The sequence below is a fragment of the Lathamus discolor genome, chromosome 5 (genome assembly GCF_037157495.1).
Source record: "Lathamus discolor isolate bLatDis1 chromosome 5, bLatDis1.hap1, whole genome shotgun sequence".
In the NCBI taxonomy this organism is placed as follows: Eukaryota; Metazoa; Chordata; class Aves; order Psittaciformes; family Psittacidae; genus Lathamus; species Lathamus discolor.
Window position 1 is genome coordinate 119,611,335 of NC_088888.1, and position 61,567 is coordinate 119,672,901.

A 61,567-nucleotide genomic window follows, 5' to 3' on the forward strand; every position below is an offset into this window, starting at 1 on the left:
CAAGCTAGGAAATATAACTACAAAACCAGGACCAAAGCAAAAGCCATGGGTGGCTTTAAGGAAAGCTTGAGCTCTTTGACTCAATCAACAGCACAGAGCTGCTGCCCTTCAGGTCTTTGTTAAATTAAAGAAATAAACAAATAAATGACGAGGACATACAAAAGAATGAAAATAGTTTCTTATGGCTCGTTCCTGCCTTGATCCTCCATAAGGTTTTTCATTCTAGACTCACCTTTTAGTGAGCATTATTTCAACTCTGAAAACCTTAGAGCACACGGAGGCAAAGTACAAATCAGCCCTGCGCCACTGAAGTGCAGTGAACTGCAGCTCTGAAGAGCTAGCCCAGTTACACTTTATGTTTGCACTCTAATCTACAGAAATCTAACTCAGGATATGTGGTTCAAGCAGAAGACTTAAATCCCTGCTCCTGCAAAAAGGGTGATGCAGAAGAAGGGAGCAGGTACGGCCACAGAGCTAAGTGTCACTGATTCACCATTTTAATGTGAGCATTTAAGGTTCTATAGTCATCTGGTAACTATTCTACACTTCTCTATATATGTTCTTAGTTACAGAAATATTCATACTGGGTTTCCTGCACTGGGATGTGCTCCTCTTTCCATGAAATTCAGACATATTTCTTTAATATCATGAGCTTGCTCACAGGCTTGTAGAAATACAGGCTTCCCATCAGTGGTACAGTTGTTAACATCTGCACCAGCATCCAAGGCAATTTGTGTGCAGTGGTAGTGCCGTGTTGTAGGTAAAAGGCAGTAAAACAGAACACCTGCAAAGAAAACCAGCAGGGATTATGGTGCGATACTAAATTAGTAGAAAGGTTACTTAGGCTGTGAGCTTCACAGCTGAACAGACAAAATCCTTCAGTAGAGACCTGTTCACTTCTCTGAGGGTACATACATGCAAAAAAGACTTCTAGTTTAGGTAGGGCCTTTGAACTTCTGGGAGTAAATCACGATTTAGTACGACAGGTCATGGGAGGAACATGATCCTCCATCACAAGTTATCTTTCAGATAAGCACTAGAGAGACCTAAAGGCATAGACTTACAGGCACAGACTGCTCAAGGAGAATTATTTCCGTCAAAGCTCTTATGGCATAGCTTCTGCTGAGCTGTAAGGATTACCCTCAACCGCGGTTCCCCTCTATGGACGGCACACAACATACATAGCAAGTGTGCAACACAGTAAGGGGTCATTTTATGGTATTTCTGGTCTGATAAGGTTCCCATTTACTTACCTTTCCCTTCATTATCCACAACAGTCATGTCTGCTTTAGCTTTTACTAATATATCCAAAATGAACTCATGGCCTAACTCAGCTGCCTTCATTGCTGCAGTACGTCCCATTTTGTCCTGGACATCTGGATGAGCTCCTTGCTCCAGCAAGAAGCTGCACATGTCAATGTCATTTTTAATGCAGGCCAACTGAAGGGCACTATATCCTTCCACAGGCTCTGTGAAATTAATGAGATTTGGGAATCCATTCTGGACCAGCTTTTCTATCTGCTTCTTGTCTTTCTGGTGAACACACTGAAGAAGTTTGTACACCTGTAAGTTTCGAAGTCTGATATCTACTGGTAACATCCTGGAATAAGATAAATGGCTTCTTTGAAGGAAGTAATTCCTACATAGAGAAAGAAGAAAAAACGTAAACTCAGAGATGAGATTATAATTACATGCCAGTTAGAACAGGAATCAAACTGCATTCAAGGCATGAAAATATCCACTTTAACTTAACAGAGCACTAAGCTTTGAGTGAATTTCTATCATTTAGTCCACACAGCATATGTAGAGACTATATAAACACATATAGCACTTGCAAAATTGTCCTTTCTAATCTTCAAACTCTCACGAAGAAGTCTCATTGAAGGTGAAAATTAAGTTAAGAAACTGTAAGGTAAGTACTTTCCATTCAAGGAACTGTTATAATCTGCAATGACTTGGAAGCTTAAGGGGAGGCTGAACATCTGTCATTTTAGTACTACAAAGAGAAAAAAATCACAAGTCACACTGTTCTCTGTACTTGCTGTAACATAAAACTGATACTAGCATCACCCCATCAGTATCTGAGCACCTTCCTTTTTTGGTAGCTGGTGCATGAACTTACTGCTGCACTATGTGCATAACAAACTGTATTTCTCTGCAGCAAACACTCTTCAGGAAAATACAAAGATGCAGGCAATGGGGCACTGGCCTGGAAAAAGGTTCCCCCAGGTGACAAGCTGACAAGTTTAAATGTTCTCTCATATTCTTCTTATATTTCCCACTACCCCACAGCAGTAAGGAACTTGGGTTTACTTTCAAAAGCTGGATCCTTTCTTCCAACTGTTAGTCATTATTTACAGCTGGATATCACACATCACTTTTTTGGGAACTCCTTTAGGATCAACACTTGCCTTTTCTTCCCTTCTTTCTTCCCCCCCTGAAGCTGCAAACACTGAAGAAGTTACATTCTCCATGGAAATAGGCTAGTAATGCTATAGAATGTAAGCAGCATTGCAGCTGGTAAAATCTGTCAGCAACATTCGATGAAGGCACAAATGGAGATAATATTCAATACATGTGGATTTATTTTATGGATTATCCTTGTGATTCAGAACAGTGTTAGTGCTACCTCTTGTACAAACATGGCAGCCTCTGAAGTACAAGCATCCAGAATCAGGATGTCCTAGAGTGTCGTGTTTTCCAGAGGGCAAGATGACACACTTGCAAAACAAGTGTGAAACCAAAGTGAAGTAAGTATGTGATTAGGTATTACTTGTTCCCCACAACCTTCAACTCATTCAGGATGTGAGACTGACAACACACCTTACACTTACTGCATGCTTTCCTTTTTGCTCACGGAGCACTGTATTACACTCCATTACAGCTTTAGCCCCAGTTCAGCCAGATCAGTTTTTCCTGGTGCTTCTGAGATGTTTATCGTGGTATTACTTTAATACTTCACACACAGTAACAAAATCATTTCCATAAGCATGAGCAAAAATATCTTCATTACAGTGATGGAGTATGTTGTTATCACAATTCAGCCACCAGCAAGATCATACCCAGTTTAAAGTCTTTGTTTCAAAGCTTTAAGAACCAACAATTTACATGAAAACAACCATAACATTTTAACTGTGACAGTTAATATGAAAGTGACTGGATCAAGTTTTATTAGAATTCTCTACAGTAACAGAATCCAAATAAAACAGGTGGGATTAGAAAACTCTACCCGGTCAGGTGAAGTTACAAGCAAGTAAAATAGGCTTCTATAATGAAAATATCACTGCAGCATCTTGCAGATTGTCATTAAGTAAATACTACCAACTGTATGTACTTGATAGAGTTTTTATTATTTAACCTGTAACAGATGTTTTAATGAAAAATGAGGGATGTTAATGTGGCTTTGAGACAGGCATCCTCTGGGGAGGGCTTCATGAAGCTATAATCATAAAGCCCAAGCTTGTAGAATCTGCTTAGCAACAATTTTATCTGTTGACAAACATCAGCAGAATCGCTACCTTCATTCTGCCAGCTTGTATCATTGTTTTGGTTGACAGCATGAACTCATTTCAAATTCAGATTAATCCTTTTCCTGGTACACCTACTATTAAGAAAATCATTTCAGTCAGATCCTTGTCTTCTCACAAAGCTTTCATCAAGGTATGTTGCTGGAGAGGGAAGGTCTGGTGGCCAGTGCTCTCACTCAGTGACTGTCTAAGCCTGGTGCCTGACTGCTGCTGCTGGAAGCTCTTGGAACTCCTTTTTAAAAAGTTTTCAACATTTTTCAGTTTAAACAGTTCAAGTTGAAAACATTCCTTTAATTATCACTATTCACAAACCAGTAAAGGAAATTTTTATGTGTTTTATCTTTAGTGAGAGAAAATAGCTTAGCACTTTCTAAATTTAATCCATGTGCCTGCTGGCCACAGAGATAAGCATGAGCCTTGTGTGCCAGTATAAAAGAACCCAATGTGGTAACAGTGTCATGCTATATTTACAGCTTTATATGAATAATTGCACTGGATTTTGGCTGTGACTAATGTTTAATAGGAATGATGAAGCAAAATCTTCCTAAAACTGAATTCCAGTTTAATGAATAGCCTATAATGCTGAGTTTTCTCTTGAGCCCTTCTTGGTGTCAACCCTCAAGAAACGCTTTGCCTTGGGCAGAGGCCATAGCTTAGTGCTGAGTGACAGTAGTTTCCATGGCACCTCCTGTCTGAACTGAGCCGGTTTTGATGTCGTGTTGAGATACAGCCCTTTGGAAAACTTGGCCCAGTCCTGATCACTGTAAGGACACTCCTGAGGTTATGGTTGTATACTCAAGATGGATGGATTGATGAGTCAGTGGGTGGATGGGATGTGCATTCTTTTCAGGTTGCTTGCAACTTCCAGTCATAGAATCATAGAATCCCAGACTGGTTTGGGTTGGAAGGGACCTTAAATCTCAACTGGATTCAAGCCCCTGCCATGGGCAGGGACGCCTTCCACTAGAGCAGGTTGCTCCAAGCCCCTGTGTCCAACCTGGCCTTGAGCACTGCCAGGGATGGGGCAGCCACAGCTTCTCTGGGCACCCTGTGCCAGCGCCTCAGCACCCTCACAGGGAAGAACTTCTGCCTCAGAGCTCATCTCAGTCTCCCCTCTTCCAGACACTTCAGTATTCATCCAGGCTGGATGTAACAGAGCCCCAGTGGCCAGCGGCAAGAGCAGGCAGCCCTTGGGGCCAGCCAGTACCTGGCAATCAGGTGTCTGAGCAACACCTGCTGGGGCAGAGGCTGCTCCACACCAGGCTCTGGGCTGCTGGTGATAAGGTGCTGCTGTGCCCAGCAGCAAAGAACAGGGTGAGCGACCAGTCCCATGAGCCTGAAGTGCTGAGCACCCCATTGAAACCAGGTAAGGGATAGATCTGGTGGTAGCTCATTTTTCTTGCGTTGTGACTCAGAGGGATGGGTGGCTTGTGGAGGGCACTGGCTTTAATGGGAGAGAAACTGGTTGAAATGGGCAGGGCTAGCGCTGACCTGCTCTGTACTTACATTGTGAGGACTTGTTTGTCTGACCATGCAGGCACACAAGGTGCGGTAACTTCCAGCCTGCTCTCCGCTGAGGGAGGCGTCAAGCACAAGGGAGGGTGCGGAGTTATCTCCTTTGGGACTCTGAAGCGCTGCGGTGCCGCTCCCGCTGTACCCTCCTTCAGCGGCGCCGGCGGTGCCCCGCACTTGCGTTCCTCGCCCAGGGGTGCCGAGGGGCTGAGCTCGACCATCACAACCCCGCCGGCTCTACCGCGGCCCCTCTCGCCCCGCACCACCAGGCCCGCGGCTGCCCGCCCTCCCTGCGGGCACTCACCTGAAGACCCGCAGGCCCCGGCAGCGGCCGGGCACCCCCGTTCCTTTCGGCTTCCCCCCTCAGCGCCGCGCCGCGGCCGCCATTGCCGCCCGCCCGCCGCCGCCTTGGCAACGGGCGCCGCCGCGCTCCTGCCCTGGCAACGGCTGCGGGCGGCCGTGAGGGCCGCGAGGCGGGACGCGGCCGTGAGGCGGCGGCGCCCCTCGGCGCCCGGCGGGCTGCGAGGTACGGACCCGCCCGCCGAGCCGCGGCGTGCGGCCGGGGCCGGGAGCGGGGTGGCGGCGGCGGCGGCGGGCAGGGAGGCAGGGGCCGCGGGGCGCCGTGTGGCCGTGCAGGAGCCCGGCCGGTGCGCTGACAGCAGCCCCGGGTCGGACGGGGCTTGGGGCAGCCTGCTCTAGTGGAAGGTGCCCCTGCCCGCGGCAGGGGTTGGAGCTGGATGAGCCTCAGGTGCTTCCCAACTTGAACCATTCTGAGTGGCTGGAAAGCTGCTCGGTGGAAAAGGGCCTGGGGGTGCTGGTTAATGGCCACTGAACGTGAGCCAGCTTGTGCCCAGGCGGCCGAGAAGGCCAGAGGCATCCTGGCCTGTATCAGCAGCAGTCTGACAGCAGGGCCAGGGCAGTGATCATCCGCCTGCGCTGGGCACTGCTGAGGCAGCACCTCGAGCCCCGTGCTCAGCTCTGGGCCCCTCACTGTAAGAGAGACATTGAGGTGCTGGAGTGGGCCCAGAGAAGGGCAGTGGAGCTGGTGCAGGGCCTGGAGCACAAGTGTGATGGGGAACGGCTGAGGGACCTGGGGGGACTTAGTCTGGAGAAGGTTCAGGGGGGACCTCATCACTCTGTAACAACTGCCTGAAAGGTTGTAGTGAGGTGGAGTCAGTCTCTTCTCCCAAGTAACGAGTGATAGAACAAGAGGAAATGGCCTCAAGCTGCACCAGGGGAGGTTTAGACTCCATATGAGGAAAAATTTCTTCACCGAGAGGGTGCTCAGGCATTGGAACAGGCTGCCCAGGGCAGTGCTGGAGTCACCGTCCCTGGAACCGGTGTAGATGAGGCCCTCAGTGCCTTGGGTTAGTGGTGGCCTTGGCAGTGCTGGGAAACGGTTGGACTGGATGATCTTAAAGGTCTTTTCCAACCAAGTTGATTCTATGATTCTATGACTTCCTCCTGTTGCTTTCAAGGGGGAAAAAGTATTCAGTGTCCTTCTCTGGTGCCATGGGGAAGGGGTTGGATGTCATGGCCTTTGATGTTTTCTCATTATTGACTTACTTTTTCGCCAAACTTCCTCTTCCTCCCATGTAAATCACCTCTAACTTTTACTAGAATTACTGGCTACAAAAACAGAATTACAAGATCTGTGTATAACCCAACTCCGTAGCCATCCCCAGAGGGTTTGTGTAGCACTGTAATATAAATGAGGTGTTTTAGACTTGAATTGAAACATAATTATTCATAAACCTGGCTGGAAGGAGAAACCTGTTTATTAACAGGAGAAAAATGTCAATGCCAATGAATGAGGAAAAATGCTCAAAACTGTTTAAGCAAGTTGAAGCATAACCCATTCCAGAAGGCAAACACCATTAACATTAACATGGGGACTTCTCAAGCCCTTGGTATTTAGTGTCTAATTCCAGCATCCAAGTGCCACAAACCAGCTGGCCCTTGGTGCTCCTGTTGGGTCAGTAATCATGTATGGGATAATGGCAGAGGCTAGCTGCTGCAGGGAGACTGTTTGTCTTATACCTAGCCAAGACTGGCTGTTGAACTATTTGCAAAACACCTCTAGTATTAGGAAATTCAACAGAAAAAAATGGGATTTGATATGAAATCTCTTCTGCCAGGGAAGCGGTGACACGGAGCTGGATGCGTGTCCAACAGCACGGAAAGACAGGTGATGCAAGGCATGGCACTGTGTGGTGAGTAACAACAAGAGATAACATCATTTTAGCATAAAGCATTTCATTATTTCCCCTGCAAGGAGTGCCATTTGTACAGTAGATCTCTCATGGTAGCACTTTGTAGTGTTAATTGGCTGGACATAGTCTTGCACTATTCTGCCTTGGTTGATTGCTTTCCTCTTTGGAAAATACATCATCCAGGCCCTTGTCTTTGGTCACACCAAATAGCTGCTGCAAACATGGCACAGCAGCAGATGTTTTCTTGCTATTCTCTGTTAGACCTTCTGCTTTACTGTTGCCACAAACAAGGAGACGCATGTATCTTGGCCTAAAGGCCTGAGTGAATTCTCCTTTTTCTCAGTCTATAGAGTAGCGCACATTAAATGCACATTAGAAAGGCTAACACATATATTTTGCAATTTAGTCCAAAAATAACCAAAGATCCTGTCTGAAACACCTGCATGAGTTGACTCTGGGAATTATGGAAACTCTGGAGACCGTAACAAGTGTGGCTACTTGGTACTTCACCCCGAGTGTGGGTGTGTGTATAAGTGCATGTGTACTGGGGCAGGGGGAGATAGTTAGTTTTTTGTGATAATATTTATTTTCTCATGGTGCTCATCTTTCTGTGAGTTTTTTGAGAGAAATAATGTGGACTCATGATTCAAGAAGCAAAGCATCCTTTTTCAACAGCTGAACTGGTGTTTCAAAGCAATGTGGCTTCAAGAGCAGAGCATCTCTGCCTTGCTGGCTGCTGCTCTTGTTAAGGTACTGCAACATCTCCAAACTAAATAGGATCAAAATCCTATTAGAGAAACTCACAGTATTACCTGCCTTTAGTTATCTCCCTTTATTTATCTCTAAGATAAACAAAGCTCACTAGAGAATATTATCCCAAGGTCTGAAGTCTCAAGCTGCTGGGCTCTTTTTGACTGACAGCTCAGTTTTGGTGGAGTGCCAAAGTAATGCAGGAATACAAGTGGGATGGTGGCAGTAAAAATGTAACAGACTGTACTAAGGAAAGAAAGGTGTAAACTGCCCAGAGCTTTGGAAATACCCTAGAGCCTTGTAGCTGGAGATTACAGTTCCCAGAAGCAAACCTGGGAAACAGAACAGCACAAATCAAGATACAGTTCTCACATGGTTTGGTACAGACTAAGGTGTCTGCACACTACCTGAGTCTTCATCTGAGAGCAATACTGTCCAGAGGTTTAATGTGGTAAAAATTGGGGTGATTTTGAAGCTGCTCTGTCCTGGATGCTGTAAGCATGCACCCTCCCCTCACACAGGGACATCTCTAGCAGCTCACAGTCAGGAAGGAGCAATGTCTGCTCCTGGGACAATCCCAGAGGTGCTTCACTTCATGGTTACCTGGATAAATGCCATCTCTGTAGCCCACAGCAGATAGGTTTTGCCCACTGTGTCAGCATTTGAGAATAAGATAATCAGTAATAAATAATTTCCTAACTAAAATTATTCCAAAGAACATTTATTACTGAGGAGCATGTATGTCTTCCTCTTGTTTTACACACTCTTAAACATTAATCTCAATTGTCCCTACAATATACATACTTTGTCATGATAGTTAAAGCCCCCATTACCAGTATGTTCACTTTATGGCTCCAAAATAGTCTAATTCCACATGAAAAGATTTCACCGCTGAACAGCAGCTTCAAAGTACTTAAATACAAAGGCTGTGAAGTTTTGTTTGGTGCTAGCAGGAGGTGCCAGACTGGCAGCACTACACAGTCTCTGCATGGAACAAGTGGAATAATATAGCTGTCATCCTCACTGTCACTTGCTGTCATTTTATTGTGCTGGGTTTATCTGTCAGAGTAAAAGCATGAGGATGTGCCGACCTCTGGAAGGAGACTGTGTACTGTGAGGACTCTGGTGCTGGTTGGCACTGGAGCACTGCTGACATCAGTGGGAGCTGAGCTACATGATAGCTTGACTTCAGCTGGAAGGTCTGCTCGGGGATTGCATGACTTTCACTTAAGCCTTTTACTGTGCAAGTAATTAGTCCTGTTACTCATCTCTCTGGATTTTGATGCTACTGCAAAAAATCTGCTGCATGGTGCATTATATCCAAAATCTCCTTGTTCAGATTTGCCAGTTTGGGAGAATGACACAAACTTACACATTTGGTTAATTCTGAAGGTCATCTGAACTGTTTCTGCTAGCTGTGAGTTACACTGAGGGAGCATGAGATCAAATCAGGGTGTTAATATTCCTAAGCATCAAAAATCCTCACTGCTTACCCCATCCATAACACTGCAGTGGGAGCAAAGTGCTGCTGCTGCAGCTGTTCAGGGTTGGTGTCTGTTAATGGTGGTGATGTCCACAGCAATGCTCACCACAAGTGCAGAGGTATAGGTCTTCTACCCACTGGAACAGCCCATGGCTGGGGCTGGGGAGTTGTCATGGAGGCTTTTCTCAAACTGCACCCTCTCAAGTCAGGGAAATAGTCTCTGTCTGAAAGAAGCAACGAGCTTCTGGAGATTATCTTTGTTGCAGCACAGCCACCTTAAAACTGTGCTCATAGGTAATACCCTGCTATTCCTCACATTAGATGTGTATTTTCTGGGCTCTGCTCTGTTTCTTTTTTGATGACACTGTATGAAGCTGTTAATATCACTCAGATCAATGCACAAGTTACCAAACTGATTTAGCTTGATTTTTTTTCCTCTTCGTGATACTCTTTCTATAATTGCTTATTGTTAAAAACAATGATTATTCTTTCTGCCAATTAATATGCACTCTTAGGAATTAGCCCTTGCATAGAAGAGAAAACCCATGGAAGACCTGGTATAAGTGCCTAGTAAGAAAGAAAGCCCCACAATGGGTAGAATTTACCTCCTGACCAAACCTCTGTAAAATCCATGTCTGTTCATACAGCTAGAAGAGTGCTCCATAACCCATGGTAGTATCACACTTGCTTCTGGTATTTGATTGAGTCGCTTGGTTACTGTGTCCCTGGAGAAAATGCTTGGGAGGGAAGCTGTCTCTCTTGTGGCGGTTGTTTTCAAGGGAAATTTAAGATTTACCAAGCTGTTAGCAGGGCTTATAAAAGCTGAATAGTCATAAAAGCTAATGTGTTCTGCCAAGAAGTTCTCTGTTGAATGCAATCCCAGGAGAGTGTCTGCAGCAGGTTAGCTGGGTATCAGGAGAGAGGAGTATTTCAGATTTAAAAGTTGTGTCAACAGCGTATTGGTTTTTATCTTTTATTTTTTTCACCTCAGGTTTTCCTAAAACACTGTAACTGTTGCTTGTTTTGGATGTTGTAAGTACAGGCCTCTTGTATGCATCTGCGCTTTAACTTGACTTGAGGTAAAGGTGATTTTGGGGTTACTGAGTGAGACGGTGGCACTTCTCATCCAACAATGTGGCAAAGTAGCAAAAGGGATGGTGGGCAGTACAGCAGCTCTGCACTTCCCAGGACACGCTTCCAGGTACTGTATGGCCAGGATGAGGGCTGGGATCCCTAGAGTTGGGTGAGCTCTGCAGTGACACATGGGTAGGCAGGAGTTTGGCTGAAGAGCCAACAGCTCTGGGAGTCCTTGGAGTTTGTTACTGACTCAGTTAGCAATGTTTGTTCAATAAAAGCTTCTGTTACTAACCCTGCAACTTCTGTACCCTACAAGACATGTGGAGGAGGGAGTGCTGAACCCCTCTCATCACCATTTCTCTGAGGGTCACTTTCCTATTAAGACCAGGAGCTCTGAAATCATTCCCTCTCTTTTTTTTTATGTGTGCTTGTCTAACACTGTGCCTTGGAACACATAGAATTCAGTGGGAGGATTCCAGATGACTTTCAGTGGGAGGCATCAGGCCTGTTAATAACTGAAGATCTGACTCTCTCTTGATCAGTTCTTTATATGCAGATCATAATATTAAAAAGATGAGGGGGAAGAAGAAAGATGATAATTTTATAGCTGTTTTTCTGCTTCCATGCTGACAGGTGAGACAGCAATGAAAACACAAACTGCCTTCATTTGTCCCCTTTGTTCTCATCTGGCTTGTCACTGTACCCTGTGTGAGAATCTATACACTGCAAGTTCTTAGTTTTCAGGATGAAGGAATAAATGTTCTGGAGCATTGATCATCTGATGTTACAAGAGGCTACTGAAACACTGGTCACCTGCTTCACCACATGCACAGCAAATAAAGGAAGAATTTTCAGCCTGAATTTAGTTCACGTTGTCAGTATCTGGGATGGAAATCTTTTGGTGGTGCTGGCTCTCAGCAACAACTTACTGCAGTAGGTTTTACAAACGCAAAGAGAAGGGAAAACATGTAATGGAAAGCAACATTATCTTTGAGGCACAGAGAAGCACACACATTCTGGGCCTGATGGGGAAACATCTGGCTTTCAAAGCTGCTTGTTGAGTTCAGTGCTACTTACTGTAAGGAAGGGTAATCCACACAAAGAGCCTGAAAGCAACTTTTCCAAAGCAATGTAAGCCTGCTGAAATCCCTAAGGTCAAGCAGGGGGAATTCCTATATGAGAAATCAATTGGTTTAGTTGGAATAAGCCTTGTTCCTATTCCCTTGCTTGGCCTTTCTCAGCTGTGGTTAAATGAGGAGAGTGGATGATAATCATCTGATTATCTTGCTGTTGATGGGCTGTGGAGCAGGTGGGAGCCCTGATTTGTCCTCTTGCCAATGCCAGCTCCAGGGATGGTTCCAGCATTTGGAAAGAGATGTTCCACATTCTAAACCAAGTGCAATAAGATGGCAGTTCCACTGCTGAGTGTATCAGGAGACGACCTGGAGTAGTCCTGTTTGCTCATCTCACCTATGTTCCTGACTCAGACTGTCCCTCACAAGAGAGAGGAATTTTTCTCAGTAGTTAATTAGATGTATTAGGAAAGACTTCCTGGGAATAGGATGCAATTTCTGGTTCAGACCAAAAAATCAACTAGGTCGGCTTACAACAGGGTCTTCGATTTGATATGGGAGACCTGGCTTGAGGGAGGCTGATGCTCCATGCTGCTGCCCTGTATCTACCAGTGTCACCACAGCTTATCCCAGCTATTCTGGGATCTTTCGGCCTCGGAGTTCTTGGATTTTATGCCATGCCACAACCAAGGCAAATTTAAAACTGTGTATGTGTAATCCAGCAATGAATATGATCTTTCTGAGCTACAGGTTCACCTTGGTGTTTAGCTCTCTACTACACTTTAGGTTAAAGCATTGATTAACCCAGACAACAGATAAAAGATAAGAGTTTATTTAGGATTGAATATTCATTTGTAAATTGAATATGCTACTTATTTTCCAAAGCCCATGACATACTGGCTTTGTTACAGATTTATCCAGAATACCTGAAAAAGTACTGAACTGTAGTTAGCAAAGACACTGTTCCCATATTACTTTATTATTTGACATTTCCTAACTTTCTACAGCCACTTACCTCCATTAAAAGTATTTCAAGGTCTCTATCTTATTCCTAACTTTTCCATTAACCTCTTCCCATCAGCCCTAATAAATTACTACTCAGTATCCTACTGATAAGGTATTTTCATGTCTGCTGTAATGATTTCAGATGTTCAGTTGTCATGTAGGAAATGCTTCATTTTGTCTCCCTCATGTCTGTAGCACAGTCACCTGGTATTGTGTTAGGAAAAGCAGCATTAAATTTTCTAGGTAATACCTAAAGCAGCATAAGTGGATGCATTGGTTTTTTGTTTTTTTTTTTTTCACATGGGAGAAATAAAGTCACCTAAACAAATACATGAATTTTATGTGGGGTCCTGTGTGCTTTTCCCTGTGAATAACTGACAGTTCTGACTAGGGAGACCCTCCAAAGTTTGCATAAGTTTATTGGTGTCATTGCATTGATTTCAGGGGGCATTAGATTCAGTCCTGGCTTTCACATCCTGAAATGTTCACATCTGCCTGAGTCACTGAATAGTACCAAGTTTTACTTTACTCAAAGCATAAGACAAAACAGAATCCATCACAACAGTTGGGAATAAAGCACACACAAACACCAGTGCTTTCTCCTTCAGCTTTGCTACCATGTAACGTGCCTTGGGTGCAGGAGACATTAAAGCGTCTACCATAGCATCCACAACTTCATCGCCCTTAGTGCTTCCTTCACTCAGAATGCTGTTAAAAAAGTTTGCCCGCTCTTGAACATACTCCTTATTGTAAACTGTCTTTTCCTCTTCACTGAGTTCATTCCAGATCTCTTCGGCACTGAGTGGTGGCTGGATCTTTGTGAAGCGTGCATAATTTCCTGGCTGAATAACACAGACCTAAAAGCAACATGTAAAACTTATCAAGATGCAATCAGGCATTCTGAATCCAATTAAATATTACAGTCAGGAAAACAGATCAAAAGCTTTCTGCAGATGTATTTCTTCCAGCAAATGCTGCTTTATTGAAACTTTAACCTTGAAAACTTCACTGAAATCAAATATATTCCTGTGAAATGTTTAAGATTGCAGAGGTGCTTTATTCTAACTTCCTCGTTTCGCTCTGATTTAATGTTCTTGTTGTGACTACTCAGCATATCTTCACCAAATACTGTTGTGCATCTTTGATTTTTATAGAATGCTTAATGGTGTAAATGTTTTGACAATACTGATACAAAGCATTTCAGTATGACTTTGATGTCTCCAAAGTGGAATATTTAGGGGGTTTTCACTCACTGGTGGATCTTGCAATTGGTAATTTTTTACCCGACTTTAGGACAAAAGGAGATGTCAAAGAAAATTAGAAGGTCCTGGGGAAAGAAGTGCTGTTTTCCCCATGTATGTCTAGTTAAAAGTAAAATAGGCCTTGTCAGCCAAGCGCAGAGGGGACAAAAGGTCCTGGTCTGACTCTTACTGAAATCATTAGCACATTTCCATAGCTTTCTGTGCATGTGGATTTAAATGGAAAGCACACACATCCTTTGCTGCTCTGCCTGTTTTCTTTGTGTGTGTTGCTGCTGATGCTCTGCTAACTTTTGAGGCTTCTGAGGGATATCAGAGCACACTGAGCGCTCGCAGTGTGCATGCCTGTCCTCAGTTAGCAGCGGGCTTCTTCAAACTATTTGTAGCTATGCAACATTAAAAACTCCGTGGCATTTAGCTGACCTGATTTCTAAAGACTACAACACAGGTGAGGAAAAATGGTGCTGAGCCATGGGGGGCCTGACAGGCATCCTCTGGGAAGTCTGCAGAACTACGGAACCTTTATGTCTCTCATCTGCCACCCAGCCCATCTACTAGAAGCTACAGTGTGTGTTGGTGATGGGATATGCCTGTCTCAGCCTGCATGGCAGTTGGTGTGCTGCATTCCAGAAGAGTTCAGGTGTGGGAGCAGGAAGGGATGTGAATCAGCTCCAGCAGAAACAGTGGGCATAGCTGGGGCATTTTATGCCTCAGGTTCATCACAGGACATCTTTTGGAGCCCCCCCTTGCTATTAGCCAAACTAATGCCAATAATAAACTTCCTGCATTTATTTTAGACAAAGGGATCTGGGAAACTTCATGTTCTGGAGTTTTTTGGAGCTGGCTTGGAGATAAGAAGAGATGCTACTTTTCTTGCCTTCCTTGTTTTTCTGTAGCCTTTCTAATGGAAGACATACTTTCCTGCAGGCAGCCAGCTTGCCTGGCCAGGGTGCAGTGGGACAGAGCCATAGCTCTGTTCCTTGCCACCTCTGGGTGACTCTCTATGGAAAGAACAAAGGGAACAACAGAGCAGGGGAGGGAAGCACAGGGAAGAGGGACCCTGTATTCTGCAGGCTCTCTGCAGGGCAGGTGTTTAGGCAAATGCCAGCCAGTGTCTTGCATACAGTGAGAAATAGAATCATGGATACTCCAGAATGTTTGTCAGCCTGGCTCGCTGCATTGTGTGCTGGGGCTATTCCTGGGCTGGGGAACTGTAAAATCCTAAACGACCAGAGTAGCTTACCTGTTAAACTAAGCTCTTCCATGCATTTGAGATTATCCTCAGCTAATCGGTTGGAATCCTCATCATGCTGTGTGGTATTAGGATATGTAAAATCACTTGCATTTTATAGCATTTTATATTTATCCAGGAGGGGTATTTAATAGTTGCATAGCTGTAATTTCTTCCAACACAAATCTTATGAACAGTGTTGTAAATCTGTGTACATAAAGAGTACACCAATGTAAATCCTCCAGAGAAGACTTTTAGTGTTTGAGAAGAGCGTTTCAGCAGTGGAGTGACTCCAAGGAAAGAGCCTAACAAAGCTACTTAGTGATCTAAGCTTCAGGTTTGACTATCGGCATTGCTTAGACAGGACACTAAGAGCACTATTAGAGCCTCTTAGGCTAAGAGAATAAAAACATAATTACTCTGCGTGATACTGCCTTTTACAGTGCTGCTGTTCCCACAAAAAGGAAGGATCTTTTAAGCGCTAATGTTGTGAGAGAAGAAAGAAGCTGTTTGGTAGGTGACAAGTCTTCCTTCTCACTGCACAGATCTCTCAACATCTGTCTGGGCTCTCTGCTCCTAGAGCCACACCAGAGAAAGTTTCATTACTTGGACTGTTAGGAGCTCTTCACAGGCCATGCCACTGCTCAGGCGGGCCTGTCTCAGAAGGTTTCTGTACTGTAGAGGATGTGGAGGAAGGGTGGAAGTGGCAGTGTTGGCACAAAGAGAAGATATGCTACCCCACAGCTTCTCAGAACCGCAAACATCACCCAGGTGTGCTTTTCCCAGTGATTTCCAGCCAACTGATCAGCCACAGAGGAACCACCTCCTTCCAAGGGCAAGCTGCATCCACAGATTCAACTCCAATTTTATCTTTGTCAGTTTGATGCATGGAGCTTACTTCACACAAGATTAAATGTTATTTTGCATATGCTGCTTGTTCCCTTGGCTAAAATTTCCACTCTGGGCTGGTCTTGGCTGGGATAGAGTCAGTATTCTCCACAGTAGCTGGTACGGGGCTGTGTTTTGGATTTGTGCTGAAAGCAGTGTTGGTAGCACAGGGATGTTTTAGTTACTGTTGAGCTGCACTTACACAGAGCCAAGGCCTGTTCCGCCTCTCACCCACCCCACCAGTGAGCAGGCTGGGGTGCACAAGGAGTTGGGAGGGGACATGGCTGGGACAGCTGATCCCAACTGACCCAAGGGATGTTCCAGACTATATGGCTTCAAGATCAGCATAAAGAGCTGGGGAATGGGAAGGAAGTGGGGGACATTGGTAGTGATGGTGTTTGTCTTCACCGTTACTTGTGATGGAGCCCTGCTGTCCTGGGGATGGGTGAACACCTGCCTGCCCATGGGAAGTGGTGAATAAATTCCTTGCTTTGCTTTGCTGGTGTGTGCAGCTTTTTCTTTACCTGTTAAACTGTCTTGATCTCAATCCATGAGTTTTCTCACTTTTCTGATTCTCTCCCCCATCGTGCTGGGGTGGGAATGAGTGACCATCTGGGTGGTGCTTAGTTGCTGTATGGGGCTAAATCACAACACATCCTCACATCATTGTCTGTTATTCTTCATGCAAGTTGCCTCCTTTCCCCATAAAAAGATGCATTTTACCTCTCTAGAAAATCTTAGGAGTAAAACATCTCTCTTTCTCATATGAAAATCAATGTTAGAAAGAGAAGGGAGTTTCACACAACAGCTACTCGTTCCATCACTTACCTGGACACCAAACTTCTTCATTTCCAGTCTTAGAGCATCACAGAATTTTTCAATAGCTGCCTTGGTCATAGAATAAATGCCATTTGCCAAAGTAAAATAGGCATTAATGCTGGACATGAAAACAATACGTCCTGGAAAGAAAATAGTGCAAATAACTTCACTCTGTCTCTAACATAGAATTATTGCTCTAACCTGAGTCTTCTGAGCTGCCAATAATGTGATATTTAGCATGATGGTCCTTTCCAGCCCTAACTATTCTATGATTCTATGCTGGTTTATTACATAATAGGCCAAAGCTGAGCCATGTAAGTATGCAGTGCCCACACAAAAGTACACTCAGCTCTGTTAAGCAAAGAACTTCACAGAAAAATCTTCCTTCCATCTCGTGAAAGATGCTGGACTGGATAAAGCATAACACATCCCCTATGTGCTGCTTATTTCTTCTGAGTCTGAGAAAGGATGAAAATGATGGAAAAAACCAGTTCCCTAAAAGCTTTAGACTGAAAAATAGTAATAAAAGTCTATGCTAGTGATAGACTGCAGAGGGGAGGAGCAGATGGATTTTCCTGCAGTGGATATATGACTGTTAACACAATTTTCTGCACTAATGGTATCTGCACTGAGACCTGGCTTACAACTGTGCATAGAAAGTCAAAATCAGACTGTACAGGGATAAGCTTCACCAGAGAAAGGTGACTTGACAAAAATCTGTGCAGCTTCACACTGTCTTGATATAATTTCACTGATCTGTGTTGCTTTTTCCTCCTTTATAACTCTTGCCAAGTACAGGCATGCCCTAGATATCAAGGATTTCTGATTTGAGGCACTGGGTTGTGGTTCTTTTCTACTGTTTACTTGTAAACTTATATCAGTCATACTATGGAGCGAGAAATGGGTGAATGTGGATATATCAGTACCAGAGGTGAGAGAGGAGATGGCCTCATCGCCAGCAATACAGAGAACATAGTTGCAGTCCTATTGCTGCCACAAATCTAAGCAAATGGTTTAGGTTTGTGGGGTATCAAAAGGGTATCATGGGAATGCAGTGAAATCTGTCATTCTGAATTAGGTTCCCTGCCTTCCTACAGTGTCTGGAATATATCTTGTATACAATAACAGAACAACAACCAGCTTGCTGATCGAGATGCTACATCAGCTGACCTGGCCAGCTGGAAAAGTTGTGGAAATGTTGCTCCTTTCAGAGTAGGATGCTCAAGTTCTGTGCTGGAGGGCAACACCTCCCTTTACAAGTAATAATCTGGAAGTTTTTCTGGAAGCAGGTGCTCATCCTAAAATGGCAGTAAACCCTTCCTTCAGAACTCATCCTGTCCTTCAGAGGCCCTCAGGTAGGATGACCTCTGCCTCCTTTATCCAGTATCTAAATGATTTGGTACATGCACCCTGGGTGTGGGGCACATCATTTAACTTCTCTCTTTGCCTAAGGTTAGTGAAACCCAACTTTTCCAGGAGATTGCTTTAACATCCATAATTCAAGCTCTTCATTCAGAGAGGTCACTTGCTGCCCCCAAAAACATGAGCTTTAGCTGTCCTGGCTGTTCCTGCAAGGAAGGAGACAGGAAACCTAGAATTCTTCCTAGAAGTGCCCTGGCCTCCTCTCCTACATAGATGGGACCTGAAAATGGAGTGTGGGCAGTTAATAAAAGCAGCATCGACAGCCAGGAGTGAGATGCAGAGTGCTCCTTTGAGCTAAGGTACTATGTATGTGCAGCCATCCAGACCCAAATCTAAAAGTTTATGTATGTGCTTAACATCAAACACACATTTAGTCCCTTTCACTTCAAAATAACTCCTTGCAATTCATGAAGTCAGACAAATGCCTCTGGTGGATTAGCACCACACAGTTTTAGCAGTAAGTAGGACATCACAGAAAGAAAAGTGGCATGTTTCCATGTAATAGACACATAACACGCGCACTGGGTACATGCAATAGCACATTCTTTTACAAAACCAAATCCAGCTTGCAATATTTAAAGGTTTCTTTTTTCTTGCATCAGAATATTATAGACCAAAGGCAACCAAGCAGAAAGAAGCAGAGAAAACAGAAAGGGGATGCTTTTATCTTACCAGCATTTTGTGTAACAGGGGCATGTGGGGCTTCCAGATGCAACATAGCCCTTACTTTAGTTGATGCTGTATATACACAGAACAGATCCTCACCTTAAAGAGCTTACAACTTAAATAGACAAGCTTAGCAAAAGGGGGAGAAAGGAAGAGGGTATCTTTTTTTCCCAAATACAGACAGGACAAGTAGGGAACAAACTGCAAAGTAATTGAGACATGCTGCAATGCTGTAGAGGGCTGTTTGAGCCAGTTCTTCTCAGAAGAAAGGATAAAGGCCACACATACGGAGTACCATGCAAATGCAGTTATCCCATTGGATACCCACATGGCTCTGTACTTGAAGCTTCCTGCCCAAGGTCATAAAGAGGATTTCGCTAGGCCTGGAACTGAAGACTGGATGTCATCCTTCCTCTCCTAATTGCCAAACAGTAAAATAGTAAAGCCTAAATAACAAAGTTAAGCAGGAGTTTATGGGTTCTTTGTGTCTTTTGACTGTCACTGCTTACAAAGTCTTGCCTGAGCTTAATGATTTATAGTAAGCTCTTTTTCCTCTCTTTTTTTTTTTGGTCAAACACTGAAGTAATTCACTATTAGTAAGTATTTTTTCTATGTATTTTAAAGATACGTTTTCCCCTTTACAACTTGACCCTCTTTCTGGGATCAAGGATCAGGATTTCCTTTTCAGGCCACACAGAAGGAGCCTGTCATTTCAGTTCAATGAGACATAATTAAAGCTTTTTTTATAGATGCTACATTTACCCTGATTATAGTAAGCTAATTATTCTACAACTCTAAATAACAGTGGATTAGCATTACCCTTGTATTTCCTTAGAAGGGGAAGAAACTCCAGGGTTGTCCTGATGCTCCCAAGGAGATTCACATCTGCAACTCTTTCATACTTCTCCATAGGCAGCCACCCAGTCTCACCAAATGTTGAGATTCCTGCGTTGTTGACCAGCCCCCAGAAGCCTATGGAAGAGGAAAGGCTCAACAGGCATCTTTCAGTGCAAAACAAGCACTATTTGGTGACAAAACAGAGACTTGGACCCATGGAAATAACTTTTTAGTTGTGTTATCTTTTCATCTTTTCTATTCCTAAGTGCAGGCATGTTTTGTTTCATGAGGGAATGCAACTGTGGTCATTATCTGGACTATGTAACCCTCAGTGCTATTTAATAATCACTCACTTTTAGTCGTCTGAAGTTAGTTATGAATAACATGATCTGGGAGACTACATCTTACTGCCAATGGAATGTACCATGATATTTTAATGACTTTAATCCCACTGTGTGCTATGAGAAGCTTTGTGGAAATTATAATAAGCAGTATAAAGGCTAAGGGGTAATATTTTCAAAGTGCCTGACTAATTTAGGAGCCTAAGTCTGGGCTCCTTTTCCAGGATTTGAGCTTTGATTCCTTCTGAAATCAGCCACAATCAGGTACATGGGTGCAGCACTGGGTAAAGGAGCCAAGTAAGGCCAGTGGCTATGGTATTTTCTTCTTATTTTGTACTCTTGGACAACATTATTCCTCATACAAGAATGGGTTTTGGTGCTAAGGAGCTCAGATCCCTGAAATGCAGTCAGATTCCAGTGTTTACAAGCAGAAATGTACTGGCAGCAAAGCTTGTTGTGGCACAGGTCTCTGACACAAAGTACAAGCCCTTTAGCCCACAGGCACAGAACGTTTCACGTGAGCAGTGCTCAGTGCTAATAACCTTCACTGCTTTCTTGTTGAAGTGTGGGGTACATGTCAGTTTGGAGCTAACACGCTGACTTCATGCTCATGAAGCCAGGCTGATTTGGCCTTGCCTTCGCAGCACACATCTGTAGATGTACAGTAAAGCAGTGAGAGCCATGGTGCTTTTGAAAACGCTTTGGTTTCTGCCCTCAAATCCTGACTGCTACTATTTGTAGGGTGACCAGTAGTGTAACTAAGAAGTACACAGGGTAGCCTGACTGGCATGAAATAGCTGTTTGCAGCCTGGTTCTGCCAGTCTTGACAGTTGTGCTTATGCTCTTTTTTCAAGAATTGATGAATGTATCTGAGGCAAATTACTGCTTTCTCATACCTTCCTTCATACATACCTACAGGGGAGATTTAGGTTGGATATAAGGAAGAAATTCTTGATTGTGAGGGTGGTGAGGCACTGGAATATGCTGCCCACGGAAGCTGTGGCTGCTCCAGCCCTGGCAGTGTTCAAGGCGAGGTTGGACGGGGCTTGGAGCAACCTGGTCTAGTGGAAAGTATCCCTGTCTGTGGCAGGGGGCTGGAACCGCATGATCTTAAGGTGTTTTCCAACCCAAAACATTCTGTGATTCTACAGGATCTACTCTGCCTCTCCAGAAACCCAGGTTTCCTTCCTTCCCTCCTTCCTTCCTTCCTCTGGACACAAAGTCTGGGGCATGGGTGTGATACCAACCCAACTGTATACTCCTGTGCCTCTGTAGCAAAGAAATTCACAGAAGACCTTTGGTCACCGTGGTGAAGGTGCTGCAGAAACCCCTGGGCTGAACTCTTCTTTCTGTGACAAAGCTACTGGGATGATTTCATGGTATCTTGTCCTTCCAGAGCCTTGCCAAGAACTGCAAACACTGGATTTCATTCACAACAGTTAAAGCTCCAACAGGCAATCTTTTGAATTAGTTTGTAATGCAGAGCTTTGGAAGTTTTCCTAACATATACACACCACTTATGAGATTGGTGATTAAACAGAGAAAGAAACAGAGTTCTTCCAGTGAATGTCTCATATGCAGAGAAGAACACTCAAGATCAGGAATTTGACACAGAATTTGGATAACTCTGTCCTTCAAAGAGAATAAATCATTATTCAGTGGTCTGTCACACAGCAATCCTTGACACTGCACCTCTCTTATAACTTCAGATACAGGCTGACCACTGTCCTAGCAATGCAGGAGTTTCCTGTGTTCTCACGTCTTTTCCACTGTCTCAGATATTAGCAGACAGAGGAGAGGAAATGGACCAAAAAATTGGCCACTGGAATTGGGGATCCTGGACTTTCTTCTATCCCCTGCCATTGCTCTGTTGTTCCAGGCCTTTCCATATTCTCTGGCTTTATTTCTCCTTCTTAAAGTGGAACCAGCCCAATGGAACTGACCTCCCAGTAAAATGCTTCAAGATCAATGGATTAGAGAGCCCTCTGTGAAAGCTATTATCAGTACTTGCACACGATCTGATCTGCAAATGAACTGAGTAGCTGCCCCCCATCCATTTCTACTTAAGGCTGGAGGTCTCTGTACTCAGGTTCATTTTTACCTAAGCTAACTAACACAACACAAACTAAAGCCTGGCACCACAGTCAAAGCTGTTCCCTCACCTTCTCAGCTTCACCTTTGCTAATAAAAAGTAATTTTGCTTCTGCCACCACATCCTACCCAGCACAGCATGAACACTTGCTCCACACATCCCTGAATTCATTAGGGCTCTGGAAATCCAGCCATTAAACTTTAGACAATTGATTTTCTTCTTCTTTTTCTAAACTGTGGAACAGAGAATTGAGCTTGCAAGACTGAAGTTTGCTTTCCAGGCATTTGCGTCATGCACTTCAAAGGCTCCATGTGGTTAGTGGTGAGGACAACCTGTGTGTATAAAAAGGCAGAGTTCATAGACTAATTGCTCCTTCTTTCTTTGCAGTGGCCAAATCAAAAGTCAGGAGGAGCAAAAGTGGCTTGAGTTAAACTGAACAGGCATTTCTGAGGAGAAGATTAAGTAAAATATAAGAGATTTTGCACAGGGTCAGCTCAAAACCTTCTGATTGCCCTCAAGCGAAACCTATTGTTTCTTAGAACATTTTTGGCATTCCCAAATGGGAAATGTTCTGATATTTTCCAAATATTTTCCTGCAGTTTTGATTAGTTGAATCAATTTGCAGAATTCTACCCAAATAACAAACAAAATTATTCCTTTATGCCACTTTTCTGGAAAACTTCCTTCCTCCTGAGAAACAACCTGCCCAGATGTGTACTCAGGGTTCTTCCTTTTTTGGTGGTGAAACATAATGCTCTAAATGTGCATACAAAATACATCATGCATTCACTTAGACAGTTCAGGTAACCTGGGAAGCACAGTCCTTAGATGGAAATCAAGAAGGACAAGGCACAAGTAAGAATCAAACAGCAGAAGGAGAAAAACATTACATTTCCTCAGTGCCCATGTGCAGACACATGAAGATAAAGCAGCTGATGTTTGATCTGGAAGGTCAAGCACAGTTTAGGAAGAGGGGTGTTAGACTGTGTCACAGCAGGCAGGGGATAAATAAACCGGAAAGCAGAACTGGATGTCAAAGAGATTTTCACTGATCTCTGTCCTGGGAAAATGGATCCTAAGGACAAAGATTAAAAGATATAGCCAGGGATCTAAAGAATCACTTTAGGAGTCCTAACTTCAGATTAGCGAGGCTTTCAGGAGACCACTAGCTCTCACATAACCTCACAGATAATTTCTATTTCAAGACACATTGACCAAAAGGCACATATTCAAAGCCCTTATTTAGGCCAAAAAGATGCCTGTTGTTTTTCCAGAAACTCTTAAAAGTCCTCTTCCTATGCAAGTCAATCAAGCTGTGTGCTTGCAAAGCCTTCTGGAATCAGGCCTTTTCTATGTAGGTGCCTATACACAGATAATACCTGAATTTGGCCAGGTTTCCTGAACTCTAGCATGTATTCTTGGTATCACTGATCTTTGGAGTTTCTTGTCTAAATCTGAGCCCATGCAAAACCAACAGGCTCTTTCCTGAAAGATCCCAATCCAATACTAAAGAAAGTAGCCAAAGGAAGGAGAGTGTGATTTGCCACATTCCTACTGAAGAATGAAGAGAGGGAGCAGAACAGTCTGTCTGTGGCAATGCAGGGTGTCCTTGGTAGCAGGCCAGCTGAGACTCCCAGATTTAAGATACATACATTCATGACTCACCATCCTTTGCCTGGAATGTTTTGCTCTGGTTGTCTTCATTGCAAGGATGAGTCTATTTGTATAGGAAGTCTGGGCTAAAATATGGTAGCATGAGCCTCCTGGGTGGTTTCTGTGAATAGGAAATCCTAAGTGGAGGAGAGTGCTTAATAACCTTGGAGTAGGAGGTAGGACTATAACTAACAGCCCTCCCTTGCAGCTAGCTCCATGTCACCCATTCACAACAGGCAAGAAAATGAAGAAAAATTCATGTTTTAAACAAGAAAAAGAAAAGAAGAAAGAAAAACACTGAGGTTTGCTGTAAAGCCTGAGAGAGTTGCAAATCAACATGCTCCAAAGTCCCAGTCTACTTCATATTGGTTTTAATGTGCAAGTGCAATAAGTTTCTTCTTTCTAAGCAAGAAAGGACTCTAATTACTTTAGAAAGTTATCTTACTGGCATCATCTTATGGCATACAAGCCATAAGAACAAATAAAGGCATCAGAGCCAGGAGATTTTCATGGAGTAACAATTAGTTAGCTCTAGCGAGTGAGATGCCTGTTATGGAAACTGATTTGCTCTTCTTTTCAGATTGATGTCATTTCACAGTCTAGAATAGGACAAATACTTCCAAGGAAACTACCCATGGAGTGGCAGAATATCCAGCTAGGTGTGCTACCAGTAGTTTGGATTTCTACTCTTGCATAACAGAGAAAGAAGACAAGGTAGAGCTTGGGTGTTACCTCATGGTTATGGCGTAACTAGAAGGTGAATATATGTGTCCAGTAGAGTCCACAGTTAGGTGGTTGGGTTCTTCATCAGACTCTAGGCAAAAAATACAAGCTTTACAGTGCAGAACTTCAGCGTCTTCAACTTTGGTCTCTGAAGTAACTAAAGTCTGCTGAAAAATAAGATTCATGAGGGATTTGAGCTCTCTGCACCTCTGTTCATTGCCAGCTGCTTGTCTGGAGAGCCCTGTGTTGTGGATGGAACACTTTTCAGGATGGAGACTCTCTTACTTTATCCATATATGAGGTCTAGAACAAGAGTATGTGATGCTGACAATAGGGATCAAGATGCTTTATGGAAATAAAAGCAGAAACAAAAGCATTCTGCAAGTTTGAAAGGAGGAATAAAGTGTATAGAGACATAATAAATGTGAGAAAACATGGGTTTTTATCAACTACAAGAAAAGATTTCAGATTAAAGATGTTATTTTGGCTTATCAGTCAGATTGAGATGGAAGAAAAAGCCATGCTTGTCTGAGATTCACAGACCATTGTGAGGATGATACTGTAATAGTAAAGAATAACTATTTAATCTCTCCCAGGGTTTACTCTGAGCTATTTAAACACAGCGTGCAAAAGTAAGCATTGTTTAACTGCTTCCTCTCTGTTTTGGTACATCTGAGGTTGAATTTGAATCCATAGCCTTTGCACAGTTACCATTAAACCTGGCGATTGCTGAAGTGGTTTCCTGGTTTCCTTGTTACTATTTTGAGAACCATACGGAAGTGTTTTAGTGACCTGAATCTGTAAGTCCAGCACATGATTATTCCTGAGTGAAACTCTCACTGTGGAGAGTTCCTTAACTGATGGGACATCGAGGCACCCCTCTGCTGCCCACCCTTTGGGAACCTCTGGGTAGCACATCAAATGTTCTGTGCAGTCGCATAATTATCTCATAGCTACTTTAAGAACAAAAATGCAATTACAAATGATTCCCAATTCTCTTTCATTTATATTTCATTTAAAAGAATCTTCATCTGAAATGTAAAACACCCACAATTCCTGTCTTTAAAAACTGAACTGGTTAATATGAGAGCTAACCTTCAGCTGAATCATGAAATTGAAACTGGTTTATAAAGTTAAAATACCAAAGCAAACACCACATCTATTTTCAGAGGTGCCAAGAAGGAACACTCCTACTGAAGTCTTTTGCTTAAAGACTCTACATAAGTGGAGTATCCTCACAGTCTCTTCACATTTAAGATAAAAATATTTATGCCCCTATATTTTATAAATTATGACGAAGACTTATGCCATTTACTCCATTAATATCTGACATTAAAATAACTCCTTTGCTGCTTTCTGCTTAATAAGCTTAGGAGGAAGATTACTTCATAGAATCCTAGAATGGTTTGGGTTGGAAGGGACCTTAAAAGCTCATCCAGTTCCAACCCCCTGCCAAGGGCAGGGGCACCTTCCACTAGACCAGGTTGCTCCAGGCACTGTCCAACCTGGCCTTGAACACTGCCAGGGATGGGGCAGCCACAGCTTCTCTGGGCACCCTGTGCCAGCGCCTCAGCACCCTCACAGGGAAGAGCTTCTACGTAAGAGCTCATCTCAGTCTCCCCTCTGGCAGGTTAAAGCTATTCCACTTGTCCTGTCCCTACAGGCCCTTATGAAAAACCCCTCCCCAGATTTCTTGTAGGCCCCCTTCAGGTATTGGGAGACTATTATAAGGTCTCCCTGGCACCTTCTCTTCTCCAGGCTGAGCAAATTAAACTCTCTCAGCCTGTCTCCAGAGCAGACGCACTCCAGCCTTTGGAGCATCTCCGTGGCCTCCTCTGGACTTGCTCGAGCAGGTCCACATCTCTTGTGTTAGAGGCCCCGGAGCTGAACACTGTACTGCAGGTGGGGTCTCATGAGAGCGGAGTAGAGGGAAAGAATCACCTCCCTCAACCTGCTGGTCATGCTCCTTTTGATGCAGCCCAGCATACGGTTGGCTGCATCCCAAGACCTTCTCCGGTTATTACTTGATAACTGGGAGTTGACCCAAAAGGCATATATACTGTCTGGATCTATAAAATTTCTTTTTCTTTTCTGCCTTTGCATGGTGTGCTCACGATGCTGCAGCAGAAGCATTGACCAACAATGGGAAAAGGTTTCCTACAGTGTGTGCCCTGGCTGCACAGGCCCAGCCCTGCAGCAGGGTCTGACAGTCCAGGGAAACCACCCTGCATACGTTGTGTCCATGCAGCGTTTTAGACCCAGTTGTGCTCAAGTGTCTTTTCTGGACCTTCTAAGCAGGCCCTGATGTCCCCAGTGTGATTTGTCTTGGTCTGTAGGTGTGTCCACATGCCTATAGGCAGCAAGGACTACCAGCAGATCAGTACTGAACTGTGGACTCGAGAGTCTATACGACAGCACGAACATGAGCATTCCATAAAGTGCCAGAATTACAGCATAAATTATCTGTAACCCAGAATTTCAGGTGACTTGGTCCCCATCAAGCCTCTAAGAGCTTTTGTGAGCCATCTGCATTGTCTCTGCATTTGGGAAAGAGCCCAAAGACACTGCCTCTTAATCAGATAAGATCAAGATCAACCATAAATACATGTACTTGATGAGCAGCACCAAGGCTTTTTCATACTTCATGTTTCATCCCCTTCCCAACATGCTGATGAATCAGGCAGGCAGACGTCTTGCATTTCATTATTGTTCCACATGCTTTATTCTCTTCTTGTTTTCCCTGTGTCTATACAGAAAGTGTCTATTTCTGAAGGAACCTTACTTCCAAGCCTGGTTAAGTGTGCTCTATTCCAAGTGCAAACTCTAGCATCACACTGGGTGGCTCTCACCCTGCAGTCAAAGGGGGAAAGAAGTAACTAGCCCATGTCCTGCTCTGTGTCATGTGTTCTGAGGGGATAACCCAAGATTTCAGTTGCCTGCAGTTATTTGGCAAGTTAAAGTCTATCCCCTCCCCTGGGTGTATACTCTCTATAGGGTGTATAAGGGGACAGGTTTCCTTTTAAGTGACCCTTTGAGCGACCAGCTTGACAAACTCCAGTTGTACCAACAGCAGCTGGTTTGGTGTGGCACAACAGCTTCCCTCTCTGTATTTCCTTTATTATTCACATATCATGCCCCGCAATTCATCACTTTCCCACCGCCTCCAGTGCGTGCTCTTCGCTTTGCCTGCAGTTTCTTCCTGTCGGATACCTGTAGAGGGCTTCAGGGACCCCGCACTCGGGCATGTCCTCATTCATTTCCACTGTAGGCAACTATGGATGGGCCCCAGTTTGTGCCACTCAGCCGAGCACCAGCGCGGGTTTAAATGTAAACCACTGCAGCTACCGACAGCGGGAGCTGCTCTTAGCCCCGTCCGTGTTGGTGCTCGCTGGCCACAAGCCGTGACGGCCCAGCGGACCCTCCCTGTCCGCCGCCCTTCCAGCCCCGGCCGCCCCGAGGGGTGGGTTTCGGGCCTCCGCGCCGCCGGTGCTCACCTCGCTCGGGCAGGTGGCTGAGCACCAGCTCCTTGGCGGCCAGCACGTCGCGGGCGCTGGTGACATCGAGCTGCAGGACGTGCAGGCGGCCGCTGCCGCCGGCCTCCCGCTGCAGCCGCTGCGCCCCGTCACCGCTGGGGCAGAGGCAGCCGGCGAACACGGTGAAGCCGAGGCGATGGAGGCGGAGCGCCAGGAAGTGCCCGAAGCCGCTGTCGCAGCCGGTGATGAGCACGGCCCGGCCGGGCGGCTCCAGCGGCACCGCTCCGCGCCGCCACAGCCGCGGCAGCAGCAGCAGCAGGAGGAGGAGAAAGAGGAGGACGAGAGTGACGGCGGCGCACATGCCTCCCGCGCCGCTGCTGCCCTGTGTAGCGGGAGGGAGCCCGCGGGAGCATCCCGGCATCCTAACATCCCAACACCCCCTCCCGGGCAGCGGCGGCCGCACGCACCGCCCTCGCCCCGCCCGCCGGTCCGCAGCCCCGCCGAGCGGCCGCGGTGGAGGGCGCTCCCCACTGCCGCGCTGCGGCTCCACGCTCAGCCTTGTTCTGATGGGTACCTCGTCTTAAATACCTCCTGCACCTGGTCGTGACAGGGCGGTTTCAGTGGTGGTGGTGCCCTGCTGTCCATGGCTCTCTAGAAACAGCAGTGGTCCCTGCAGTCAGTTAGGTTTTAATGTTTGTGTGGGGATGCTTTTGCACTGACAGAGGGTGTTTTGAACAACATTCTAAGGAGAAAGGGAATAATTATTATTTAAATCTCTTTTCCATGTGTCTTTATTGGCTGTTCATCTGTCTAGATTTACTTTAGCTTTAAATCAGTGAGTTCTCTCTCTTCTGCACTGTCAGGACTCCTGTAGGCATTGCATAATAGGACTTAAAGCCTCAAGTGACTTGGAAAAGGAGGTTATGCTTTGCTGCTGGGAGACAAAGTAGGAAGTGGAATGGTTAAACCCCAAAGAAGATCTCCAGATACTTCTCCTCAGTAGGATTTCTTTGATCATGCTCCATCACACTGGGAGATGCTGCCCTTTTTTAGCCTTCAAAGATCAGTCTTCTGCAACTACATGAGACACAAAGCTTTGTCTCTGCATTTAAAAAATATTATGCAACCCTCCAAATCATGAGAGTTGATAAGAACCTGTCCTCCAGCCAGCTTCCCTGTCTGGTTCCCGTAGAAAGATAGGGAGGGATTCCAGGTTCACCTTCTCTATACCTCCCACCCACCTCTCCTCTGCATCTGCTGTTCTCTACTCTCTCAGCTTCCGTGTTCCATTAACAACATGAAGATCACAGGCAGTGACAAAACCATTCTCACAAAGGGTAAAAGGTGACCCAAGTAACCTCTGGATTTTACTATGTCTTGATTCCAAGTACACTTCAAAAGGTATTAAGATGTGGCACACAAACGTTGCATCTGAGGACAGGAGCAGTGTGTTGTTGTCAGAGCAACAGAATAATTTAGGCTGAAAGGTATGGATTAGAACAGTATCCTTCACAGAAACAACTTCATGACTGTCTAGTCCAGTAAATGAGGCCACTGAGGTCTGCAGTGCAGAGGATTTGCAGTAAAATTCCTCTATTTGTTGGAACGGTTTTCCTCTGGTTTATATCATTCTGTTCCTAACTCAAATATACACACACACATACACATGCATACATGTTAATAGTCATATTTGGTTTATGACTCTCTGTTTTGTCTAGTTTCTGAAATCCCTTTCCTATCTTAAGAACTCATTTTAAGTAAAAACTCTTGAAGTTTTTATCTCTATCTTATACCTCGTCTGTAATTCAAGTCAGTTGTGGTTTACCTGTTGCAAGTTTAAGCAGAGGTCTGGATTTTGAGGGAATACATGAGGAAGTGGAAGATCCTTAGAGGCTGGTACTGATGAAGATCTGTCCAAGTCTGCACCTAGGACATGCCCAGGGATCTTCCACTCTTCCTGGGAGCCTTTCTGGGAAAAGCAACCTGTGAAGTTTATGCTTAAAGCTTCCCTCCAAGTCACCCAGTGAGTTTCACAGTGTGAAATACTAAGTTGCTATGGTTAAAAGACTGGAGAGCAAGCTTCCCAGAGGCGTTGTCAGCTGTTCTTAGGGGGTGAGATAAGCAGATATTCAGAAGTGCTGCATTCCTGAGGACCACAGTGGCTGCAGTTCTTCCACACCTTGGAAAATAGGGCCATTTTCAGAAGTACCAAGCTATGAATTTAAGGCATATAATATTAGGTTCCTCTTGGGAAAAATACTGCTCAGATCTTACCAGCTGTGTGTTACTGCTCTGAAGCAAATTACATAGAAAAGTGGTGCTGTAACTTTTTTGTTGAGCAGGGAATTGTTGCTGTGTTGTCCCTACCTTCAAAACCCACAGGGCCTTTCTAAGGGACTGTCAGTTTGTACTCAGGCGATGGCTGGAAAGTAGCACTATAAAGAGCTGGGATGGGCTGTGCTCATCCAGTACAACCCAGCACTTCCAGCTTGACTTCAGGAAAGAAAGATCTGCTTTTCACCTAGTTCCTAAGCAGAAAGTTAGTAGCTGTGAGGAGCAGAGCTTGCTACAGGGCATTTAAATAATATGCACAGATCTTTGTCCAGCATAGCTATAATAGAAATGAAGATACAGGGGAGGGGAGGAGGCAGTGTAGCTTTTCTCTGTCCTTAATCTCCTTATCTTTCTGTCTCTTCTCATGTCTACTCACCTCTGTTATTTTACCCATTCTTTTGTTCCTGTTCCGTCAGCTCCCATCCCACTATAGCAGTTGTATGGCAAATTGGAGCTGTCTCAAAATTTGTGTCATGCTCAGTGGTACCCACTGTCAGTAGTGGGTAGGAGGGGCAATATTTGATGTCTTTATAACAGCCTCAATTCTCCAGTATTATGTGGAAGTCGTTATTCTTTTTATTTCCTGAAGCAAAGATGAAACTTTGATGTCTTTTCGGGTAACTGCAGAGCCTCCCTTGGCTTCACAGGAGGCACTTCTGGTGCAAAGTGTCTCTTTGTCAACGCTTCAGGAAAGTACTGAGAAAGTGGCAAAGTGCCTCCTCAGAGCTCCAAATAACCAAGCCAACCTAGGAAATTATAAACACAGAGCCGTCTTATTTAACATTCTTAGGCTTTGGAAGCCAGTTTCATGATGGACAGGATCTGGATGGACAGGATCTGGATTTCTGACCCATAGGAGCTGGCTGTGTTACAGACAAGTTGCTATGAACGTGACTCTTCTTGCCATCATAGACTCATAGAACCATAGAATGGTTTGGGTTGGAAAGGACCTGAAGATCATCCAGTTCCAACCCCCTGCCATGGGCAGGGACGCCTCACACTAGACCATGATTCTGTCCAACCTGGCCTTGAACTCTGCCAGGGATGGAGCATTCATCACTTCTTTAGGCAACCCGTTCCAGTCTACAGACCATTTAGCTCGCCTCTTGCCATTGGACAGTGAACACTGCTGACCTTAGCTGAGACTTTTTGATAGTGTTACAGTGAAAATGATGCTCATCTAACAGAAGGAAACATAAAACTCATCTTGACCAGCCGGTCTGGATAGAAGTTTAGCAAATACATTCCTGCCTTCTGATGCTAACGTGCAAATGGCACTGCTTGCTGCAGCTATCCAGAAGCAGAAATGGAATCTGCTTCCGCAGGCAAGGCTTCAGGACTGGGAAAACTAGCTTTCCAGGGAGAAAATGAAAAGAGTGTATTTGACAGCCAAAGACATCCTGAACAGAAATGCTTGCAGGTTTTAGAGCTGTGTGTCCTAGTTCAGACTCAGCCAGTGAACGCTCTGCTGGGGTGTCAAAGGAAGGGAGCCAGCTGAAGGTTGTCATTGCATGTAATTAGACAGGAGCAGTTGCATGTGAGCTGTGCATGGGGAGTATCAAGCCTTTGAAGCCTAAGCAGGGTGTCTGGTTCTGGATAATGTGATGAGCTGTATTAAAATCTTACTGGATGTTTTTAAAACCCCTGGGCTCAGTTGACAAAACAGATTTCAGATGTCACGTGTATTGCTCAGTGTGTCAGAAAAGGGAGATGATTTCATTCTAAAGGGCAAGGCTGGAGTACAGCTCCCCAGGAAATGTTGTCAGATACTGCATACAATATCCAGTCTATTCCAGAGATGAGGTCTTCCATTTGTGAGAAGTTAATTTTATTAAGTCCCTAGGATTAAGTCCTGTCTGGCAGTATTGGAGTAGTAGCAAAACAAAGAATGGGAGATGGGAGGGAAATTCTCTTAGAAGAAGGAAAATCCACCTTCTCCTCTAACCTGAAGTGACTGATCCTCTTTAAACTGGAACAGCGCTGGCTCAGGGACAGGTATGTCATGCTTCAGATGGTGTATCCTTGTGCATGGGCAGTGTGGGAAGTCAAAAGACACCCTGTACCTTCCAATTCTTACTTTCCAGAAACAAACCAAAGCTTAAACACTGTGTGTTTCTCATTTCTAAGTTGCAAAACAAATGTTAGATGACTTGAAAATGCTACTTCAAAATGGCCCAAAGGGTGAGACAATACCAGGACCTTACCTCCTTTCTGAGGGCTTAGCTTACTGCTGAAGGACAGAGTGCTCATCAAAGCACCAGGAGCCATTAGCAATTTTTAAGCTCTGCTTGTCTCACATCTGAACTGGAACCTCTTAAGTCAATACACAGATTTCTGTTACTTTTGGCTGCCTGATAGCACTGTACTGATACAGTGACAGAACAGCAGTACCTGGAGCTCATACGGTGGCACGGGCAGTGAGGTTTTAGCTGGTGTGTAAAACATATGCTGAGCTTGCTGTTTCTGACCTCAGTATTCTACACTGGCACCTATAAATTTGGCTGTTGAAGCTCTTACTTTTATAGAAAATCTATCCCACCAACCATGTTACAAGTGGAACAACTCCATCATCTCTGCTCCTCTGTAACCTTCCAAAGCCAGGGACCTGAAGCTCGTAGTTTGCTTTAGCAGAGCAGGATAGTCGCAGCACCGCGTTGCTTGCACTTGGGAGTTGTTATTTCCATGGAACGCATGTGCGAGACGATGCCCACGAGATGGCAGCCTGTGCAGTGGGAAAACAGGCCCTGCTTCTCTACCTGCAGCAGAAGAGGATTTCCGTGTGCGTGTGCCACCTTCCCTCTGCAGGCAAAAGCGGCCTCTGCTCTGCTCTGCTTCCCAGCACGCTCTGCACAAGGTTTCAGTGTTCAGATTATGTCGTACAGATGTGCCAGCTCTCACCTGCACCACAGGATCTGGAGGATGGGAAGCAGTGAGGCACACTGACAAGCATGGGAATGCCACAGAGAGACCAGACAAGCTGGGATGTTTTAGAGGTATATCCCAGAAAACACAGAATCTGGAGGGGAATGCAATGAAAGAGGCAGATAGGCAAAAAATACTTTGTGCTGATTAGTGACAAAAGAGCTCTGAATCTGCAGTGCAGTAAATACACATGGGCACAGGAGGGTGCTGGTCTGTCTTAGCATAAAGCAGTAGTATCTTGTCTCTGCTCCTTGGTGCCGTCAACTTACAGGTTTCAGAAGGCCATGTGTTCATTCATCCTGGACATAAACCTGGGTGAGGCTAACAAGTGGCTAATCCCAGATAACTGCATCTTTCTGGAGTACAGTAACATTCACATGAAGGGCAGATTGTGCCTTTAGGTGATGAACAGACACAGCCATCAGTCTGCTGGAGAAGCAGCCAGGTCTGTCGGCCTGCAAACTGGTGTCCTAAGGATTTAATGCTGGTACAGGTGAAGGTGTGGACAATTTTGTATTGAGTATCATTTGCTTCTCCTTAGCAGTGTGCCAGCTGGTAGTGAGGGCACAAGGGTGAGTAAGGAAGAGGGAGAGAAGTAGCCAAAGGGCACAGAACAAATCGGAGACCAAGTGGGACAGAGAAGCCTGGTTTCCTTCCTTACAAGTCTGAGTTGCCCCATGTGCGGGACAAGCTTAAATAGCTTCCCCACACCAAAAAGGGAGAAGCCCAGAGGGTGAAAATACAGGAAGCTTTGCATTTTTTAAACCAGAAGTCAAAAGTCAACTCCATGGTAGAGTTGGAGGGTGCAGAAGAAGGAGAGGCTTTCTGCTGCTAAGCCCACTGATGTGGTATGAGCCCCACAGAGAATGATTCAAGAGACAACAGCTACTACTCATCCATCTCACCTGGTCCCAAACCTCACTTACATTATACAGAAGGAACCGATCAATAGGTCTGGTTTCCTCCTGAAATGCAAAAGCCCACAGAAAAGAAGGTTTGTCCTCTCTGATGCTGTTCAGTCTCCAGCTGTGAGAAGTGCTGTCAAGCACTGCTATCTCTGAACAGCTGCATGGGGTTACCATCTTGGCCTTTGAGTAAGTGAGAGCACCTAAAGCCAGTTTCTGGGCTCAGAGGGGGTGTACACGGTTGGCAGGACCAGGTTTTAGTAGATAATAGGATGCAAATGTTATTCTTCAGGTCAGTTTCCCTTTTTCCTATAGCCCTACTTATATGGGAAAATACAGGACACATTTTCCAGAAGCTGTGTTTAGCCATACACCTCAGCTGAGCAGTTTCCCTGGGTCAGGATCTTTGCTTCCTCTAATGGCTACATCACTGGTAAGGAATTATAACTGCACTATTACAGAGATATGGGGGCTCATTTTTCCAGCCTTGGTAGTGCACAGGATATCATTTGGACTGTCACCCTCCCAGGCATAATGTACTGAAATGTCATTCTGCTCCTGGGTGAAGCTTGGATTCTTCCCAGCTTGTCCCCTCCTTTAGCCAGCAGCATCTGTACATCTTGACCTCATCTCTTGGCATGCAGATGCCCAAAGGTGTAAAAGAAATGCTCATTAATGCTGGGGAAGTAAAAATAGATGGATTTTAAATCCTAAGGGGCTGGGGCTTGCTTAGCTCCTTCTGATTTGTTCTTGCCATCATGAAAGTGCATACTTTTTGAGTGGGAGATACTCTGGGATGTTCAAGGCCTACTGATAGGACTCCAGCTGCTCAGAGTCGTGCTAAACTGGGTCATTTTTAGTACTCAGAGGGGGCTCAGAGCTTAACTTTAAACACGTGGATTTAGAAGTTCGGATTTAAGGTTTTAATGATAAACTCTGCATGTGGATTTTGGCCATTGCCTACCTCTGGTGTTCTTTTTACTTTTGGCAGATTTCCAGATGAACGGGGAGCAGGAATTTGACTCAAATTCAGACAATGTGTCACAGAGCACCTCAGCAATGATGTTTCTACCACTGAGACCTCTCTGGCAGTGCACAGGGATGTCCACACAGCCCTGTTTCAGAGCAGTGAGAATCAAAGCCCAGTCAGCAATGGGGGTGTTTCGAAGCTGAGCTCTTATCTGTGTTGCTAAAGAATATCTGAAAGCTGTATGTCACATAGAGGCTGTTAAATAATGAATGCCATATTCATTATTGCATATCTAAGTGTTGACATACAAAAGAAGCTGTCTTCTGAGCACCAACTTCTCTGCCTGGCAGCAGCAGAGGGGCACAGTTTACCTAAATTTGCTTTTTTACTTTTAAGTCAATAATAGCTTTTTCTTGTCTTTCATTAAACAGCTTCTGATAAGAATTTCTTTTCCTAGGGGAAATAGGAAGGATTTGAACGTTTCTGAATAAGAAATGAGGAAAGCCTACCATGAACTGTAATTGTGTGTTCCACTTTCCAAAGCATTTCCCCTTCTGAACTGTCATTTGACATCTAAAGGAAAGGGGCTGGCAAAAACTGATTTAAACCAGGCTCAGGTCAGAGCAGCACAGCCTTAGACCAACATTCCTCCCTAGTCCTGCAGGGGTTTGATCCTACACATTAAAGAAATCTAAATCAATTCTTTACCCTGTCGTTCCTGTACTAGAAGAGAAGAGCAGAGACTTGGCAGAGGTGGACAGAGACCCAAATGCAGCTTCTTGAACTGGTTTTGTGCAGCCTTCCCCTGACTAAAAACAACAGGGAGCGGCTTTAAGTTAACGCCACAGTCTTGTCAGTACGGACATGGGGAAAGCGGTGCTGCTCTATACCCAACCTGCTCTCCCTGTTCTCTCCTAACAAGCCTTTATCTCCCTTGCTCTGTTGTGTGATTATAATGAAAGTGGTTCTGGCTCCTCTGGAGACTGCCTGTGCTTCACCAGGCAATTCACAAGGCAGAGTTGAGGAATATTCGATGGTGTCCCTAAGTAGGCTGGATATTATGGAGGAACACAGAGGAATTAAGCACCAGCATAGAAGTGAACCTCTGCTTAACACAGGTAAATTTAAAGGTGCTAACTTTTGGAAGTGAAAAGGCATTCACAGAACAGAATCACAGAATAGTTATGAGTTGGAAAGGGCCTCAAGATCATCCAGTTCCAACCCCCTGCCATGGGCAGGGATACCTCACACTAGACCATGTCACCCAAGGCTCTGTCCACCCTGGCTTTGAGCACTACCAGGGATGGAGCATTTACCACTTCTTTGGTGCACAGGGAGCCAAAGAGGAAAAAAACATATTATTATTGCACAACAGAGTTCTTAGATTGGCTGGTCTCAATTCCAATTTCAGTTTGTTGTTCCATCAGATCATGTGTTAGCAATAAGATTTATACCAGGTCCTTGGAGTCTCTTATTGCCAACTCCTTTGTTGTTTTTTTTTTTTTGAAGAGGTGAATTTGTATATACAAATGTAGCCATTTGTAAGCAACCAATATATTCAATATAATTTTCCTCTGTGGTACATTTATGCTTGAAATCCAGCAATGAGAAACTCTGAAGTGCTGCACTCCTTAGAATGCTGTCTCCATTTGATTTCTGCCTAGCCTGAATTTTCATAACTGTTATATTTAGGTTTCAGTTATACTAGTTGATGAATATTAAACAACGTCTACATACACTTCTTGGGCTTACTTTTACAGACTGTGTTTGTACAGAAAGATATTTTCCTGTGGTGCCCTTCTTGGTGCCCTCTATTCCATTCTTTTATTGTTCCCAAGTTGCTCTAAGAGACAAGTGACAGTGCAAGACAGGAGGAGAATGATCACATTTTGCAGGGAAATTAGAGTACAAAATCAGTAGTTAGATGCTCCTTGGGACTGCATAAAACTTCTTTGAAGAATAATTAGCTTGCAAGAGAGCTCTGTTAGCTGGAATTCCTTTTCAATTCTGTATGCAGAAGATAAATGCAGTCTGGGAGAAGCGGTGTCCTTTGAGGTCTCCTTGCTGATCTGGGGGAATAATGTTTGTGGAGAGAATGAAGGAATTAGCTAGAAAAGGAGTGGAAGGAGGCCTGGCTGGCCACAGCTATCCTGGGCTCAAACCAAGCAACAAGCAGTGACACAACCAGGGAAAACCTAAGAGAGAGAATCAGATGGGTGGTGGGTGCTGAAGCTCAGCACCTGATGGTTCAGGTGACTCTGTTCAGATAGCAATTGGGACTGGCAGTGCCATGGAGTAGCATTAAGTGACCATCAGTGTGAAGAATCAAGCCCACAGACAGCTCAACATGTGTAAATTCTTCACTTGATAAATCAGCATCACTCAGATCTAAGGTTGTGTTTGAGTTAAATGCTTGATGTGGAGATCAAGAAAGGTTCCCTGGAGTTTGAGGAGAGGATGGAGAACAGCAGAGGACTCCTGTTGGGCCCCACCACTGTGTGCTGACTCCATTGTATATTTGATCAGTTTCAATGTGCTGCTTCCTCCTAAGATATTGCTCCAGGTAATCCTAAAGTTGGGAGATAGAGTGTGGGGTTTAATGGTGGTGTTGGTGTGAGCTGATCTGGGCAGACTTGAGCAAGGAGGGAGATGAGTCTTGCTCTCCAGAGCTGTCAGTACTCTGTCTTTCAGACACGTAAAAATACACCTGAAATGCACAGAAAGCTGCTATGAGAGGGGTCTGTAGCAGTTCAGGACAGAGTAAGTGACATCTAATCCATTAGCTCTCTAGATGAAAGGACTTGTAAGGCTGAAAAGCTTGCTGGAGGTATAATGTAACAGGCATTAAGGTACGGGAGATTTGAGAAAGAGCTAACAAAGCTGGATAATGAAGCAGCACAATAGCAAAAGAAGTCATTATAGTGAATATGACCACAGGGTAACAGAATGATCCCTGCTCTTCACTCATCAGTGGAGATCAGTGTTTAGTATTTGTCGGCATTTGCGTTCTTAACATCATAAGCCCTGTATAAAAACACACCTTTGTTCTGCTCATGTTTGATGTGTTGGCTTTTTTTTTGTTTTGTTTTGTTGCTTTTTTGGTGGTTTTTACTGTATCCATTCTTGGAAGTAGAAAAACATCCAAGCACATGCATAGCATTAAGCATGTGACTCATCCCCTCTACAGCTACAGATGTCTCTCCCTCTTGCAATTGAATACGTGCTAAAGTGATCTGTTGGAGCAGAGCCCAGGATTCCTGTGTGCAGGTTTGAGGGTACAAAAGTGGTGCTAACAGGACTAGAATTATAGACCTGTCAGTTTAGCTTCAGTTCCTGGAAAAACACTGGAACAAATAAGCAAACCAACTATTTGTGAGCACCCAGAAGAGCAAAAGGGGATGAGCAACAGGTAGCATGGAGCTTTTTGATACGCAAGAGACACAGGCCAATCTAATTTCCTACTCCACTAGGATAACCCATTGAGACTGGTTTGTGTTTTGGAGCAGTTTCACATGCATCCTTATGAGGATGGCATGGATGAAAATACCTGGGTGCAAAACTGGTTGGAACACTGATAGAAGGAAGGTTTTGAGGGAGGTTGTGAGGGGGCTGTTTTGTGTGCATGTCTCTTGTTTCCATATATGATCTGATGGAAAAGGGAGTTCAGATTTGCAGCTGACACTGTGATGGAAAGGCTATGAGCACACTGGGCAGGATTAGAATTCAGTATGATCTTTGCAGGCTGGGGACGCAGTAAAAACCCTAACCTGGCTTGCCATTCAGCTGAGATAGAGCATCATGCCTGTGCTGAAGATGTATTGATCTATTGCAATAAATGTAATACAGGTTATTATATAGTTATAACAGGTTGGGGAACAACAACTACATGTGTAGTTGATTCATCAATAAGGATGAAAGATTTTGATGGCTCACAAGCCGATATTGAATAAGCAAGGCCATGTTGTTGGAGAAAAGGCACATCAAATGTATAAGCAGGACTGTTGCCACTATGGCAAGTGCCATAATCCTTGCAGTCAGCTCTGTGCTTATAAGCAGGAGCACAGTGTTTGGTTTTGGCTGGTATGGTTCAGGACTGAGTGTGCTGGTTTAAGCCCAGTAGCTAAGTACTACACAGCTACTTGCTCACTGCCCCACTCCCAGTGGGATGGGGAGGAGGAGTGGGAAAAAGAAAAGGTAAAAAGCCATGGGTTGAGATAAGAGTAGTTTAATAACTGAAATAAGGTAAAATATAATAATAATAGGAAATAAAAAGAGGAAGGAATAAATCCTGGCCCCCCAAAACTCCCTTAAGTGATGCACAATACAATTGTTCATCACCCACTGACTGATGCACAGCCCATCCCTGAGCAGTGATTGGCACCTCTTGGCCAACTTACCCCAGTTTCTATACTGGGCATGACGTGCTGTGGCATGTAATATCCCTTTGGCCAGTTTGGGTTAGGTGTCCTGGTGTCCTGCATCTGCTCCCTCCCAGCTTCTTGTGCCCCTCCTCAGTGGCAGAGCGTGAGACTGAGAAGTCCTTGATCAGGGTAAGTGCTAATGAGCAGCAACTAAACCATCCGTGTGTTATCAGCATTGTTCTCAGACTAAAGCCAGAACACAGCACTGCATCAGCTACTAGGAAGAAAATGAGCTCTATCCCAGCCAAAACCACAACACAGAGCTGGAGAATGGTTGAGTATGAAAAGGAAAGCAGTAAGACTGATCAAAAAACTGAGTCTACCAGGGACAATTGAGGGGGCTTTGTCCTCAGGAGAGGGAGACAATCTCTTCCAAAACATTGTCAGCTGCTGCAAAACAAGAAGAGAATGCTTTGTTCTTCCTGACCCTTGCAGTTAGGACAAGAAGCTATGGGCTAAACTGCTTTGAGGGGAAATCAGGGTGCTTTATTTTTAGGACTTAATCTGAGGCTAAGGGAATGTGAAGGACTGGAACAGATTCCCTCAGAGAGGGGAGTCTGACACTTTGAAAACAAGCTGGGCCTCGCTGTGTCAGGGATGACCTGTGCAAGGCCTCCTTTACACATGTGGATGGACTAAATGACCTCTGGAAATCCCTTCTGGACCTCTGGTTCCACTAAGGTTAATTTACGCTTCTCTACCAGCATAAATCTAGGTGAATTTAACTAAGTCATTGCCAATAACTTTGTCTTAATAGTAAGGGAATCTTGTCTTCTAGGCAGTACAGCTGTAGATATCCAGGGGTTTTCCACTTTTGGACTGAGAAGTATTGAACGTATAAGCACAGGGAGGAACAGGGTAGGAGAGTGCACAAAGCAATGAGTAAATCACAAGATCTAACTTGAAACTCACTCATTGATCAGTGCGTTAGTTAAGAGTTGGGGATTTCATCCCATTTTGCCTTAGCCTTCCATACATGTTGGTGTTTTCGATGGTTGATAGAGAGCAGTAATGCAGAGCAGGCTTCTTACAGCTCTCCAAACAGCAGATGACACCTTATATACTGCAGACAAGTAGACAAGCTGATGATACTGATATTTTCAGCCACCAAATACTGTTAGTTTAGCCAGCATTTGGGCTCTTCCTTTCATCCACACCTCTTCATAGAGTCTGCTTAATGTTTTGCATCTTTATTTTGCATTTTTTTTTTCCTGTAGCTAATTTCTGGACCCTCAGTCTCCCTTTTTATTCTTAATCAAAGGTAATTTCTTCCTTAGAGCTGTCTGCACATAACTTCTCCATTAAATGTGCAGGTAGGATCCCAGTACGTGATGTTTCACTTCACATGTGACACTGTAATCATTGTGATGGTGTTTTCTTTGAAAGCTCCATCCCTGTTACTTGAAGAGAATTCCCAATTCCTGCATCTAGTCACTTGTTGATTTCTAAGGAAAGACACATTAAAACCTACCAGGACATTTTAAGTTGGCTACTTCTTGCTGCTTTTATTTATCCATCACAGAGCTCTTATTAGGCTTTCAACTAAGAAAATGCATTCTTGCATCCAAGGAATACTACAAACATGAAGGAGCAAAGACTTTTGCTCAGCTTTTGAGTTCTCTTTGTGGACAAATTCCCAAGAAAGCAGTTCCATGGAATTCTCCTGATTAGGAGAACTGACTAATTGGTGGGATAACCCACATCTGATCGGCTTCACCTCAGTTTCCTAAATCCAGACTCTTGAAAAGGTTCAGGTTTGCATGTAAGCCTTGACGGAGATGTCCAAGTTCAAATATTGTGAGGTGATGGGTCAGCAGAGTTACCCAAAGCTTGTCTGGCATGTAAATGGCTCCCAGAACGATGGATTAGGACTCCAGACCCCTCAGCTTTCTCTTTTTCCTGTGTGGCACTGTAATGCTTCCATCACTTTAACTGTGCTGTCTATACAGGGGAGCAGGTTCTTGCATCCATTGGAAAAGGGGTAAAGGGGTTGAAGCTCCCTACTCCTACCACAGAGGTTCAGCATAGCAGTGGATCTGAGGTTTGTTGCTCTGATGTGACTGTAGGCAGGATAGAACTGTTTTTATTCGAGTTAGAAGCATGGAACTATTCCTGTGTTGCTGAGCCATCAGTATTTGTGTCTGTTTGCATATGTTTGTGTGGTGACAATCTTGAAGCTCCAAAGGGAGATGGTATTTCAGGCTTTGCCTTGGGCATGAGCTGACCTGTGACACTGTGCAGTGCAAAGTGCATCCAAGTGACACAAGGGAAAGTTGTGGCTTGTTTCTTATCTAAATGATAACTTTTAAAAAGTCCCAGAAAACCCTCCCACCCAAAAGACATGCTTCTTGCAGTTGTACTTTTCCATTCTGGTGCAACAGCACTGCCCCTGATTGGGTTTTGCTATTTTCTTTTGTCCCTAGGAGATGTCAAAATAAATTAGACGTATAGCAAGCTATTCTTGTGACTATGTGTTTCAGAGTTCCTGTGTTCTGGAGTGTGATGTCTGTGCTCCTTGGATGCTGCCAGTGGCATTGGCTGTTCCAGTGGTGTCTGCTCTCAGACTGGCAGCTATAAATGGTACAGCTTGCCCTGTGTGAGGCCATGGGGAGATGCTTCTGTGTGGGGGAAGTGCCCCGCTCCGCTCAAGCTCTGCAATGATGTGCAATGTTCTGCAGGGAAATTTGCCTTTAGTAGATCCTCCCCACCCCTGGCAGTTGTCCGTTTGGAGATTCAGCTTATTGCAAAGCCAGTTACAAGCCTTTTAAATCAGCTTTACAGTCATACACCAGTAGGATGTTTTACATGCTTTTAGCACTATAGAGAAATGAAAGCAAAACTTAAGGCAAGCTTTCTCTTTCTCTGCCTAAAATCAAGCTAAAGAATGAGGATGTAAGAAAGGCCTGTGGCTCCTTAGAACAGATGCTGCATCCTGTGGTATCATGCTAGTAATATATCATAAATGTCATGGTATGAAATAACAACTACAACTGCAAAGCCAGTGCAGCACCCCCAGCCTCACCACAGTGACCTCTGGGACTGGTGCTGTCTACCCTGCCACCAGTTGTGCCTTCTCCTTTCATATATCCCTCCTTTCATACCTTTTATGGATCTTCAGTATCTAATTGATGAACTGTCAAAAAGTGGCTTCTACTACATCATTCCTGCAAGGAAAGACTGTGTGAGAAGTGCAGGATCCAGTTGTGTGTGATCTGCAAAGATTTAGAGGTGCTGGGCTGTCCCCAGTGCAAGTGACAAGCATGTGTAGCTCCACTTGTGAGTGGTGCAAGTGGTGTCTTGGAGCATGGCACCTATGCAATTAACTTGCTCATATCCTGAGACCCATATCATGGGTTGTGACCCCATCATCTCTGTGTGCCTGTAGTATCAGCACAAAGAGGACACACACCGTAGCATGGGGCTGAGGAAGTCACTTGTGTGTGGCTAGGATTTTAAGTGTGGAAAATCCCAATCCTGGCATTTTTTTTGCTGCAGAAGTAAGCAGGGAGTAGAGATGCAAATGATGCTAACCATGGCTTATGAGTGTTAAGCTAAATATAAAGCAACCTGATCATGGCAAGGATGCAAGAGGGTTCAGTAAATGCATTGATTAAACTATTAACAAGAATAGCAAATCTCATTACACTAATCATTATTATATTGCTCTCCTGCCCCCTCCTCCCTCTTTCTCCTCCCCGGAATGTTTTTCCTAGAACACAGCAGACACATACAGGGAAATCTTCCACCTCAAGGCCCTGGCTCTGAATCACCCCCCAGCATTCACTATGGAGGTGGATGGTGTCTGCACGCTGGGCTCTGGCTTCAGTGGAGCTCTGTGTGGTGACCTGTACTCAGGAGAGGAAAGCCTGGAGAAAAGTGGAGAGAGACTGCTAGTAAGAGAATGACAATGCTGAACAGTAGTTAACCCAGAGGAGGCATACAGACATCCAGGAGAGAATAGCGTTGGCTCCTAGATTAGTTACTAACATGTTTTCAAATGGTGAAAGGATGTGTTCATGTAACCAGCTTCCCTCTGCTTCTTCATTGCCAGGAAAAACTGTTGTACTTGAAACCCAAGTCTGTGCTTCCTTAAAAAGGGTAAAGAGATGGAAGTATTACAGTTGGGGATGGGGAGAAAGAGCAGGACTTGGGTGATCAGTTATTTCTGCTCTGAGTTGTAGGATAGAGGGTTTGGTGGTAAAGTTTGTTTTCTTTAAATAGATCCATTAAATGGATCAAAGTGATCTATTGAAAAACATTTGTTTGAATTCGGTTTTTTGGGAAAAAGTTCATCAAAACTTGGAATGTTTTCAGGGATTTCTGAAAATCTCTAATTTTAATGCAGTATGGTCGGGGGGATGTGTCCCAAAAGATCTTGGCGAAACCTTTTAGCCAGGTTTGTAGCCTTTAAAAGCAAGTTACTTCAATTCTTTTTGTTATACTTCAGTAATGAAATGTTCAAGACTACTTCAGGAATCCAAATCCCTCATTCCCAGTCAAATTAAAAGCAAGTGGGCATTCAGGTCCCTTACTCAGCTTCAGCAGCCTAGAACTTCAGTGTTAGTTTGCAATAGCTCATATGTATTAAACACACTTTCAAGTGCAGTTCTATTATAATTTATCTCATGGTGGTATTGCCTCACAGTCATAATTTTTTGCTTCTGTGCAGTAGTTCTCTGTATCCCAAAGGACAGGAAAGCTTTATAAACAAATGTAGGCCATTCCCAAGTCCTCGGGCAAGGAAAACTTCCACTGAAGTCTCCAGGAGATTTGCTCACATAATGTCTCTAGTTTCAAGCCATGAACACTGCTGTGTATACAAGCAAGCATTCTCCTTTGAGTGAAGGTGAATTTGGGGGAATAGCAGTAGTCATGTAGCAGCCCACTCACATACCTTGCAGTGGTTTGGAGAAGAAAATAATGGTTATCAACACAAACTGCAGAAGGTTATGTGCACAGAATGGGATTGTGCATGGAGGGAGTTGATGACTGGCTCAAAATGGGGTTCTGGCTAAAGGAAACCTTTTCAAGGACATTCTGCAGAACATACAGGTTTGGCTTTATTCATAGAACAGGTTATTGTGTGCAGTTCTGGTGTCCTCAACACAAAAAGGACATGGAACTGTTGGAACAAGTCCAGAGGAGGCCACGAGGATCATCAGGGGACTGGAGCACCTCCCGTATGAAGACAGGCTGAGGAAGTTGGGGCTGTTCAGCCTGGAGAAGAGAAGGCTGCGTGGAGACCTCAGAGCAGCCTTCCAGTACCTGAAGAGGGCCTATAGGGATGCTGGGGAGGGACTCTTCATCAGGGACTGTAGTGACAGGACAAGGGGTAACGGGTTCAAACTTAAACAGGGGAAGTTTAGATTGGATATAAGGAGGAAATTCTTTCCTGTTAGGGTGGTGAGACACTGGAATGGGTTGCCCAGGGAAGCTGTGAATGCTCCATCCCTGGCGGTGTTCATGGCCAGGTTGGATGAAGCCTTGGGTGGTGTCCCTGCCCATGGCAGGGGGGTTGGAACTGGATGATCTTGAGGTCCTTTCCAACCCTAACTATTCTGTGATTCTATTTGCCAAATATGTAAAGACTAAAACCCCAAGCTTTCCATTCGGGAAGTTTCTGCTTTAGCATGTTCTCTGTCAGTGCTTTGATATGCTGGAATTAAAATGTTTGTTTTCACTCTGGCTTGATATTAAGTTGGTGTAATGTCTTATAGAAGCTGTTTTGAAAGCTTTCCTTTTCGTCTCTAGATCCAGCTCCCTGGGTGGGTGACATCTCTTATCATCAGTCAGGCAGTTCTGAGTTGTGCCTTTAGATAATGGAAACCAAGACCTTGCATTTTTCTCCCCAGCAGAGTTCTTCCTCTATTTCCTTTCACCTCAGATATTTGGTTTTTTTCTCTGCGTATATCCCAGTATTTCAGTCTCAGTGTTCTTTTCTTACATATTAGACTCGGAAAGGAATCGGAGACCTGTTTCATGGTTCAGGAGGTGCTTTTTGTCTTCATCCAGTTTCTTGTTGTCTTGCAATTGAAGTCACCACCCATAATCCTCCCCTGCGTGGAGTTTGTCACTTCTGATCCCAGCTATGCTCCTTTTCCATAGCATTTCTTCATTGTGGCATGACAGGATTACCGTGTAGCGCTCCATGGGTTTCCTTCCTGGCTGAAAGGCATCAGGAGAGGTTTAGCTCTTCAGTGCTGTTCATTTGTTTCAACTGACTTCATTCATGCTGCCATTTTACTGCATCCCTTCCCTCATCATGCCTGCCCTGTATTGCTGCAGCTACTGGCACACACATTGCAGAAGGAGGAGCAGGTATTTCATAAATGGTCGGCGTTGGAAAACACCTGAAGCTCATCCGGTTCCAACCCTCTGCCATGGGCAGGGATGCCTCATGCTAGACCAGCTTGCTCCAAGCCCTGTCTGACCTGGCCTTGAACACTGCCAGGGATGGGGCATTTACCAGTTCTTCAGGCACCCTGTTCCAGTGTCTCACCACCCTCACAGTAAAGAACTTCATCTTTATATCTAACCTGAACTTCCCCTGTTTCAGTTTAAACCCATCACCCCTTGTCTTATCGCTACAGTTCCTGATGAAGAGCCCCTCTCCAGCATCCTTGTAGGCCCCCTTCAGATACCCCCCTGTATGTTCAACATGGCATCTGCACCATGCTTGATGGCCCTGATCCAATGCTCAGAAAGGTCAGTGCAAAGATACTACTGAGATATAAAAACCTGATGGCAGTGTTAGATGGAGAGCCAGGGATCTCCTCCCCTTTAGCATGAAAAGATCAGACCAACAAGTGGAGATGCGTGGAGATCCATCTCATTTGCTGTCTTTTAGGGGATTTTTCCTGTCCTAAAGCCTGGATCAGTGAATTACAGCAGGCTCTGGGTGCTTTGGTTCAAGCAGGGATGCTTGGGAATATACCATTTCAGTTCTCCTAGCCATGTGCTGGAGCAAATGTAATTCCAAAGCCTTTACAGCCTGCAGCAGTGGGACCACAGGAATGGAGGAGACATGATCCAGCAATGAAGAAGCTACAGGGTATATTTGGGTTTGCCCTTTAAAAGCAACTGTTGTGCCTCTGAAATCTCAATGAGATGCTGGAGAGCGGCTAATGCTCTGCCTCAGTGCTGGAGATGGAGCTGGCTGGTCTTGCTTTTGTGACTGATCTACATCTGCTGCAGGTCTGGCTGCAGAGCTCAGCCGAAGATCTGCTTGTGTAGCAGCAGGCTCTGAAGCACCTCCCATGCCCCCTTGCTGGGAGAGCCTGTTGTCCCTTTGCTCTCCCAGTGATTTTGGTGGCAGTGCTTGCAGGGCAGAACTGAGCTCTGGGTAAACACCCACCAATGACAGACCCTGCAAAAGGTTTTGTGTCTGTAATTGGTAGTTATTTAATGCACATTTGGGTCACATCACTTGATATATGTGAGATTTCTACATATGTGAATGTGCACCAGTGTTGACAGCTGTGGTTTTACGGCTGTTTCAGATAGTATAGGACAGCATTTACCAGTTAAGGCAACACAAGCCAAATCTGGTTTGACTTTGCCCTTCAGGCAGCTGGTTGCATGTGGCTGTGCCCCAGGCTGGACTCTGTGGGGCTGGATTGGTGCAGGAAGGCAGCGTCCTTCAGGTGTCAGAATGCTGGAGGAGACATGGACCTGTTCCAAGGATGCTTTCCCAGCCCTCTTCCTGCTGGGTGGGTCGTCCTTCCTCATCCCAGCAGAGGTAAAAGCTGCCATTACAGTGGATGCTGCTTAGTTCTGAGGTGCATGTAACTGAGCTGTGAGCATGTTTGCTCACCTCTCAGTTTTTGGACTCCAGTGGAGGCACAAAGAGCTGCAGGCTTCTCTTCAGGAAAGTCAAGGCACAGTTCACTAGACAAGAGAGGACTGTGACACAGAGGGCTGCAAAGAGAAAAGTGCTGCTGTTTCAACCACTCGCTCAACAGCAAAAGAACATTATTGTGTCCAATAAATAAATAAAAGCATCTTCAATAATATAATTATATAATGATCTATTTTATATATAGATAAAAATAAATAAAAGCCATGATGGGCTTTGGATTCCCAGAGCAAACAACCCAGAGGAACTGCTCCCTGGTCCCACTCCTATCAGTGCCCTTTGCACTGGGGACAGGAGGAAGGCTTGGGTGGGGAAGAGGCTGCTCACAAGCTGAGCTCTCCCCACACTGTGCAAGAGAGCACTGCATCCCTCAAATGAGCGCTAAGTAATGGCAGCCATCAGCAGGGTGGCCACAAGCACTGGGCTCCCCAGTGCTGGCTGGGATTGAGAGCAGGGGCTTGAGGAGGGTCATGGTAGAGGTGGTGATTCAGGGAGTTGGGTGACAGATTTCTTGGTTATTTACCCCATCTGTTTCTGTGATATACTCCACATCTAATGAGCATCACTTGGGAAAGGAGGGCAAGATGCCTGCTTTTTCTGCTATGTCATGAAGGGCAGTTTAGCTGCCTCCTCTTACAGCTTTTATTGCCATTCCTGTCTTCATCCTTGCTAAGAAAGCAAAGTGCTTTCTTGGGAATATACAGCCAGAGTCTGCCTTCAGTGTTGAGGCTCTTGCAAGCCTGAAGAACGCCTTCAGATGATGACAAGTCTTGCAGAGGAGACTTGGCATGCAACTAAACCAAATAATATAATTTGTAATGCAAACATTTATAGAGCAAATAAATAACTCTCAATGAATGTGACATATAAATAAACTCATGCTTTAATTAGCGGGTTATTTCTAAGTCTTCCTTCCTATAAACAGCTAGCCCTGATAACAAACCTCTTCCAGTGAACACTGCGGCAGTAGTATCTTCTGTGTGAAGAGCTAACCAGGAGGAAAACTTCTGCCATCTGATAAAGGCCCAGTGCTGCCAGCTACTGAATTGTGTTCTGTTGATGGGAGCTGTGGGGGTTTAATTCTTTTCTATGCCAGAGGAGGGAGCTCAGGTGGTCCCTGGGACAGTGGGGGTTCTGCAGAGCTGATGCTGCACATGTTGGTTCTGTCCTACCCAGGTAATCTTAGTTACAAGGCCAGCCTTACCTTTAACACGTTTTAAGCTGTCAGTGACCAGCCCTGGTGAGGAGTGGCCACAAACAAGGACTTTGGTTTCAAAAACCATGTTAAGGGAAAAAAACTTAATGGCTACAACATTTTAGAGTCATTTTCCTCCTCATCTAGACTTCATTTGAGAAATGCAGTATGTTCAATTGTACTTGACTGCAGTAAGTGGTTCCTACCTGGAGCCTTGAAAACCTTCTTCCATTTAGAGGAGGTTTTTCTCTCAGGTAAGCTGTGTGTGTCTGGTTCCATTTCTTCCCATATCAGGATGGACGGCTTCTTCATCAGCCCGTACATGCCTGCAAATTAACAGGGTATCAACTACATTAACTCATTCAGCTCTGTCTTGAACTACATCGTTGTGTTTCTCCAGATGAAATATTGCCCCTTGCAACTATTTCTGATTTAAAACCTGAACATAATAAGCTCTATAACCACCATTCCCACTAGGGAGGAGGGAGGCCGTAGTTTGCAAGACTTAGAGTGTAAAAGTAATGCTGCTCCAAAGACAGTTATTCCTTCCCACATCCATTGAAATTTGTTATTACATGTTCCACTGGAATTTTGAATCTTTATTTTTTGTATCAGTTGCTTGAAGTTATTTTTAGGAAAGCTTTGGAAACGTTTCCATCATGTATATGAAGAGGCTGTACAGAATAAACAGGAGAAAGCCCTGTTGTATGAACAATCTAATGTGCTTCAAAAGGCTCAGCTACAGGCCATGATGTCAGGTCATTTGCAGAAGGTCACATCAATTTTATCACCAGGCAAACATCAGCACATTACTTTTCTTAGAAGCGAAGCAAGTCAAGTCTTTTCCAAGAAATACATTTGAGGAAAAATCAAATGGCATTTGTTAGAAACCATCACTCGCTGGGACTTGTTCTCTTTAAGCCACTTACTCCCTTATTACATTTGTAATGGTAAGCCATTGCATCCAGATGTCATACAGGGGCAAATCTGGGTTTAAAAGTTTTCTACTCAGTAGGGCAAATGAATCAGAACTGGGGCCTGTGTGTCTGTGGTGTAGTGGACAATCTTTGAGAGGGGATTTTTATCTGTTTGCTTACTTAACTTCAGAAGAGGGTTCTGACCCATAAAATGCAGTGTCTACTCAAAGGACCAGATTTTCTTTAAACCTGGTGGCTGCTGCAAGTTGTCTCCAGACAGTGGATGTGAAGGAGAGGGGAAAGGATGGCTGCTGGTTGAGGGAATGGTGACTTCCTGCTTAAGGAAAGAAGTGCCCTGCTTTGCTTTAAAAAGAGAGTGTAGTAAGGTTTGAAGGAAAGTATTTCCTTAGTGCTGTTGCAAGAGCCCAAGGAAAGCTCTGGGTGAATTCTTCTGGTCAAGAACTGTCTGTGTCTGTGCCATGTTTACTGAAAGCTGTAACAAAAGACATGGTGGGTGGTGGTTGGCTCCTGTTACCTGTCCATACCTGTAATGCTGGCCCTGAGAAAGGAGGCTTGGACTGAACCTCTGATTCACATCAATCCTGGACACATGGTTTAACATGGTCTGTCACATGGTTTAACTCCCTGTGTCATTCTCATATATCAGATATTGATCATGCATCTCACTTGTCAGATCCGATTACTAAAGTGCAGTGCCAGATGTATTGTAACCATGGTCTGCGGCACGTCCCTCAGGGAGGGAGCAGCAAGACTTGCCTTGTCCCCAGTCCTCTCTGCTTCTCAGAAAACAGTGTTAAGACTTAAGGTCCTCGTTCACCTGCTCCTGTGTTTAGGTTGCAGATCAGTGCATCACCCTGTTTTGCATCAGACAGTGTGAATCCACATGACTGACACATAGACATGACCTGTGCTCTGCAGCTGGTGGCATGAATAACAAATCTGCTAGAGAGGTCTAAAGAGAGATGCAAAGAGCAAATGGATGACAGCAGCATTCCTCTTACCACCACTCTTTCCAGCATCCAAATATTTGGGGATGCTGTTTCTGATGGTTTATTGACTTTTATTGTTAAAGGCTGTAATTTATTCTCCTATTTCTGCCTCTATTTTTATTTTCTGGACCTTATCAAAACAACGCTGAAGTCTGCTGTTCATGAGTGAATGGATAGATAAGAAGGGCACAGACCCTGTCTTTATGGTTTATATGGTTATTGGAACTGGTCAGGAATTTTCCATCAGTGTGTTTACTCATTGGAAAATGTGGTCTCCATAAATTGAAAGCAGGATGGAAATCTGAATCTCTGATGAGGACTAAAAGCTTTCCTGGTGTTGCATGAGTCTTGGGGAGTAAGAAAAGAGAGAAAATGCATTTTTAATACATGTAAATATGAAACCACAAAGGTGGCGAGAGGGAAGGAGTGGAAGGCAAGAAACCTGAATGGATTTTTAGCTTAATATTGATGACATCTCAATTAATTTAATGATGAGAGTGGGGAAAACAAGGCTGTAATGGGGGACAGGCACTTGGGCTTTTACAGTGAAAGGAAGTTCAAATACAAAATGGGTTTTCAGGAGCTGGAAAAATCATAACTTTCTGGGTTGTTTGGCACAGCTGTAAGGTTTAAATGGACTTGAGGTCTTTATGTTGTGATTCCACCTTTGGGACAAGGCAGAACTGAACTTAACTACGTTGAGACCTACAGGGAAAAGCCTCTGGGGAATGGGGAAAGCAGTTAGGGGTAGTGCCAGGTAAACATATAGACATAAGTGTCTGTTTTAACTACTGGGAATGGTTCTTTGATGGCAATGTCTTTACAGAAGGAATTACTATTACTATTCAATAATGAAAATAACTGTTTCTTCTTTACCAGTCTGTTGTTTTAAAGTTAACTCCATTTAGTCTGGGGTTAGAAATGAATGCTACCTGGCGCAGCTATTTGGCAGGATAATTTTGTATCAGGCAGCTTATAGGTTTCAAACTATTTGACCAAACCATAAGAATAATAAATGTACTTCCAGAAAGCAGGGGAAACCACCCAAGAACAGAAGGAAGGCTCTGGGTTTTGGACAATATCTCCATAACAAATTATTTGACTGTAACAGAGCATCAATTCTAAGAGGTTTTCACCATGTGCATTTATAATCCATAGACCTGCAAACCAGGCTGATTTTTAATCCTCTGGTGTCAGATTGTTGCCTGCTTTAAACCAGTGCATGTAAGACAATATTCCTAAGTCAGCCTACATGGGGTGGAATTTGGCTCTGTGCTGGCATTTTTAAGAGGATTTACCACCACAGCCTGTACCTGCCAGGCATCTCCTCCTGGAGCCTCCCCAGGGAGCTGGAGGAACAACCTAGTGCCAAAGCAAAGCTCCCTGGGCTGAGCTGACCACAGGCCAGGCCAAGCTCAGTGTCCTGCAAGGAGGGCTCTGTAGAGTTTGTTCTTGCCCACTTCTTCCTACTGGAAATGCTACAGTAATTCCTCTGTGTTACCTGGGGGTCGGCAGCATTAGTGCTGGGAAGAGTTTGTCAGTCGGATGGGAAATGTCAAGAGAGTAATAAATACTCAGAAGTTCAGTAACAAATACTGAACAACATTTGTCTGGTGGAAGCTGTCCCACTCTGGTTAAAGACACACAGCGTTTCTAAACTGGTACAGAGTTAAGCTCTTGTTTGGGACATGTTTAAATTAGCATCAAGGTTAAGTAACATCTGTGAATATTTCCAGTGCTCAGAGAGCCAGAAATCAGTTTTGCATCATGCACAAGTGGTAAATAAAGAGTTTCTCAGAGACTTTTGCTCTTCTGTTACCTTGCATCTAATCCTGCCACTGCAATTGCATGGAAATGTGTTGATCATTTGTTCCAGAAACATGTCACAAATATCTCTGTCTTTCTGGTGATCGCTAAAAATACCCTTCAGTCTTGTGTGGTTTAATGATGGATGAAGCTTGGATATGGAACTTGTCTGGGGTTTGTTGTAAGGTAAATTTAGAGCATGTGAGTAAAATTCGTATGAGCTAAGTGGGGGCCATGTGAGGAGTATTGCTTTAGGATGCTAGAGAAGGCTTCCGGCAGAATTTAGGAGTAGAAGAGTATATACACAGTGTAATGTCAGTATCCAGCTACCTGGGCTTTGTTTGGTTTCTATGTAAGAAATGATCCATTTCTGTTCATGTTGTCTGCAAACATAAGATTTGGAGGAAAGCTGAAGAAGGTCACAGGAGCATATGGCTCTTTCACCTCCTCTTTCCACAATATTACATGACAACATGTCCTGAATGCATGCAAATAAAATAACCCATGTCTTAATACATGGCAGACCAATATGCATTTTAGTTATTGCTTAAAGATCGTGGTGTGCAAACAGAAATCCTCCAGCCAGCAACAAACAGATAAACAAGGACAAGAGGTAACGGCCTCAAGCTGTGCCAGGGGAGGTTTAGACTGGATAATAGGAACAATGTCTTCACCAGAAGAGTGCTCAGGCATTGGAACAGGGCATTGGTGGAATCACCATCCCTGGAAGTGTTCAAACCCGTGTAGACGAGGCCCTCAGTGCCGTGGGTTAGTGGTGGCCTTGGCAGTGCTGGGAAACGGTTGGACTGGACGGACTTGACTTTCCAACCTGGTTGATTCTATGATTGTATGAAAGTGCCGACGTGCACAGCAGGGCTCTGGGTACCTGCTGGATTCTACCACAACCCAGAATCACTGTTCACAGCTCCTGCTTTCCGTGCCTGGGTATTTCTGCATGGCTGCCTGCCGGGCTTGTTCTTTGGAAATCATGAAGCTCTCTGGCCTATAAAATGCAGCTGACAGAACTGATCCTGCCGGGATTAACACCCAGAGTCCTGAGGGCTGCACAGATCTGAGGTGCCAGCCCCTTCCTGCACACAGCCTTCCCACTCAGTCCAGTGCAGCAGCAGTGTGATGTGGGGGATGGAGGTTCGAACTGGCAATGAGCAAGGGAGGAGAAGTGTTGCTGCAGCCTTCCTGGATTGCGTAACTCCTGGATCGTGTGGGTTTGTGTGTACATCCAGGGTGCTTGGCTCCTGGCAGAGACATTGACTGATGAAATAAGAGACTTGCAAAAGCACTTCAGGGAAGTGAAAACTGCCCTCCCATCAAATGTCCGGTGGTGTTGACACATAGCTGCTTGTGGAGACAGAAAAAAAGCACATCCACTGCAGATGATTCACAGGTTCTTGGCTTAAGACAAAAGAAGCTTTGAATGGGCATTTCCCGTTATCCTAAAATAAATGACTCCTCCCAACCTATAGCTTCAGAACAGGATCTGGGTTGTTTCATAGCCCCGATGGGATGGCTGCTGTATCAAAGTGCCTCTCTAGTTTTGATAAATTCCCAGGAGACAGAAAGGCAATCTAGCTCCAAGCCAGTTCATCTGAGACTTCTGGATAACCCATATTAGAGGCATAAAAGCATAGCTACAGAAATTCATCATTTGATGCACAACTCCAAGCATGGTCATTTGCAGCCTGGAAAATGGCCTGATTTATCCAAGTTGGCCTGCAGTTGTTGTAGCTGGGTGAAGTTAAATAATGCAGCACTGTTTAAAATTGCATGAGTATATGATTTTGTTTCCTCTGTTCATTCATAATTCCTACTCCCTTGTAGTTTACTGCAGTCAGTGATTATCCCATCTGTCCAATCCATCTCTGAAGTGAGCGGGAATAGCAAGTTGTTGTGACTCTTCCTTGCTCGTGCACTAAGCTATACTTTGGCAAAGGAAAGATGAACTTGCCCTCTGTGGTGAGGTTTAGGAATGATGAAGGGCCTAGCCTCTCATCTTAAGGAAAATGTAGCATGGAAAAGATAATGAGGAAGGGCTACTTTCTAATAAACCAATTTGATTGACTGCATTGATATCCTTAGGGAGCAAAAGAATTTCTACAGTGTGCCCGCCACACAAGGGAGCAGTTCAAATGTCTCTTTTTCCCGTTCAGGCCCACCACAAGGATCTGGCTTTCTGGATCTCTGTCACAAGAGAGCCTCCATGGGCTAAACTGTGTGACTAACTAAAGTGGATGCTGAAGGAGAGGCACAAGGCAAGTGCCAGTACCAGGAGAGCATCTCCCACTGCTACCAAAGGCAGAATAGAGCTGCCAAACCAGCTCGACCTTTAGAAGAGGTGGAAGCTGGCCAAGAAGCCATGGGGCTGCTTGGAAGAAGCCTTGATTCTTCAATGCTCTGTATAGTTCTGCCAGCACCTCAGTACCCAGTCCTGAGCAAGCAACTGCAGCTCTGGACACCTCTCCCTGCCCAGGATTAGCTCTGCATGCACTGCTGGTGTTGGCTGCCCTCACAGCTCTCTTCAGTGAAGAGCATGCATGAGTGTCCCATGATGTATAGAAGACAGTGATCAACTGGATTAACTAAACCTGCCTATTCAAATAGACCAAATGATCCAGGTGATCTTGCTTGGACTAACTTCAGAAGAGAGCCAGTCTGGCCGCAGCACTGTGGATATGAGAACAGATGGCTGAGGATGACAGCCTGTTACCTCCCACTGGTCTAGATGTCTGCACGGGCCTTTGGAGAACAAGGTTCAGAAACAAGCACTTTCCATTGCTTTGGAACACTGCGGTGAAGTGCAGGGTGAGAAGGAGTCTTCCAAATATAGGGCCTAAGATTATTTAGGAATTAATGGTATTAACTTGCATCAGTTATTTCTCTGCTTGTGGAAAAGGTATTGCCCTTCCTATTTAACAGACAGACACAGAGGGAAGCTGTTAAATGTACCAAAGAATGCAGCAGTGGTCATGTCTTAGCTGAGATTCAGGTGACTCTATGAAGATCAGCAGGACTCTTGTGAGCAACTTCATCTGCATGAACAGTGAGAGGCTGTGCTGTGCAGCCAGAGGCATTGCTCACACCAGTGTGTCATCTCCCCTGCAGAAACCTGAGGCATTACAGAGGGATGGAAGTAAAAATGAGGGAAGAGAAAGTAGGTGGAAACAACTGGAATGAGTGATAAAATACTATGAGGAGTGGGAGAGAAAAGTGACAAGGAAGTGGGAAACCAACTTTGGTCCCTGGAGTGAGGGAAGGAAAGGGTGCCAGGTCCCCCAAGTGCTCTGCCTCTGGCGTTGCTCTGTACACTTCACTGGTGATCTACAGACCCACAGATGTTATGAAATTTGGCAGAGCTCAGCCTGCAGTGCAGAAAGACCTGAGGGACATAAAAGACACCAAAAGGAGAAGACAGGATCTCTCAAGACACTGGGAGTGTTTTGAGTGCAGCTAAAGAAGAAACACAGTTTGAATAATGTCTAAATCATGAGAAAGGCTGAGACTAGATGTGAAACATCCACTTTCTCCATCCTGCTTGTCCTGGCAGTTTAATTAAGGAAACTGAACTCTGTGCAGGCTGGCAGGGTCACTTGACAGCTTGTTGGGGCTTGCTGCTCTTGGCAAAGCCAGAGACAGCCAGTCTTCGGGCACAGTGCAGTAAACACTGATTTCACTTAGCCCTGTGTCTGTTGTACCTGTGTCTGTGATGAGGTGAACTCCATGGTACTGTGGCAGCGGAGCCTGCAGCAGTTAGTCAGCGCAGCGCTCTGGTTGTCTGAACCCTGCCTCAGTCAGGTCAGGGTGCTGCTGTCTGTTGGGTCTTGCGCATCTCCACGTGTCTCTGTCTCCTTGTCCTGCCCCACCCTCCCTGCAGTCAATCCTGAAAATCCTGAAGCAGTTGCCAGCATTTCCAGGCAAGGTGCCCAAAGAGCAACACAGCAGTTTCTCAAGCAGCACTTGGACACGGAGCCAAGAGCTCTTGCAGGGTTTGATAATACAAGCTCAAGGTGAGCAATTAAGAGTCCTTCTCTCCTCTTTTTCCTCCTATCTCTTTGACCTCCTGGTCACAGAGAGCATTTAAACATCTGATCTGAACACACCGCAAGTTAAAAGCTGGAAGAACACAAGACTTTTGTGAACTAAGTTAAGCATATTATGACTTTGGAAGGTGGCTGACTTGCATTTCTCTGTATCTTTGCATTACAATCTCTTTAAACATAATAGCACCTTATTAATTTGTACTGCCAGCACAAAATAAAGACATTGGCCTACCTGAAAATTTGCGCCTCTGGGCCTCTACTAGAATAAAAAATGAATGCTTTTAGTTGTCATCAGTTTTTTAATTCTAGAAGGAACTGTGACTAGGGAGTTCTGACTCCTCTCTGTTTCTTTGAAAGGCGTTTAGGATGCATTTCAAAAGCTGTGTTGGTATCAAACAAGTGTCTTTTTTCTTATAGTAACAAAGACATAATGGTAAAAATTTGCTATAGGGACAAGTTATTAAAAATCTTCATTAAAAAAAGCAGCACAAAAATTGCTTTCTTTGGAAACAAAAAATTGTATATGCATAAAGTGTGTAAGAGAGTTTCTAAATGGAGAAAGTTGTATAATGTCTGGTTCCTATATGCTGTGCCATGTTGGTTCCTACAGCACAAACTCTCTTCTCTCCTTGCCCAGAACCTGCTGACCTAACTGCATGTTGCATGTGGGGAGCCCACCAGTGTGGTCCATTGATTTGGTTTAAATCATTCTATTATCAATCAGCTGGTGGCAGGTGATCGTGCTCACCCTTGCCAAAAGTATTACAGCAAATCCTGCAGAATAAATACCAGCACTCACATGAAGCGGTTAACAGAGAAATGCAAGAAAACGGTGAGGTTTCTTTTTCTCCCCCCTACCCACACACAGTGCTTTGATCTGCCATGCAATTGGGTCAGCACTTGGGAAATGCATTTCAATATCCCCATCTGTGATCTGAATACTGTGCAGGAGATCCTAAATGTAAAACCTCACGGATTCTGCAGTAGAGTACCCCGTCAGGCCAGGCTGGACGGGGCTTGGAGCAACCTGCTCTAGTGGAAGGTGTCCCTGCCCATGGCAGGGAGTTGGAACTGGATAAGCTTTAAGGTCCCTTCCAACCCAAAACATTCTGTGATTCTATTAAAAATCCTTAACTAGCACAGGTATTCAAAAGGAAAAATAACACTGGGATAGATCCTCATTTAATTACAACAGCAAAGGCCCTTGGAAATCACCAGCTCCCACAGAGCACTGTTGGTTAAGAAAGTCTGCACTGTTCATTTCTGGAGCAGGAATATGCTGGCTTGCAGCTTTGTGAACTTTTAGGTCTTGTCTTTTCCAGAGTAATTGTAATAGCACAAATCAGCCTAAATGCTGATGGAGGCAATGGCATGTTTGATCTGCAACCCTCTGTCAGTGTGCAGGGCACCCCTTCCTGGAACCTGTGGGCTGCTAGTGAATGGAGGGGCTGTATCCTGGGCCATGCAGTCTCACAGGGTCTGACCACAGGTACTTCTGGTCTTTTGGGTGCTTCTGATGAGAAAAGCAATGTGAGATAACCTGTGCCATGGGGTCCTGAATAGCTGCAGCTAGCAGCAGGTATTGCCTGGGGTTCCCTACCACCCCTCTGAAGGCTGTCTGCAGTAGGGAAGGCTTTGTGGTGCATGCTCTGACTTCCAAAATATCCTTCCTCTGCAGATCCCGGGAGCACAAAAAAGCCCCTTCAGTGCTGGGCAGCAATGCCAAGGGGCTTATCTGTCGTGGTGAGATGTGAATGCTCTCAGATCTCAGCTCAGTGGGAACAATCAGAAGCTTCCCTGGGGAGAATTCAAAGGGAGGCTCAGAGAAACCACAGAGAGAAGAACAAGGAGGACAGGGATGGAGAAGCTGGAGAAGGAAGGTGGCAGTGTGGTGAAGCAGAGAGAGAGAGCTTTGCTGCTCAGACATGCCTTAAGTAGGTTCACAGTGGAGGAGAGGGTTCCTGCAGCCCTGCAGGCAGTGAGGTTACAGCCCAGATGGCTGAGGCTGAGTCTTCTATCACTCCAAATAGGTGTAAAGTTATGGCTGTGAGGACAGAGACTCCTGGATAGCAGAGCTAATTCAGCTGGGGTGTAAACCAGCCTGCCCATGGGCACCCTTCATCTCACAGCACTGGAGAGACTCCCCAGCAGCAGTGCTTCCAGCCATCCCCTTTAAGACATCACTTGCCTTGTGCTGTGCAGGTGAGCTGCAGTTTGTGTTCAGTCCCATGTCCCCACAGTGTGGTCAGGGACCCCGTCCCAACCTACCAGCCAAAGCTCCAACCTGACTGCTCTTAGGAATCCCACAGCAGGCAAGAAGACAAGAGGGAGCTCAGGTATTTTAATCCAGAAGAAGTTAAAATCGGACACATTCCTTCCTCTCGGATCACTGTCCAAATGTCCACTCCCCCTTGTTCATCTCTGTTTTCTCCCCAGGTGCCTTGGTGGGACCTTCTCCCCCGCATCCCTTGACTATCTTGCCTTCCTTCAGGGACTGGGGTCTACTGGGGCCTTGCACAGCCACCAGAGCAGGCTCTTTCCCCTGGAAAAAGCAACATTTTTCGTTTGGCACCAAGAATAGCAATGCAGTTAGAGTGTTATAACCCATTTGCTAAAGCATTTGCTGATGAACTACAACCACCTCACAGTCTTGTGCATTTTGATATCTACCATAGGCAAAATCCGTAAGTTTGCCCTAAAAATTACCTTTCAGGGATAAGTGGCTTTCTATGAAGGTTTTCATTGTCTTCTGATACTCATCTTCAGTCATGTGGAGCTGGGCTACCTCAATGCTTGAGAAGCACTCTTCTTCCATAGCTGTCCCCTTCTCTTGAGGAGGCCAGTGTGCAGCAGACACCCTGAAACCTGCTTTATTCAGGTTCCTTGCAAACATCCTCCCAATGGAGCTGTTGGACACGAGAATGACAATTGCTCTCCCTTTCACATCAATATTCCTCTCCACAATGCCAAAGGAGAAGAGGATAATGAAGCAGGCCAAAGATGCAATAGAAATGCATACGAAGCCATAGAAGAGGCAGGAAAGGGTCGTCGCAAGCAGTAAGTCTGTGGCCAGCAAGAAGAGATGATGCAGGAGGAAAATCATCGTGAGGAGGATGAGCTGCTGCCTCCTCACTCAAAGGCGAGCAGAGAAACCAGTGAGGAGCCACCACATGCAACCAGGCTGTTATAAAGCCAGGCAGCGTTGCGAAACATGCGGAGGCAAGTCTAGATCCCATGGGGAGGATGAGTCACTTTCTGGGATAGGCCAACAACGGGGATTTTCAAACCACATTCCTTTCCAGGAGAGAGCAGTGCTGTGTTTGTCTTGGCTTTGCTGTGCACTTGGATGCTCTCCTGGGCTGAAATGTGAGGATCTGTTTGGTAAGGGCATTTCATCATGCGTCATCTTTAGGGCCAGTGATGGATATAGTTTGTTTTGAAGCAGCCATTTTTTCATGGATTTCTTAAAGCGGTGTGTGCGTGGCATTGGGAAGCCATGGAGTAGAAATAACCCTGTATCTGCTTGGCATGCTACAGCTCTGAAGTTTACCACTCTCAGTACTGCCACAAAGCAGGCAGTTTGAGTAAGGCTGGGAAAGGACCCAAGCAGGCACAGAACTGGGAACGCTGCCCCATGCAGCGAGCTCTTGTTCTGATGTAAAACGTGCCATGCTGGGAGCAGCGTGCTGCCTGGTTGGACTGCATTGCTCCAGGAGTTCAGTCACATCAGAGATGCGAGAAATGAGCTGGAGAGAGGGTTTGTGATTGAGGACAGGGATTGTAGGGAAGGTCTTGCTATTTCTCAGGGTGGCAGGCAGAGCAGCACATCCATCCCTGACTGCAGCAATGCCCTCTGCACATGGAGCACAGCAGCACTCCATGCTACAGCTGCAGCCTTTGCAGAGCTGGGAAGAGCCTGGCAGATGTAGGACCAACACTGGCAAAGGTAAATGTTGGAGCATATAATCAGGTCACCTCCAGTGGTGGTGGGTCAGGAGGAAGCTCTCACATCAGCCTGCAGCTTCCCCACTGCCAGCTCTCTTGCTGCTTTCTCTTTCATAGGAGCATGTCTCCTATGAAGACAGGCTGGGAGAGTTGGGCTTGTTCAGCCTGGAGAAGAGAAGGTGCAGGGAGACCTTAGAGCAGCTTCCAGTGCCTAAAGGAGCTACAAGAAAACTGGAGATGGGCTTTGGACAAGGGCCTGTAGGGACAGAACAAGGGGGAATGGCTTTAACCTGCCAGAGGGGAGACTGAGATGGAACATTAGGAATAGGCTGTCCTCTGTGAGGGTGCTGAGGCGCTGGCACAGACTACCCAGAGAAGCTGTGGCTGCCCCATCCCTGGCAGTGTTCAAGGCCAGGTTGGATGGGGCTTGGAACAACCTGCTCTAGTGGAAGGTGTCCCTGCCCGCGGCAGACGGTTGGAACTGGATGAGCTTTAAGGTCCCTTCCAGCCCAAACCATTCCAGGTTTCTGTGATTCTCTGAAGCAGACACTGAGGTTGGTTGCAAGATCTTTCTCTTTGTGGTCAGAGTAGAGGTGCTGCTGATCACCACTAAAACCTCAATGTCAGAAACTCCTCTCAAAATAGAATCTTCGTTTTTTTTAGTTTCTATTTTAAATGTGGATCCATATAAAGTCATCCCCCGTCTCCCGTCACCCTGCCCAGGATGTGTGCTTCAGGTGTGTTGTGTTGCAGGTGGGTGTCGTCTTTATTCCCCACTGTAACTGGGAACATACTGGGAGCGTGGGACAGGCTGTCAGCATGACCCACACATGATTTACTGGTCTTTCTTGTTCATCCTCCGTGCGAACGTGCAGGTCCCAGCTCACAGATCAGTAGCACTGTGCTATCGCAGCAATCCAGCTCCAGGCACTTCTGGGACAGAGTTGCTGATAGCTGCACCCCAAAACCACCCTGAGCACCACACCCAGCATGTATGCAAACACACAGAGCTTTATTTGAAGTGGATGGAGGGATGCAAGCATCCGGTATGCCTCTCTACAGCTACCTGAAAGAAGGATGGCCAGTCTCTTAAGTAACAAGCTGTAGGACAAGTGGAAACAGCCTTAAGATGCACCAAGGGAGGTTTAGACTGGAGATCAGGAACAATTCCTTCCCCAAAGGGTGCTC

The 61,567-nt window shown here is 45.0% G+C and overlaps 3 protein-coding genes and 1 long non-coding RNA gene across 8 annotated transcripts in view; 1 reads left to right on the forward strand and 3 right to left on the reverse strand.

The window, feature by feature from the left end:
• Positions 1 to 1,599, reverse strand: part of ANKEF1 (ankyrin repeat and EF-hand domain containing 1) — an 11,507-nt gene extending 9,908 nt beyond the window's left edge. The window contains exons 1-2 of the mRNA XM_065679270.1: positions 1,254 to 1,599; positions 585 to 784 (exon numbers count right to left, since the gene is read on the reverse strand). Coding sequence (XP_065535342.1) covers positions 585 to 784; positions 1,254 to 1,599 — 546 coding nt within the window. The remainder of the gene's footprint in view (positions 1 to 584; positions 785 to 1,253) is intronic.
• A 3,246-nt stretch (positions 1,600 to 4,845) lies between these two features.
• On the forward strand, positions 4,846 to 19,969 carry LOC136015834 (uncharacterized). Of its 2 annotated transcripts, none has more exons than XR_010613371.1 (3): positions 4,846 to 4,893; positions 7,178 to 7,252; positions 19,838 to 19,969. It is a non-coding gene; the product is annotated as an uncharacterized LOC136015834 (long non-coding RNA). The 2 variants fall into 2 exon arrangements; XR_010613370.1 differs by lacking the exon at positions 19,838 to 19,969 and adding an exon at positions 11,196 to 11,584.
• LOC136015832 (D-beta-hydroxybutyrate dehydrogenase, mitochondrial-like) lies at positions 12,452 to 28,491 on the reverse strand. Its single transcript, XM_065682334.1, has 4 exons — positions 28,066 to 28,491; positions 19,745 to 19,897; positions 16,847 to 16,977; positions 12,452 to 13,497 (listed from the first exon to the last, which is right to left on the reverse strand). Exons 1-4 carry the CDS (start codon positions 28,463 to 28,465, stop codon positions 13,141 to 13,143), a joined length of 1,041 nt encoding a protein of 346 aa, XP_065538406.1. The 5' UTR covers positions 28,466 to 28,491; the 3' UTR covers positions 12,452 to 13,140.
• Positions 28,492 to 39,384: 10,893 nt separating this feature from the next.
• On the reverse strand, positions 39,385 to 59,597 carry LOC136015833 (uncharacterized). 4 transcript variants are annotated; one of them, XM_065682338.1, is made up of 3 exons: positions 59,141 to 59,597; positions 48,853 to 48,972; positions 39,385 to 45,761 (listed from the first exon to the last, which is right to left on the reverse strand). In XM_065682338.1, the coding sequence occupies exons 1-3, from the start codon at positions 59,535 to 59,537 to the stop codon at positions 45,709 to 45,711; spliced, it is 570 nt and encodes a 189-aa protein (XP_065538410.1). In that variant the 5' UTR covers positions 59,538 to 59,597; the 3' UTR covers positions 39,385 to 45,708. The 4 variants fall into 4 exon arrangements, with proteins under 4 accessions (XP_065538410.1, XP_065538409.1, XP_065538407.1 ...); XM_065682337.1 differs by lacking the exon at positions 39,385 to 45,761 and adding an exon at positions 46,973 to 47,483; XM_065682335.1 differs by lacking the exon at positions 39,385 to 45,761 and adding an exon at positions 46,973 to 47,513.
• Between the last annotated feature and the right edge of the window lie 1,970 nt (positions 59,598 to 61,567).

Bases quoted from the DNA above. Each gene is read 5' to 3' on its own strand.
- LOC136015832 (XM_065682334.1), bottom strand. From the start codon at position 28,465: ATGCCGGGATGCTCCCGCGGGCTCCCTCCCGCTACACAGGGCAGCAGC. The intron at 19,898-28,065 runs GTGAGCACCGGC...CCTCTTCCATAG, and splicing joins CAGCCACCTGCCCGAGCGAG to GCTTCTGGGGGCTGGTCAAC. The intron at 16,978-19,744 runs GTAATGCTAATC...TTTTCTTTCCAG, and splicing joins CCTTCTAAGGAAATACAAGG to GACGTATTGTTTTCATGTCC.
- LOC136015833 (XM_065682335.1), bottom strand. From the start codon at position 59,537: ATGATTTTCCTCCTGCATCATCTCTTCTTGCTGGCCACAGACTTACTG. The intron at 48,973-59,140 runs GTAATTTTTAGG...GTTAATTTGCAG, and splicing joins AAGCCACTTATCCCTGAAAG to GCATGTACGGGCTGATGAAG. The intron at 47,514-48,852 runs GTAGGAACCACT...TTCTCTTTGCAG, and splicing joins GAAGGTTTTCAAGGCTCCAG to CCCTCTGTGTCACAGTCCTC.